Source organism: Salvia hispanica, chromosome 4 (assembly GCF_029641045.1).
Source record: "Salvia hispanica isolate PSC_SH4W2 chromosome 4, Shi_PSC_v1, whole genome shotgun sequence".
NCBI lineage: Eukaryota > Viridiplantae > Streptophyta > Magnoliopsida > Lamiales > Lamiaceae > Salvia > Salvia hispanica.
In genome coordinates, this window is record NC_142695.1 from 50646371 (window position 1) to 50703751 (window position 57381).

Sequence of the window (57381 nt, forward strand, 5' to 3'; positions counted from 1 at the left end):
CTAATAATAATTAAGCAAAGCAATTTTTGAATAAATAAATCTATATATGTCTAGAGAGGTCCATTTAAGTGCAGAAAGCCACAGATGTTATAGTGCCAATTGGTAGCATGGCTGAGTGGTGAAGCCAAGTGTTGAAAATATTTATTAACTATGGTTTACTTAACTCAACCACCAGGTTAAATTCAAACCATCTTGCTTTTGCAATCACCCTTTCTTTGCCAACATTGATTTCGACTAGTAAAATTTATTTATTGTTGAGTTTGTTTATTTTTTTCACACTGTATAATTTCATGGTTTATTTAAAAGTATGGGACCAGATTACATGATTATTAAATTCCACTTCATATACCCTCCCCCAAATATATGACAGAATACTAAAACACATATTCATAAAATAATAATAAATTAATAATAAAAGTAATTCAAAACCGACCAAAATCTCATGCTAATGGAACAAACACTATATAAGCATATTTTAGTTTCTTGATTTCAGTTTCACTCCCCTTTCAAAATATTACAATAAGACTTCTAAATCCACAAAATTTTATTGAGTTTACTCAATTTTTTTAAGGTTAGTCAAAAATACCTTTAGCGCCTATAACAATAATATACTACGAGTACTATTTACTAAAATAACCTATTTCCAATTTATCTCACAAATACTTCTATTTTGATTACTCCCTCCGTTCCCTCGTAATTGAGTCCTTTTTTCATTTCGAAAAGTTCCCTCATAGTTAAGTCGTTTCTGTATATAATATAACTTTTCTCTATTTCTTACTTTATTCTTTTTACTTTATTCACTTTCTACTTTATTCTTTCTACTTTTTTCTCTCTCTTACTTTTTTATCCATTTATTTATCACACTCAACATCACATTCTTAAACTTCGTGCCAAAAAGTTTCACCTCAACTATGAGGAAATGAATGAAGTACTTTTTTCTCTTTGTCACTCATATTTTACCAATTTCGTCTTAAAATCTCTATTTTTAGAAGACCAAAATTTAGTAGTACTACGCAGAATATATTTTTAGTTAGTTCGGTATGGACTATCGAACAACCTCACGGACTCTTTTGTTCGTAATCAATAATTAATAGTATTTTATTTGTTTGACTCGAACTCCCAACCTATCTATATTGATGGCGAAAAATCTAGCCAAAAAAAATAAAAAGTGCAGCTTTATGGCCTTCAACACTAGTAATCTTTCCCTCTCTTTCTCTTTATAAACAGAGGCTAACCAGTGTACTTCACCAAAAAAAGAAGCCTTTTCTTCTCCACAAAAGAAAAACAGAGAATGAAGAGAAAGTCTCCTTCAAATTCGTGCTCATCCTCTTCATCCTCGTGCTGCATCGAATCGCCATCCATAATCGCACAGCCCGAACCGAAGCCCAAGGCTAAGCCCAAGCGCGTCCGAGCCAAGAGAAACCAGAGCGACAGCAGCGCCACCTCTGCCAAATCGCGAAGCTCCATTTACAGAGGCGTCACAAGGTACATACACACACACATTCATTTTCTCTCATGCATGCGATTATCGTGACATTAATTGATCAATTCGATTGTTTAATTGCGAATTAGGCATAGGTGGACTGGGAGATACGAAGCTCACCTCTGGGATAAGACTACATGGAACAGCATCCAGAACAAGCGGGGAAGACAAAGTGATTATCTCTCTCTCTTTCACTTTAATTTTTTTATTTCTATCAAAGAGATCTGAGATCTTAGCTTAATTAATTAATGGATTAATGATAGTTAATTGAACGACTCTGACTGTGTTTTGTTTGTATGCTTGGTGATCACTTGCGCGTCTGTGGCTGACGCAGTCTATTTAGGTAAAATTTTTCCGTTTTGTTTATGAATTAATGTGTGCATGCAGAGGATTAGGCGAGCAATTTGAATGGATTAAATGTGTAATTAATGTAGGTGCTTATGATAATGAGGAAGATGCGGCTCGAACCTACGATCTAGCTGCTCTTAAATATTGGGGACCTTCTACCATTCTCAATTTTCATGTAATTCTCTCTCCCTCTCTCCTCATTATATTCACTTTAATCACTTTATTACGGAGTATGGGTGAATAATAGAACTTCGTATGATCCATCTTAAAACCAATTAGTGATAGGAGAAGAGACTCATACACTTGTATAGTGCTTTCGATAATCGCATTGTCAGCATTTTTTTTTGTTATGTTTTGGCCCAAATGGGTCAGGGTAAGATAAAAGATTTTTTGTCCACAGTTGTCGAGCTGCCCTGATAGAGTACTATCTTAGAAATTCATGAAATATTTGTTTTTGTTTTATTTTATTTGCCAACATGAACCATCTAAGTTGATAGGGTTTATTTAAGTATGTGTGTTAAATTAGAGTGAAGTTGAAAATGCATTGGATATGTGGTCATGAAGTATTTTAAGAAGGATTGAAGCAAATGTGCTTTTGGGCACGTGCGGGGGTAGTGTGCAGAAAAATTAAGAAACGTGAAAATAGGGGATATTCAAAGAGTGTTGGATTCAGATTAGATTAGATTATAGTATAATAGATTAGGGAATATGTGTTGAAGGTGAAGGCAGCAATTAGCAAACTAATTAAGACCACGTGATAATGCAGGTAGAGGGCTACGCAAAAGATGTTGAAGAGATGCAAAATTTAACTAGAGAAGAGTATTTGGCCTCACTTAGGAGGCGGAGCAGTGGCTTTTCAAGAGGTGTTTCTAAATATCGCGGCGTTGCAAGGTAATACGTCAAGAAGCAAAGCAAAAGAAAATTCATAAACAGAGATGACTCAAACCAATCCCTTGGTCGAAGGGAAAAGTCTAACCAACTAAGCTATGCAAATAATTGTACCATGAGTCAAAATCCGGTTACAAATATGTTACTGAATACAAATTTAATTTCCGCTCATGCATATTTTGACTTGAGCATAATTTCGTATTTGGACAGGCACCATCACAATGGCCGGTGGGAGGCTAGAATTGGGCGTGTTTGCGGAAACAAGTACCTCTACCTAGGAACCTACAGTAAGTAGCCTTCATTTGTTCAACTCAAGTTCATTTGTTTGTACAATACCCTATTCACTCTATAAAAAAATGAATTAACTATGTTTATTAGATTATAAAAGTGTCAAAATAAGGAACCATGGTGTAGTTACCAACCCACCTAATTAGTTGCAGAGATCTGATACTGTCTTAATATATAGTAGTATTAAGATTAAGACAGACCTCACAAACTAAGTTTGTTCTTTATAAAACTCAGAAATATTCCCTTGGTGGTGTGGGGTGGGAAAGGGTGGGGCTAGGAGTACTACTTAACAATTTTGACTAGAAATAAAATTCAGCTGGATGGATCTAAGTAGTGTGCAGCCCAAGATAGATCGGTTGGATATAACTGACCAAATGCTCGCTCCGAAACCCGGACAAAACCCAATTATTGGGTTTTTAGTTCTCTTAATGGCTAGTTTTGAAGAGGCATATAGGTAGTGGGATATGGAGTTGGCAGCCTTACTTAAACTGCTCTGATTAATTACTAGCCACATATTAACAACATTTGGAGATTAGAAGACCCATTTTTCATTCTTGATGTGTTTATGCTCAGAATTTGTTGTTTTATGAACTAGAGAAAAAGATTAACAATAGGCCTACGACGTGCTTGAACTACACAAAATAGTGTGAACAATGCACTTTCTTACCCAACTCGAACAATTCCGAACCTATCTAAAAGCTAGGAAAAATCCAACTACTTCCGCATAGGATAAGTGCTCGTGACGGGCTCTAGTTTAAATGCTATTTTCATTCACATGGCCCTGCTCCTACCTATGTTGTTGGTATATAGTGTTCATCAGCCATGATTTGCACGTTTAAATAATGACATGAGCAATTGTACCCTGTTGCTAGTGGACATTCAACTAATGTAATGACTAAAAAAGTTGACAAATCTTATGTAGTATGCTAACTATCATGTTGTTGTCAACCACGTCCCAATCTTCGTGGCCACTAACATGCTGCAAGAAGTGTTCTTTTCCTCGTGAATTTGACTTTACGCGTTTTCTTCTACCACCGGCCTAAGCATGTATATCTTGTAGAGTCCTGTTGGGGTGCATGTAATTCTAAGAGGATCCCGTTTTACGCAGGCACTCAAGAGGAAGCAGCAGAAGCATATGATATGGCAGCGATAGAATACAGAGGTCCGAATGCTGTAACAAATTTTGACATAAGTAATTATGCGGATAAGTTGAAGAAATTCCTACCTGAGGTGCAAGTGGAAGAGGTCCATGTGAAGCAGGAAACGAACTCAACTCCCCCTGACATAGTACAAGCAGATGAAGAACCTCACCCAGTTGCTGAAACAAGTAGCCCTAAGCCCGAACCCAAGGATTTCAATGAGTCAGAAGGCATGATCACTATGGACCCAATCGAGGAGCACGGGCACCCTTGGAACCTCTGTCTAGATACTCTATTCAACATCCTCCCAGTTCCCAACATGCCTCTGGGTGAGGTGTTTGACTACAAAGGCTTTGATGATGATATCGAGTGCATCTTCGATGAGCCATTGGATGACTATGATTTCCTCCAATATGGCTGCCAGATTGAGGCAGCAGATGCAGTGGAAGCTCAGGACATGAAAGGGCAGGACACCTTCATTTCAACTTCACCTTCTTCATCGCCACTATCATCAACCACAGCCTGCAGCAACATCTAGTGTCCCTTCAAGTTTTAGGATGTTTAGACCTTAAGTTACTGTAACTTTAGGTGAGGAAGCTAGCTGTAGATGATAAAGAGCAACAACCAGTGCTTCTGCACAAGCTCATAGTCTTTGGCTTGTTCTAGACTGTCTCAAGAGATAGCTCCATTTATCAGTATTTAATTCTAGAATTTCTTTGATCTTTCACAAAATGAATTCAGTGTTTTTTTTTTTTGCCCTCCTGTTTTTACATTTACACCATAAAAGGCAGATATAACAAAACAAATTGATGAAGTGACACATTCATAAAGTTACACTCTCAGCTTTGGCTTCACAGACCATAAACAATAAGCCAAAACATCTCATGCAGTCAAATGAAAATTTCTGGTAATAATCTTTTGTCCACCCAATTATGTAAAATTAGGTAGTGATACGTTATGAAGTCAAACAACACGTGAAGTTGAGCTAGTTTGGCAACTGTCTATTTCATGGCAACCTTGGCATATGCCTTCCTCCTCCTAACTTCTTGGCAGACATCATTTCCAATCTTCACATCCATGTTCACATTTGGCTACAATGTAAGCAGGTTTTGCTAACATTCAGCTCTTAATTCGCATACGACTAATTAGTAAACTAATCAATTCGATCTAATGCATCATCTATTTCAGCAAAAGTGCAACAACAGGCCATATGAGTAAGACAAGAGACAACAAACTCAGTTTAGTAAAAGCATTATTATTTATGATCAACAGGTAATGCCTCTACCTCCCAGCATTTCGAAACAACAGAGCGGGGGGGTTGCCCGACAAAGCATCTCCCGGATAAAGTCTAACAAGCTAAAGTTGCAACACATAGTAAAAGCACTCAGATTCAGCCAGCAGCAATATCTACAATATGCATATATATTTTTGCTAATGTTTGCAAAGCTAACTAGGGAGGTAGGAGATGGATAGGCGTCTCACAGAGGATGGCTCTGCAGATCTATTGGCAAACAGAGCTGGATGGGAAGACTCCGGGTCTCAAATGTACCACAGAGGCACTTCATGCTTTGGCAATGGATCGACAGAGAAATCACCGGGTGCAAAACTGAAAGGTGAGTCAAGTCTGAAGTCAGTAAAATTCACCCCTGCATCGCCGTTGTAAGAGTTGAACGACGATCTGCATTGCTCATACTGGAATTCTGTTGACATATAAGTAGCATTGCTCAACAGCATACTGGCTTCTTGAAATGTACCAGCCTGAGACAAAGCTCCCTGTCGGAAAAAGTTGTCACCTTGTTCAAGCAAACCGGCTGATTGCTGAGGGTTCTGCCCCGGGAGAAGGTTGAAATCGTTGGAATCAAAGTTACTGTTACCCTGAAGATTGTCATCATACATTGACATAAGCCCACTAATCAGTTTCTGGTCATCTTCGGGAATCCCCAGTTCAGAAACATTTACACAAGTTGGAGCATTATTCACAGGTACGTTTGGAGACTTGATTTCATTGGAAGGAGCAAGGCACGCAGCTTGTTTCTCGCTGTTGATCTGATAGTTTGGTGCGGAAGAACTGAATCGGAATTGGCAGTTATTCTGATGGTTATTCCTCCATGCTTGATTATTAAATCCCATGAGTTTATCACTGTGGGGGCATTGAGGAAACTCACATGTGTATACCATCTCACTCTTGTGCTCTTCCACAGAAACCTGTTTTCTTTTCAGGGTATAATCTGCATCTACATCGAAGATCTCTCCCTTGATCGGAGCTACGGGTAGCACCATAGGGTTATTTTTAATGGCAGAAGCCCCAAAGTTGAATAGATTCCTATCCAGTGGCTTGCAGTCGAATGCAGTGTTTGTGTCATCTTCTACTCCATCCACGTCATAGTCACTAGCATCACTGACCAAATACGACCCGCTCCCAACAACGCATGATGATGGTGGATGGCTATCAGGATATAGTTTTCTAGACAAAGACTCTTCCTGGTTGATAATAGAAAGCCAAGTTGCACTCTCCTTTGCCGTCATCTTATCCTGTAAACACTTAGACTGACGGACAAGTTTGTGTATCTTGGTGACATCAGGAAACATGTGTTTGATCACCGAGGTCAGGACGCCAACCTTCCACGCCTTCTTCAGATCGTGGGGCTTCTTATATGGAGGAGGTCCTTGATCCTTGGGTAAACCCAACTCCGGCCACCAATTTTCTGTCCCAGAAGGCCACCAAGGAGGCGGGACACCCTTTTCCAGCGGGAAACGCCTCTGGGGCGGATTACAGTGCTGCATCAAAGCCGACAGCAGAGATCCAAGCGTAGTGTCCTGCAGTTCCTGAAGTGTCTGCGGAGTCGATGCCACCACACTCGAAGCCTCAGTTTTCCCAGGGACCGAATGCTCTGCCTCATACCTAGCAATCGCAGCAGGGCCATTCCTGTCGAATCTGACTTTCTCCTTCCACCATGCGCGGAGATTATCAGACGCTCCCGTCACAGGTTTGCCTTTCTCGGGAATGATTCCATACACGAAACCTTGAGCTTTACACACCTCCATCATCTTTAGCATGTACTTCAAGATGCCATCTTGGGCACGAGACATCTTCTTCCTCCGTGCTTGCTCTTGAGACTGCCGCTGCTTTGCGCCGTCATCAGTCCTGTCCTTGCTCTTCTTCTGCTCCTTGAGCCGCTTCATGAGCATCCGGTCTCTCCACATCCGCTTCTCCAGCTCATCAACATCCATCTCCTCGTCGCTGTAGTCTACGTCCACCTCTCCCACCGGTTCGAGTTCCTGGGAGCCCTTCAACTCTCCAGGAGGACCCGCGAAGAAATCAAGATTATCGCAAAACCCCATCTCCTCAAAGATGCCCATTTAACTGACAAGTCCAATCAACCCAATAACACTACTAATCTCAATCGAACTCCTAATTTTTTGTCTACGCCTGAATAATACCCAAAAACTCACTCGATTGACTTTTAAGATCACTTGAAAATCAAGGGGAAACTCCAAATCTGATCCATGAAACAAAAATAGAATATAAATCAAACAGATCCCATTAACAACAAACCAGAGATCACATAGATGCAAAGCACAATTCTTTACTAAAAAAAACAGTAATCCAATAACCCTAAACTGCAAAACTACAATAATAGCTCATATTTTCTTCAATCATACACATATTGGGGTATATGATATGACAATTCTAACCAAATTCCATGATAATTAATCCCAAGATCATCAAAAACCCTAATACTCTGAGCAAGATCAGATTTTTAGAAAAGTATAACACAAATTGAAAACATAACAAAGAGAAATATATAATCAATTAGCCTGACCATTGCAAGCACAAAACCCAACTCACAAAATTTGACCCTCAACTATTCCAAGACTTGACCTTTACACAACTTGATACAGAAATCAGAAGAAGATAACCTAAAACACTGATTTAAGAAACAAAGAAGAAATTCATACAGAGAAAAGCTTACCAAAATGGAGTATTTTGTTTTACTATTCTGATCAGGTGCTGGAAACACAATCCAGCTTTTTTCGACCCAGATAATATGGTAGAGAGAGAGAGAGAGCATGTGGGTAGTCTTCGGTGGGTGTCGCCTTTTGTAAGAGTTGAAAAGGCAGGTGAAGTAGAAAAGGTGCGATGAAAATGGAAACGGGGAGTAATATTTGTTAACCATGGTTAACTCAGTAAAATCTTTTCTTTCCTTCTTCGGATAATTTTAATTAATTCAAGTTTAACCATGGTTCACACGGATATGCCTAATGCTGGTCGACTAGTGTGTGGTGAATAATTACTTGTTTTTTATCCTAAAGAATTTATAGTGATAATAGCATTAGGTTGGGCCTTCATCTTACTATAGCAATAAAATTAAAACTTATTAGGCACTAAAGTCCAAAACTATACCATTTGTAATATATTCAACTTATTAGGCTAAGAAATTACTCTAGCACTAAAGTTCAAAACTATACTATTTGTAATATATTTTATCCTAATGACCATTTTTTATCTTTGAAATGTCAACATAGCTAGTATAATAAATTCATTCATAATGTGTCCATCTAATAATATGATAATATCAAATATATTTCCATCCGTTCGTGTTTAGAAAACTAGTTTTTTCGTCCTCATACACAAGTACTGATATATTTTTGTTATATATGCTAATAGGCTACTGTCTACTAGAATCTATACATAGGAACGATATTACGATATACTACTAATCATCTTTCATAACAACCATTCACATTTAATTTTTCGTTTGTCATATTCTTTTTTATCCTTTTGTAAAAGTTATATACCCCATTCCTCTATGTTTAGTTGGATTTGAAAATAATATGGATTAATTTTGCAACCAATAATTACTGTGGAAAGTGAAACTCTAACAACACATGCAAGCCACTTGACATGTAGTTCCAATTCGATGAATAAAACCGACATACCACATGACTAGCACGACATTTGATCTACTTAGTTATACTAGGAAATTTATCAAATTTATATTTGATAAATTACAGCATGGGTTGGTGAGTGTGAATATTTAGTATAAGAAATGATCCATAAACATTTGTGAAAATTGAGAATGATAAATATACGAATTATATATGAATAAATATGTTAAATTTTATGTACTATAAATTTTTGTAAATATACGTATGAGTTCAAATTTTATTAGTGAATTTTATTCACAAACGTTTTATGCGAGGAATTTACCGTGTATGCATGCGTAATTCGTATTAACTTGTCTTTCATGATTTTGATCACGTGTCTGATATTGAGTCTTTAAAATGTGACGTGTAATTCGACGCGTCATTCTTAATTCCCACATATACTGAATCTTTAAGTTATGATAAATCACATATATAATTTTTTATTTTTTTTGGGTAAGGTGTCTTTAGTTTCATGTCAATCGATCACCTAAGCGCAGGGCCACCATTTCCTAATTAAAGCATCCAATTAAATGCTGATTATATCGTCAAGTTAGTGTATCGTAATGTTTGCTAGCCAGTGTAGTGTAAACAACTATATATTGGGATACTTGTTTCTTTAAAATAATGTGCGTATAATATTTCATGTGAAAATCAACTTTCACAATCGTTACAAGTTACAAAGTCATGAATTTTCAAATGCGTAATTATATTAAAATCTACCCATCAAAGTTACTACGTTTTAGATCTTATTTAATACTACTATAAACCTATTTAACTTCAACACAATTTCAAAGCATAATATAATAAATAATATCATATCCACAATTTTTAAAAAGAGTGAACTACAAAAATAGTCTCTGGACTATGCGTTTATCTCGCTAATGAATCCTGGACTTTAAAAATATTCTCAGACAACCTTGGACTAAGCGTTTATCTCGAAAATGGTCATTTTTCACTGTTTCGTGACGAAAATACCCTTTTGGGGGGTTTTGGGCAATTTGATCTTTTTACATTTTAAATCTGATATTATTTCACTGATGTACTACATCTGATATTATTTCAAAATTATCATTCTTCTTCCTTTTTGCCATCCTTCACTTTGTTTCTTTATTTAAATATTAGATTTAATTTTATAAAATTAAATTTTAAATTTTGATTTTTAAATATCAATAAATTTTTAATTATTAAAATTACGAGTATTAAATAACATATTAATAGTTTTAATCAATATTTGACAGTGTGTAATATTTAATCAATAAGGTACGATGACACTTTAGTTTTAATCATAAATAGATCATATAACACGATTTATTCCGAAATAAATATGCATCTAATGTAAGACTAATATAATTTTCGTTTATTAATTTGAAAACAATCAAAATTAACTAGAAAATTTTAACAAAAAATCTCCTATATTAAATTTTTAGTAGTATCAAATTTTTAGTCAATTTCATAATATTTTTACTCAAATTCTCCTATACATTAGATGCATATTTATTTCGGAATAAATCGTGTTATATGATCTATTTATGATTAAAACTATTAAATATTGATTAAAACTAAGCCGTCGTCATACCTTATTGATTAAATATTAGACACTATCAAATATTGATTTAAACTATTAATTTTTTATTTAATACTAGTAATTTTAATAATAAAAAAAAATTATTGATATTTAAAAATCAAAATTTAAAATTTAATTTTATAAAATTAAATCTAATATTGAAATAAAGAAACAAAGTGAAGGATGACAAAAGGGAAGAAGAATGATAATTTTAAATAATATCAGATTTAGTACATCACTGAAATAATATCAGATTTAAAATATAAAAAGACTAAATTGTCCAAATCCCTCAAAACCTCCCAAAAGGGTATTTTCGTCACAAAACAGTGAAAAATGACCATTTTCAAGATAAACGCTTAGTTCAAGGTTATCTGAGAATATTTTTAAAGTCCAGAATTATTAACAAGATAAACGCATAATCCAAAAACTATTTTTGCAGTTCCCTCTTTTAAAAAAAGATATGTGTCCATATAAGTCGAAATCAGCCGGTCACGTTACACTCCAACTATCGAAAGAATCAATAGTATCCAAATAAAAAAATTGCATTTACCAACACATCTATTGCTTTCGTGTCTATGATTATGTATTCAACATAAACTCATGTGGTCAATTTCATCATACGATGATTACCAAATACTAAGAAAATTACATAAATACCATATGACACGAGTCCATATGTCTATGTGACCAACCTAATAAATAATTTAGTACTTAAATATCTAAAAATACAACATAATTATAATATATTTCAGTGCAACAATCCTGCTTCGAAAGGAATATTGGTAGAAGGCAACCAAGTATCCCCCGTCGTAAAATTAAAGACTGTAAAATTAAGAGCTCGTGTAACATTCATAAATAATAAGGCCATCCGCATCCCTATCTCTTATTCATCCCTTAATCGTCTCATTCCTTAATTATTCATGAGCCCCATTGTACTTTTCAGTCCATCTCTTAACTAAAAGACAACATTTGCATCTCATCCCTCCATCTCTTAACCATCTCATCCTTTAACTATTCATTCAATTTCATTTTTTATTTTTATTTCTAACAAATTCAATTAATATTTCATTGAAATATTAAATTACTACTAATAATTCATTAAATCATTAAAAATCACAAAAATTACAACATCCGAAAATAGGAAAAATACATAATTGAAATCCCATGGATTATTTTTAATTTTAATTTTAATTTTTTAATTTTCGATTTTTATAAAATATTTTTATTTATTTAAAAATTAAAAAATTAAAAAATTAAAAATTACAATATTTTTATTTATTTAATTTTCGAATTTTCCTGATTTTTTTTAAAGAAAAAACAAGAAAAAAAACATTTTAAACGGATGTAAACGACGCCCACTCGCCGGCCGGCGAGTGGGTGTCACGCACGAACCGGAGCACGCCACGTCGCCAAGGCGCGTGGAGAGCTGTCTCGTGCCCAGCCCCTTCCGTGCGAGACACGGGACGGGATGGCTCGTCCCTTCGGGATGAGATGGAGGTTGCAACGCGGTCTCGTTGCCGTCTCGTCTCGGTGGGACGAGATAGGGACGGCGACGAGCCGCGTTGCGGATGCCCTAATAGTTTTCAAAAACAACAATCATTATTAGAAGTACTATTTTATTTTAGTTATTTAATTGTATTATTAATTATTGTTGCAGCTATTACTTTAATATCGCACTCTAATTTTAATAAAAGAAAATGATTTATTATTATTTGTGACTATAATTTATTTATTACTATTTCATTAGTATTTACGTGTATATATATATATACATATGGGTTTAGGTTAAAATGACAAAACCTCTTAAAATAATACCGTGACACCACTTATACAGAAATATTATAAACTCTACACAGCAATGTTATAAACGCTACACAACAATCTATACATTGTTGTATAGCGTGTTGGATATTACTGGCCGAGAAAAATTATTGTATAGTGTACAACATATTGTTGGCAGCTTATTATTCGTCCACGTATATAAATGATTGGTTAGTAATGATAGTATGATAGTTATTTTAAGAGGCGCCCTAACACTCCCCCATGCATTGTGTATAATTAATATTATTGGTATAGCAAAAGATTCCTCTTCATCAAACTTTGCCGTTCTTGATTATGTAAATGTATAACATATCATATCATGAACCAATAATAAGGGAACATACATGTATCAACAATATTGATTTTTAATATGTTATATTTCGATACGAAATCGAAAATAATGATACTGTAACTATATGTGATTCAGATTACAGAAATTGTACAATATCTTCTCCTACCGTGGGAAGAATAAAATATTGGGAAAGACAAATTTGCACGATTCGATTATCCGTTTGAATACCTCAATTAAGTAATCATAAACATAATTTAGTTACAAATTATTATTATGATATTGCAATTGTTGTGTGATTTTGCAATTACGATGCAACTCGACATAAAAAATAAAAATATGTAACGTGAATTTACTATCAATTTATCATGGCCGATATTTGGTCAGTAGAGCATGAATTTATCTCCCAATAACTTAATGTGACATCTCAAAACAAGTTGGAGAGTACAGTAAAATCCAGTCACTTCTAAAGGCAAAGCTTTTCTGCAAAACACTCCATTATAGTTCAAAAATCTGGAATTTTAGGATAATTTGAAGAAGAAGAAGAAGCTATGCTACAAACATCTTTCCTGCTTAAGTGAGAGACCAAAAATTGAAAATCTGCTGCATGAATATCTCCAAAAACACACTCATAGCCATTAGCCCACAGCCCACCCATGTCAGCAAGCAAGCATGAATACTAGTAATATAAATCTACCAAACACTGTGTGAAAGCCAGCCAGCTTGACAAAGTGAGCAAACAATAGTAACCCCACAGCAGGGTAAATGGCAAGAAATACAGACACAATGAAGCATACAGCAGTGGTTCCTGAACCAAGACTCCCATTTTAAAGATGTAGGGTGTTTCTTAACATCCGATAACACATAGATACATCTCGTTTATGTTTATTTCCAACAAAGTTTGGAAGAAAATCAATTGCTTCACATCCGTCCTTTGGTGCCATTGGCAATTATCAGTGATGGCCACCATCACCGCCTCTGCCTCCTCCCTTGGCATTCTCTTTAGCAGCTCTCAGCTGACGCTGTTCCTCCTTGTAAACTCGGTTCCTCCGTTGGAACTGCAAAAAATGTAATAGTATCAAAAAGAAGTTCGGTGACCACAAAGTTTAAAAGGGGGAATACTGAGTTCGGAATTTAGAGTCATAAACATCACCTGATAAAGAAATATTCCAATCTTATAATAATTGTCTTAGAATAGGCCATGACTCGTATAATATTATTCCCGGAAGGGTTTATTGCAGATTCAGTTGATTTTTATAAGTGATAAGTGAAATTAGATCCATCTATTTATAAATCTCTTTATCTAAACATTTCCTTAAAATACAAACAAACCCACCTACTTACCAACAAGTCATGTAGATGGATTTATCACTAAAATAATCAATAGTACCCATAATTTGACACACTTCACCATAATACACATTAGTTGCGACCATAAGAGCACAAACAGAAAAAAGTAAGGGAAAAGAAGCAAGTACTGTCAAACTGCAAGCAGCAGAAGCACAAGCTTCAAATATTGTTTACCCAGGCTTAGATGATTTAGATATTATATGAGCTAGATACTAGTATATCCTAATATTTCATACCCAGAAGGCTCAATTAGGTCCTAATTTCTTCATGAGACCCATTCTACGATCATAAACAAGCCTGCAAGGATCTATCTAAAGTACTATTCTCAAATTGCTAAGAAGCTCCATTTGAAAAAAGTGAAAGATAGATGGCTTAAAAAGGAAAGAAGCAACAATCTCAAACAGAAACCCAGGGAAGAGTGTGTAATGATACATATAAAACTTATAGATAAGATCATAAGAGACAAATGTTTGGTCATGAATCATGATACACAGGTTCAAGATGAAGAAAATCAAAACTTCAAATCTTCCCACATGTTTTGCAATGATTGGTGAAAATATTATGAAGATTGTAAATGCAGACAACAAAACAATAAAGACGCAGGATAAACAGAAACTAGAAATGATTGTGTATCCCTAAAAATTCATAAGCTATAACTCAAACGAAATTTATATCAAACTACTTATAAACGATTGTAGAACCAATTTCAGTCATAGTTTGCAAAATGTGCAATTCAAATAACTTACTCCTTTTGTTTTGGATCGAATTCAAATCCACATTACTTCAATATATAAACTCAATAACAATGTGTGTCGATCATTGCAAATTAGATTCAGCAGCTCAAATCCCATAAACAATTGAACACTTGAAATCATTGATACCAGTATTCATTTTGAAGATTAAGTAAGATTTAGATCTGAATTGAAACACCTCGAATTGAGAAGAAAAGAGTAAAAACCTCTTTAGAGTGGTGGAGACACTCGAAATAATCTTCGCGGAGGAGGCCGCAGTCTTTAGGCTCTCGGCAAGTTGACATACACTCGCTGAAATCGACCCAGAAATCGTAGCATCGGCCCTTGTTGCCGGTGATTCCCCATCCAGATGCCATTTAAACCTCTTCCTCGACCTTTCTCTGTGTCTAGGGTTGTTGAGTTGACGCAATTGAACAGATTGGGCATTTTTATCCACTTCAATCGTCTTTATATTAGTTCAATCGTCTTTATAATTTAAAATACAAATATTCAAAATTCACTATTTATAATATGCCTTTATCTTTTATTTTTTAATACAATTCATACAAATTTCACCAATAATAAACAATAAGTACATAATTAAAATTAAAAAAAAAACTAATTAGCTAAATTATATTTGAATTTTGTTTATAAATTTAATTTTACTAATTCAATAATTTTTATTTGAATTCTTTAATTTTTAAAATTTTAATTTCTTTATTTTAATTTTTGTAAAGTTATACTCGGTTATCGATAAAGATAGTACTACCTCCGTCCACCAAAAATAGACATAGTTGTGTATGAAACTAATTTTAATGTGCAATTGGTAAAGTACCGAGGGGGAAAAAGTTAGAGAAAGTAGTGTTAGTGGATTGTGGAGTCTATATTATTAATAGTATTTAAATGTTTAAAACTTTTCATATTTAGAAATTGGTCTAATTTTGGTGGATTGTCCAAAATGGTAAAACTAGTTTATTTTTTGTGGACGGAGGTAGTATTTTTTCATCCCTAAAATATTTAGCTAAATTCGCTATTGAATATTTGAAAGTATCAAATTAAATGTTGATATATAATACTATTAATACTAATTGAATTTACGATTTTGATCATAAGAATTTCTTAATTCTAATTTGTTACTTTCTAAATATTTATATGTAGGATTTTTTAATTCCTAGAATGTTTCAGTCGAACCTCGATCAAAAATAATAATCACATGTTCTTAACTTATCTAAATTTGGATATATATATATATATATATATATATATATATATATATATATATATATATAAAAACTCCTTTTACCCCTTTAGATACTATTTTCTTCTTAATCACATCCATTAGATTAGTATGATGGATGGTCTAGATGAAGCCTCACAAAATCATCCCGTGTTGCATTATTAGGTTCATTCTGTGCATTATATGGGTAAAATTGTAAAACAGCCATGAATTAAAACGGCAGGAGCGAGATTTAAGCAATCCTTCCATATGCTCACTCTCTCTCACTCCAAACGTCTCTTCCCATCAGCCCACGATTCTCAAATCGTCTCCCCCATTTCAAACTACTCAAATTGAAGAGACACCACCACTCCCGCCGATTTTTCGCCGTGAAAGCACCGCCGGTCGACGATTCATAGTTCTAATGTGATTCCTTCGCCGCGCGATGATAGATTTACAGTCGACAACAAGGCGGGTTTCAAAAGTTCCGATTTTTGGTAAGAGACACTTCTAATCGTCAATTTTCGTCATTAAAACAATGACGATTTTTTCACACATTTGGTCGACACATTTAATGATTCAATTTTTCGTAATACCCACTGTTAATCGCCTATTTTCACCGCCGACACACAACCTAATCGTCGATTATTGATAGGGTTCATTTTTTCGTAATACCCACTGTTAATCGCCTATTTTTTCGTAATATTCACTGTAAAACGTAAAATCGTGTTCATTTTTTATAGGGTTCTGTCCATTATTGAAGTTTGTAGTGAATGACTGGTTTCCAATTGTGTATTGGGCGATTTGGTAGATGAAATCGTATCTGGGTTGATTTTTGGTTTGTCTTGCATTTGCCTTTATATTCATTCGTGCATTATTTGATGCAATGTGTACATTATTGTAGGTAGTGGTGTGCATTACTTTTTTGTTTGAATCTACATCAGTTGGTTTGATAAAATGCCTTAAAATTGAGTGAAATTTGTATTCATATTTGCATTATTTGTTGCCATTTGTACATTATTGTAGGGAGTGGTGTAAATTATTGTATGGAGTGGTGTACATTATGTTTTTTGTTTTACTTTAAATGCTTCGGTTTTATAAAAGGTCAATGGTTGATAGAATGTAATATTCGTTGATGCATTATTTGCTTACTTTTGTACATTATACAGTTAGTATTGTGCATTAATGCGATACATTATTGATTTTCGGGCAGCGGCGAAGCAGCCTTGGTTAGATATTGACGAAGCGGTGGATGATGTTCTTCCACTTGCGATTGCGCAAAAGTTCAGGGAGAGGTTGGTTGAGCAGCAAAGGTCCTATTGCCTCCCGTCTGATTTCCAAGAGGGAAAAGGCTATAAAGGAGGCTACTAGGCCTCTTAGACGGTGCAAGGCTTGCGATGAGATGGGACATCACGACTCTAGAAACTGTCCAATATTTAAAGAGATGGCGAAGGAGAAAGAGCTTCATAAGGGCAAGAGGAAATCTTGATGTATCTTGTACCTAAAAACATTATTAGTTCTAGTTTTCGGTTTAGTCTTAGTTATCATTTCGTTTCGAATGTGTTATTAATCCTACCACTGTCAACAATTTATGCATAATAATTATATATTTTTAGTCTGTTAATGTACATTATTAGTAACGAAGTTGTACATTATTGTCCACAAGCACTTAACTTTCTGTACTTAAATAAAGGGAGTAATGCACAGAAAATCATTATTAATGCAAGACTATTGTTCGATAATACACGTTAATAAAGTAATGGAATAATGGTATAAATAAAGAGAGTAATGCACAGAAAATCATTATTAATGCAAGGCTATTGTTCGATAATGCACATTAACTCCCGAAAAATGCAAATTTGTTATGCATAAAATGTTCACAGCGCTAGAAATAATAAAACTAAGACAACGAAACAAATAATAAAACTGAATACAAGACGAAAACTAATTTTTTAGGTACAAAACACATCAAGCTTTCCTCTTGCCTTTACTAAATTCTTTCTCCTTCGCCATCTCTTTAAGCATTGGACAGTTTCTAGAGTCGTGATGTCCCAACTCATCGCACGCCTTACAACGTCTAAGAGGCCTACTAGCCTCCTTTACAGCCTTTTCTCTCTTTGAAATCAGTTGGCTCGCGGAGCTGCTAGCATGACACTTGGTCTTTACAACATCCGGAGGATGGACCTCTACTACTTCAGGCCTTGGCATTCCATAAAATTCTTCAATCATGCGCCCCTTTTCAAAGGCCGACGTTGGAAGAGTTCCAGCTTGAAGAAAATTAACAAGTTCTTCCAAACCACCTACGAATGCACGAAGCACGTCAATGCCCGTCTCAAACCGTCGAATAAAACCGTAGAAAAGTGATATGCCTTGATTTGAAACAGTATAACGAACACTATACATAAATAAAAGCATATTAGAATTTATTTTCATTATATGATATCAACCATACATTACATATAAGAAAGAATGCATTATACACTGTTATTCGTACATTATATAAATCCAAAATTACAACACAGCAGAGGGGAGAAAAAAAAATAAACACTAAACCCTAATACATGAGACTTGTCGCCTAAGCAAAATACTAAACCACATCCACCAATTACTGCTAAAGCCTACTGGACTAACTTCTTCCATTGTTGAACAACACGAATTCGATAATATGGCACGATACGGGGTTGCTCCAATCCAAAAAAGACTACTATTAGTACATCATAACACAGCAGCCGAGAAAACAAAATAAACTCTAAACCCTAAACCACATCCACCAATTACCGGTAAAGCCTACTGGATAGTTTCAAGTTACATAAACCTTCTTCCATTGTTAACGTCAATTATGGAACTAGTACCAATTAACAGATACAGAAAATCAAAAAGGGTTGCGTTAATATGTGTGATATGGAAATTAATGAAACGTTGATACAATAATCAAATACTTTTCGACAAATTTACCTTCTTCCATAGTTGAATCATAAGCTTCGTCCATTGTTGAAGAACCACCTTCTTCCATTGTAGTAAAGATAATCTTCCCGGAACTCTCCAAAAAATAATTCTACAAGTTTCGCACGATCGCACTATTTGTTAAGACCAGAATTTTCGAGAATGAAGAACGATGAAAGATTAATCGCTGCAAGATGAAAGAGAATGGAGAACGGAGAACGATGAAAGAGAAGAGACAATTATGTACTATGAATGAAAAAAACCGCTGCAAGATATTGTGAGGGAGAGAATCATGGACTTACCATAACCGACGTCAATGCATATCCCCTAAACGCCCTTCTATAATTTTTTAATGAATAAAAATGATTAAATCAGGAACTAATTTCAGCCTTTAGATCTTAATAATGGATGGGGGAGATTAAAAAGGAAAAAACACAAAAGATGGGAAAAGATGGGAACTAATTTCAGCCTTAAAAAGGAAAAGATGGGAAAAGATGGGCGAGATTAAAAAGGAAAAAGCACAAAAGATCTTAATAAAGATGGGAACTAATTTCAGCCTTTAGATCATAATAATGCGTTAGGCTCCTTTGCACCCTAAGTGTCCTATTTCCTTCTTAATCTCAGCCCTTGGATCCTTGAATTGAATGGTTGTGATCAATGCATTATTAGTCTATAATGTTGCATTATTAGCCGTTGTACATTATTAGAATGAAAATGTGCATTATTAGTCTATAATGTTGCATTATTAGCCGCTGTGCATTATTAGAATGAAAATGTGCATTATTAAATGACACGTGGCATTAATCTAACCGTCAGATGACAAAATCGTGGGGCTAGGATTAAGAAGGAAAAATGACAATAGATATGAAAAGGATTTGAATACATCCACACACACACATATATATATATATATATATATATATATATATATATATATATAGGGGTGCACTAGGGTGCCACCATAGATAGGATAACACCATACCACCAATATAGTCCGTTAGATCTCGTTTATGGACGCCTAGGATTAAGTTTAGTGAAAAAACACGGGTTTGCAGTGTACAGTATTAGATATTGCAGTCTACTGTATTAGATATTGCAGTCGTGGTAAACTGCAATATTGTTGTGGTAAGACTGCAATATTTAATGAACAACACTGCAATCTGGTAACGTAAAATTAGAAATTTCCTATTTTACCCCTCCGTGTTTTTACACGTGGCAGCATGACAAACACACGATTTTCAGATCCAATGGCCTAAAATGGTGGTATGGTGTTACAACAAAGAGGGTTGTCATCTTAATCTAACCGTCAGATGACAAAATCGTGGGGCTAGGATTAAGAAGGAAAAAGGACAAAAGATATGAAAAGGATTTGAATACATCCCTATATATATATATATATATATATATATATATATATATGGATGTACTAAGATGACAACTCTCTTTATTGTAACACCATACCACCATTTTAGGCCATTGGATCTGAAAATCGTGTGCTTATCATGCTGTCACGTGTAAAAACACGGAGGGGTAAAATAGGAAATTTCTAATTTTACGTTACTAGATTGCAGTGTTGTTCATTGAATATTGCAGTCTTACCACAACAATATTGCAGTTTACCACGACTGCAATATCTAATACAGTAGACTGCAAACCCATGTTTTTTCACGAAACTTAATCCTAGGCGTCCATAGATGAAATCTAACGGACTATATTGGTGGTATGATGTTATTTTAATTATGGTGGCACCCTAATGCACCCCTATATATATATATATGAATACTAATTACGTTTATAGTTTAGATTTTACGAATATCATAATACTATTTGTTTATTTGCTTTCCAAAGTTTAATTTCTTTAAATTCTTAATTTTTGGAATGTTGTGTCAAAGCTCGATAAATAATATAATTTCATGTTCTTAACACATTTATTTAATATTTTAAAAATATATGGTTAATATTTTTTATTTTTTTTATAAAATACTATTAAAATTCTTAGTTTATTCACTATAGCCAGCAACAAAACTAAATTTTTTTATATGATATATTAATTCTATTTTATGGTTTTGATTTTGAGAATTTATAATTTTGATTTTAATTATTTACTTTGTAAACTTTAAAATTATTTAAATTCATAATTTTCGGAACGTTATAGTCAAATCTTGATGAAAAAAACTTGCAATACAAAATTGAAGAATATTAAGAAATGTACTGATAAAAATATAAAGAAAAAAATGAAAGAGAAAAAAAAGGAAAATAAAACCATTACTTCACATTTTTATAAATACTTTAATGATATTAATTTGTGACTAGAAGATGTTGGAGACAAATAATCCATATTTCATGGGGTTATTCTTCACATTAAATCCTCTAAACTAGAACTATCCATAGTTTCATGCTACCAAAATATCATAAGGGTATATTAGTCCATATTTAAATTAAGCATAAGGCAAAGTAACATAGGGCATTATGTTACAGAGATATTTTGTCTCTAAATCACTACCCATCTAAATTGTGATACGTCACATTTCATTTTTTATTTTTTCGGCAAGGTGTCTTCAATTTTATGAATTATTCACACTTTTTTATGGATACTAAAATTTAAATAAATATATGTATAATTTGATGTGTCTTTCTTAATTCCCACAGAGACCGAATATTAAATTGTGATCGTAAGTGACATATAAATATTTTTATTTTTTGCTAAGGTGTCTTTAAATTCACCTAAGCCTACGGCCACCATTTCCTAATTAAAACATCCAAGTTAGTGTATCGTAATGCTGATTACGATACACTAAATGCTGATTATATTGTCAAGTTAGTGTATCGTAATGTTTGCGAGGAAAATAGCCATAGTAGTGTAAATAACTACTGGGATACAGTCATACAGATACTTGTTTCTTTAAAATAATGTATACGTATATTTCATGTGAAAATCAACTTTCACAAATCGGTTACAAGTTAGTACAAAGAAATTTGCACATTTCGTAATTAAAATCTACCCATCTAAGTAACTACTTTTGACATCTTATTTAATACGTAAACCTACTTAACTTTGACACGATTACAAAGCATAATATGATTAATATGATATCCTTAATTTTTAAAAAAGACATGTGTCCATATTTAGTCGAAAATAGCCGGTCACGTTACCCTCCAACTATCGAAAAAATCAATTGTATCCAAATAAAAAAAATTGCATTTACCAACATACCTGTTGCTTGTCTATGTTTATGTAGCCAACGTAAATTCATATGGGCAATTTCATCATACGTTGATTTCCAAATACTAAGAAAATTACATAAATACCATATGACACGAGTCTCTATGTTTATGTAACCATCCTAATAAATAATTTAGTATTCATATATCTAAAAATGCAACATAATTATAAGAGATATCAATGCAGCAATCCTGCATTGAAAGGAATGTTAGTAGAAGGCAACCAAGTATCCCCCATTGTAAAATTAAAGACTGTAAAATTAAGAGCTTGTGTAGCATTCATAATAGTATAGCCAGGCCAATTGACTCTCATGCTTGTTCCGGACCCCGGTCCATAATTCTGATACTCGCCGTAATACAACGTGTCCAATCCGGTGGTGTCGTTCCACTCCAACCACCCCACCGGATTGATCATCTCCCCGATGTATGACTCCATGTACACCGTGCGGGAGTACTGCTTCCACGGCCGCCCTAGGAAGCTCGCGTCCGCCTCTGCCTCCCCCACCACCGTGCAGTTATGGATGGATATGCCCGTGTTTTGGTTCGGGTCGCTCCTCCCTTGGGCCGTGAAGGCCACCTTCTGGTTGGGGAGTGGGGTCCGCCCGTAGAGTCTGCAGCTTTGGAAGATAGCGGCCGCATTGCCGAATATGAAGTCAACTGTACCGGATATGTCGCACTCCCTGTAGAACTGGCGCAGGGAGTGGGCGTAGAGGGTGTCCTGGTAACCCGCCATGCTGCATCGGTAAAACGTTGAGATGTCTGCACTGTTCCGCACCGCCACCGCTTGGTGCTTCTCCGGCCCCGCCGTGTTCTCGAACGAGATCCCCATCGCCACGAACCGCTCGCCGTACACAACTGTCATGCCAGTAATAAGGTCGATTCATGAAAAAGTAGTCTTATTTTTTCATCTTGTGACAAAATTTATATACATTTCCTGTCCATGAAAAATAGTCTTGTTTTTTCAGTGCGTCCACCAAAAATAATCTATATCTATTTATGGTAAGTTTCTTTAATAAGGTAAGTCTCATTTTCCATTATTACTAACACTTCCTTTATCATACTAAAGATTGACTCATTTTCCTTTTTGGTTTGCCCATATTAGAACCTATTTTTTACTTTATTCTCTCTAAAAATTTTTGCAGTAACAACATATTTGGTGTTATTTCAAAAAAACACCAAAAATGAGTTTGAGTTTGGTGTATGATTGGAGAAGATTTCTACACCAAAACTCATTTATGTAGTACGGTTGGAGATGGTCTTAAAACACAAAATTAACTTGCACAAAATCTTGTGCCTTCCAAAGAAGGGGCATCTTCCTTGAGACGGAAGAAGTACTTAACAATTTTTGTCTCTAACTGAAACTCATGTCATTCACTGCTAAGACCATTTTTTAATGAACGGATGAAGTATATTACTCACTGAAAGTGGCGGAGTTGAAGGTTGTCCAGCCGTCAACGACGCTCCGGTTTCCAGTGATGACGGTGGTGTTGATGCCGTCTCCGATGAGCATGATGTTCTTCTTGTGTCTCGGGACGACGACATATTCCTGGTAGTAGCCTTGCTTGGCGTAGATGACGAAGTAGCCATCTTCAACAACGGAGTTGTTGGGAGCAGAGGCTACGGCGTCGCCTATGGAGGTGAAGTTGGCGCCGCCGTAGGGGCTGACGGTGACGGTGGCATTTGCTTGAATTCCTTGCTCCCATAATTCATCTAGAATTCGTCCTTTGTTAGGCATATGTATCATCTGTTTCCACAAATCGACCAAAACAATCACTAGATTTCCTCGACAATGCATGTGCTCTCATTTACCTTTTCAGTATCTCTAACCTACCATTCTTTAATTACAGATGAATTTCATTCATAATTTGCGTAGATTACAAGTGGAGAGGGATGAAAACAGACAGAAATCATAAAAATTTCAATTTATATTAATCGTTCAAACATCAGACATAAGCCAATATAATTCAAAAAAAATTTACAAAATAATTTCATTTGTTGAAAGAAAAAAAAAATTCATAGTCCATGTATTTAAATTTGTAAAAAAAAAAAATCTTTCTCCTAATGCGGGACGGAAGTAGTAAAATTTAAAGAAAAAATTCATGTCTGCATACTAATAAAATGTCATACTATTAATTTGATATATTTTGTTACATACAGGATAAAAATATAATAATGCCATACTTCACATTAGCTTTAATTTAATCGTAATTTTTTAGAAAAACTTGATATACAGTATCAAGTATTTATATTAAAAATTATCGATTATTGAACTCACTAACACTAAAGTAGTTTAATCATTAATGACTTCGATTCTATTTCCATTATTCAGTAATTAATATTTCCATATAAAAACCATACAGTTAAACTAATCAGCCTACTTATTTATGTTCTTTGCGAAACAAAACATTTAAATCTGAATTAATTACCTCGAAAAACTCGGAACGCGCCCAATCCAATTCCACCGCCCCCCTCCGCCCCGACACCGCCCCGCTCCGCCGCCCTCGCCCCAGCGCATGCGTGACGAGCCCCAGCGACACGCTGTACACCGCCCCCACATCTGCCAGCAGCGCGCCTCCGATCGCGCTCCCCGCCTCCGCTAATCCGTCGTAGCACGTCTCCTGATTCGTAACGACGGCGCTGAGCAGGCTCTGCACCCGCGACACCACCGCGTCGCTCAGATTCGCGGCGGCCGATCCGGCCAGCTCGCCGCTGATGAGCTCCAGGTACTCCGCGCTCAGCTCCTGCAGCTGCCTGCAGTCGCTGAGCGCCGCGATCTCCGGATCGCTCAGGAGCAGCTTTCCGGCGGCGAAATCGGCGATCGAATTGGATAATTTGCGAGAGTGATTGAGGCATTGGTTTATCGAGAATTTGGCGTAGGTTTGGGGATTGGGCGACGGCGAGAGGCGGAATGCGGAGAGGACGGAGAGGCAGAGGTTGCGGTGAGGGGTGGAATTGCAGGCGGCGGAAGGTGGCTCTGCGGCGGAGAGAGAGAGGGTGATGAGGAGACAGATGAATAGGGGCTTTTTCGACATTTTGGTTTGTGTTGTGAGAATTTGAGAAGAGAGTTGTTTGATATATATGCATTATGCTGGCTTTTGAAAAAAAGATGATAAGCTCCGTCTCTCATGTTCACTTTTTACAGTTTTTCTTTGACATCCCATGCACATTGTACTAGGAACTTTGAGACTATATTTTCTCATTTGATTTGAAAATACAACTTTGTAAATTCATGATGTTACTATATGTATTGGTTCGAGACTTTAAGAGTATCACCGCCTCATGCTCAAACACTTTGTGCAATGCAAAGATCAGCAAAACACGCTATTGCCAGACCACTTTTATGAAATACTTTGCATTTTGTAGATAAGATTTATGAAATAATGTGAAGTATAACGAACAAATTAAATATTTTGTGAGTAACTCTTATCATCAATTGATTTTGAGTTTTACCCTAGTGTATTGCAAGTGTGAAATGTGAGAAGACTAAATTAGGTGATAAAAAAAAATGTATGATGCAAAATATGCCACAATAATGATCGAACTAATAAAGAAAACAAAGGAACCGTAACTTCATGAATTTGAAATGTCTTAATAATGATAAAACCCGAATGTCAAACAATGAAAGAATAAGTGATATGGAAATCCTTGACAAAAGGAAATAAAATTAAATTACAAAATTATATAAAAGCCCAAAAATCCATTATACACAATGCCAAAGGCAATGAATTTGACCCATTAGCCCGTTTTGGGCATCTGATATTGGGATTGCATCACGTTGCCTAATTTTTTTCTGAGATAATTCTCTCAAAGTTGGGATTTGGTGCACTTTTAAAAGTCATTGATATCAAGCACAGTTCTTTCGTACTCACTTTTCGAAGGTGAGGCACCAAATATTTGTTTCGAGTCCCATCAAAATATGATTACCTTTTCATTTATTTTTGCTTCGAGGGTTATTGATGATCGATAATAATAAAATGCAAATTCTATATACAAATTCCAAACTCTTTAATACAGTGTCAACACAATATTAATATGATATCAACACAGTGTAAAATTTCAAGATTTTGATATTTTCTATTGATGTTATTTTGTCATTTGTTGATATTTTCTAACGGTCTAGATTATAGTTTGGAGTTTGTACAAAATATAAAGTTTGCATTTGATTACAATCCCTACTAATGATAGTACTCCCTCCGTCTACGAATAGGAGTCCCGTTTTTCCATTTTGGTCCGTCCACAAATAGGAGTCCCAGTTCATAATTACTATAAATGGTAAAGAGACCCCACATTCCACCAACTCATTTCACTAACATATCATTTAAAACTAATATATACAAGTAGGGACTCTTATTCCACTAACTTTCTTTCACCCACTTTTCTTAACATTTTTTAAAACTCGTGCCGGATAAAAATGAGACTCCTATTTGTGGACGGATGGAGTATATCTCAGTCTTACTACAAAATAGAGCAAGATTCGTTGTATTGTCTCAATAAATTTACTTAAAACCCTTTGAGAATAAATAAAAGGGTAGGTTATTAAAAAAATCATAAATATTGGTTTTATCCTCGAAATTGTAAAATTAATCAAGAAAAACATGAAGTTTTGCTTCTTTCACAATTACTAGATTGAAAAATATGGTCATCTAGGTGTGATATATTGAAGATGTTAAACCAAATGACATTATTTTCATTAAAGATAGATGATGTGATTTAAATAATCAGAGGTGTTCCCAAATATGATTTCTGGACCATCATGTCTCAAATACTAGTTCAACCATACAAAATAAATCATGATAAGTAATCGCGAACAACTCCAAACTACTTAATTTTTTGAATATTTTTCAAAATTGCAGAGTACTATATCAGAAGTCAGAACTAAACCAAATTGTTATTCCAGTAATTTGGCCAAAATAAAAATACTATATAGACTCCTACATTGAAATGGGAAGAGGCGTGAACTATTCAATCAAGACTGACTTTTCCTTTCCTGTCATATTCATTGTCAATTGTTCATCATCATAATTCATACACAGTGACACTCTAGCCAGGTGTGGGTGGATTTGAAAAGAATGGCCCGGAGAAGAAAGGGAAGAGGAAGAGGAAGAGGAAGAGGGAGAGCAAGGAGTTTTGCTAGTGTGGAGGGTGCAAATTTCTTCAAAGTGTATCTTCCTAACCTCAGCTCTCACCAACTGGTACTACTCTCTCCTCTTCTTCCTTTGTTTTTTAACTCCCCATGTTTTTCTTTATGACTAAGGTCAATGATGTAGCCTCACCAAAATAATTCATCTGTTTACAATCTCCCAATTCTATACTCAACTTTTCATTTGATTACAAATCTTGAATTTAGTTTTTAATATCTTTGCATGTTCATATCTCCTTGCTTATGAGGAAGCCCCTTTCTGTCTAGTTATTATGATTGTGAGTAAATTGAGCTTAATTGTGGATTTTGTAAATTCAAATGTTGCATTCATCTCTGTTCTTGGACAGCTGATACCACCAGATTTCACCAAGGGTTTTAGAAAGACACTGAATGAAAAGGTGATACTCAAAAACAAAGATGGTAAAACATGGTCTGTGGAAGTGAAAGAAACTCCTGATGGGATCTTCTTCAAGGATGGATGGCAGATGTTCGTTGAGTATCACGGGCTGAAGGTCGGGGAGTTCTTGGTGTTCTGTTATCGCGGGTCTTATTCGTTCCTTGTAAAGATTTTTGGTGTAAACGGTTGCAAGAAGGACACTTTGGGTCCCCATAACTTTGTCAAATCTGAAGAAGAAACTGATGACGAGGCAAAACCAGACCGGGCTTCTAGAAAGCGTGATTCCCCACAGGGAAAGGATCATTTGTCGAATGTTGGTAGAAGAACAAGTAAAGTTTCAAGGAGGTTAGGTGTTTTGTAGTGATAAGTGATATCTCTCCATGGGATTGTAGAGTAGTAGACTGTTTTTCATCTTTTGAGATATTGCAGGTTTGGAGAAGTAAACAAAGTAGAAGAACAATCTGAAGTCGTTCCAAAACGCCCATCTTTTGTTTCGCCTCCTAGTCGTTCCAAAATGCTGGTGAGTGTTTATTCTCATCTAGAGTTTGGGGAATACCAAGAAACATTTCATTACTTTTTTTATTATGATCAGAATTAGCTAGAAGATTAGGTTAGTTGAGATGTACCAACTCTTCATTATGTTTCCTTCTATTCCTACTTCAGCTTATGTGATGTTTTTGGTGGGTTGCAGAGAATCCCAGATGAAGTGACGAATAACGAGAGTGTCCATTTGGGGGCGGAAATGTATCTGCGTGGTGCAAAAGGGAAGGAATGGCCGGTAAAAATCTATACAATGCACAATGGTCCATCGTTTCTTGGCAAGGGGCTGTATGGGTTTCAGACGGACAACAACATTGGCCCTAAAGATTGCTGCAAATTCACATTTGGGACTCAAACAGCAATTGATGTCAAGATCTTACGCAACTCAAAGAAATCAGCTCGTTCTTAGCTTTGTTTTGGAGATTGTTCATCTATCTTTTGTGCCTTGTGCAGAGACATTAACTGTTTTCTTAGTGTTGGACCTTAACTGATTTCAGTGTAATATAAATTAATCAGACTCTGTAACTCTATAATTATGACATTTAGTTCGAGTAAGCTAGTGGTATGTATATTACATACTAGTACTATACTACAATATGAAAAAATACGATAACTAAAACCAGTGAAGTTGCACCAACCACTACAGGGGAAACACAGTAGAAATACAGATTCATAGGCACAATAAATTATCACCAAAGAAATTTATACAAAGTTTAGACATTGATAGAAAGTAAGATAATCCTGCACAAACATTAACGGATACATATAGCAAGCCAAAGAAAGAGTCAGAACTAGTGCTTTGCACTTGATGCATCAAGATTGTGTTTCCAGTGCTGGAACAGGGCTGGGTTCACGGCCATGTACCCTCAGCCGGTAGATGCACGTATGAGAAGCACTCCCGTGGTTGGAAGTGAAATCAAGCCTGATAATGTCGACAAGATTAGAGGCCGATGACTCCACCTTGTAAGTTTGAGCGTTGCTCTTCTGAAGGTCATAAGTGAATTCAGTCAAGAGGAACATCTTCTCAGTAACAATTTCTGGATCAGTTTGCAGCCATCCCGACACTCTACAGTGCTTGGGCGCACTGGACCTATCGTACGCCACACTCTGTTCATAGCAGACAAGATCAAAATGTAAGTGGACATACTTTCTTCATCTCAGATTTTCCACAATGAGAAAATGAATTAACTTTGCAACCTAGAGGAAACAGATATGATAGTTGGTACTCTTCTGAAGCAACTTATTTTGCAGAAACTACACAACATTACATCACAAAACTACTACATGTAGATTTTGTCCCCTGGGACATTTTTTCAAGGAAGAACCAACATGCTATGAGCCATATAACATTAGACATTGACTCTTCCGCTTAACAAGATTAGTTTCAGCATTACTCATAACAAAAGGCAAAAAAGCTTCAGTAAGTCTTCCTCCCCACCAACATGATGTATATCCAGTATCCACACAATAGTAAATATTTCCGTGGTTAAGAGGCTACACCAGTCAAAGCTATTGCTAGAGTAACAGTGAAATGATGTGAATCTGAACATATAGCATATGATAAGGCACTGTTTCAGTGTTTCAAAAAAACCAAATAAAAGCCTATCAAGCACTTATTGGTTATTGTGATTCCCTAAAATACTAGATAACCGCAAGGTTTCAAACATGAGTTATGCATAAATGAACACATTCCAAAGTTGATTTAAGCCAGAGAGAGGGCAGGTGTTTTGGAATTCTTAGAGGATCTTGTATGCCTTAATTCCATTATTTAATGCCGTCAAATTAAGCTAAGATCTCTTTCATCTCATAAATGAATGGGATGGGGTCATGAGGAGTTCTTGGAATGGTATCTTATAGTACCTCTGTTTCTGAATACCTACAGTCATGGCAAAAATTAAGCCAATAACTCTTCATCCTAGAGTACTATGAAAGGCACAAAACTACTAAGTTATAGCATATATAGCCAATCGCAATTGCTACCTCAGATGATATGTCCTAGAATAGTGTTACATTAAACATAAAAATTGGTACATATATGCTTATGCAAGCCAAGTAGACTATCAGAGGAAGCTCTTCATTTTAAGGTTAATTAAGCATGGGTCTTGAGATAACTACTCATTGATTCTCATATTCTGTCTAAAACATATACTAACACGGAAATTTTTTTTATAATGCCTTCAGGTTACAGTCAAGTCAACCATATAACATATACTTAAGCTGTCAGTAAAGCTAGAATTCTCACTCAATTATTTTCCGGAAAATCATACCAACTCTTGATTATACTATTAATTAATCATGTTAACAGTGAGGCAATATTATCTTTATCAGAGGTCTTCAAAAAGTTTTACACCTGTTCTTCAACACTAATTATTGTCATCAACCACGCTAATGATAAAGGCAGGATATGGTCATACAGATCTAACGCATAACGTATTAAAGCGCCTAAACTGATGCAAATTCAAATTTGACACCTTTTCTTCAACACTAACTATTGTAATCAATCACGCTAATGATAAAGGCAGGATATGGTCATACAGATCTAACACATAACGTACTAAAGCGCCTAAACTGATGCAAATTCAAATATGAGAGGAGACAGTTAGTACCTTAGCAACATGTTCGAGAGTCACGGCTTCTGGTACAATGGCAGTCCTAAGCCTGATCTCAACAAACCCACTCCCCCCCTTAAGAGCAAAGCATTGACCCGGCTCTCCAAAGCTTGGCTTAATCATCCTCTCAGCTTCAGCGCTGACCCTACTCCGCAGCAACAACCAATTTGCACTGCCACCAGCTTTCCCACCATATGGCTCCGAATGCTTCACTACCCTCGCACCACCAGACACCAGTGCATAGTCCACCATTCCCAGACCATCAGCGGCATGCTTCTCAATTTCATTCAACACAACCTCCCTTGCATATTTTATTATATCATCAACATTAACTTCAGTCTTACCACCTTTCCTAGTCCTTTTGAATTCCTCAAAAAACTCACTGAAATCTTCCTTTGATAGCAAGCTCTTACTTTCAAACCCATCCATAAACTTCTCAAAAGCATCAGACCTAACATCCAACGCCTTCAACTTCAAATCAACTTCCGCCTCCTTCCTTTCAAATTTTTCGTCAAACTCCTTCCTCACCGAACTAATACCATCCTCGACTTTGTGGTCTAGCGCATTCATCTGAACTTGCATCGCCTTCATCGTCTTTTTAACAAATTTCTCCACCTCTGACAACTTCCCTTCGAAATCCCCAGACATTATCGATGAATCTCCAACATCACCACCGGAATTCATCACTGTCCACCGAACCATCTGCACGAAACCAAGCAAAACCACCACCAACGCCAGATTCTTAGTGAGAATGCTGACCACAGTCAGCCAGCGTGGCTTCGTCGCCTTTTTGGCCGCGCCGGACTTTTTTGCCTGGATTTGGGCGGATGAAGTCTTCCTCGCATCCCTCAGAATCGCTGCGGCAGTGTCTCCGGCGTTGGTGGGTCGAGCGTCAGAATCGGCGATTACTGCGGCGGCTGCGGCGAAATCGGAACCGCCGGTCGGAAGATTTTTTTCAACCGCTCGGCGGCGAGTGACGGGCCCTTGATGAGCGCTGACTGAAACGGTAGAGGCGGACATTTGTGCGATCTAGAATCCGATTGGAAGTGAATCGGACTTCCGAGTTCAATTTATGAAGATTGATCGATGAATTTTGAGCAGTGCGTAGAACCCTAGAGAGAAAAAAGAGGGAAAACGAAATTGAAAACACACTGCGTTTATGTGAGAGAGAGAGAGAGATTGAGGAGTCATTGAATGTTTTAATATAAAAACTGAGAGAGCGGTTTCAAAATTTGAATTATTCCTATTTCCTAATAAAACCTCATTAATTGCCAAGAAATTGTCTATGTGCTTACCTCAATATCAAAAAAATCAAATAGTTTATTATTATGATTTTGTATTTTACACACATTGTATGTAATAAAGATTATGGATTGGTGATTATTACCGTCTTATTTTTTGGAAACGACTACACAATTTAAATGCAAGACGCGTATAGAATTATAAATTGGTTGAAAAAAAAGTAATTTTCCAAGAAAATGTTGTAGAAAAATGTGTTGAAGGTCTTCTTGATTGCACGATACTGTGGTCTATGCAATAAATCAATTTGTTGCATGTGCCTAACAATCATGTAACAACTCAACAAATTTGAGTTTGTGGTATTTAAGGCACTTGCGGTAAAATTACATAGTTATTCATGCACCATTGTCATACCTAACAAGAGGTATGCAGTTCCAACTAATTTTCATGTGGGAAGGCATCTATGCAACTAAATGGAGGATATCGCGTTCATCAAGTTCCGTGCGACCATTTCTCGGCCACCAGCTGTGAACCTCATTGACTTAACAATGTTGTGCAATACCATCTTTGCAGGTGCATTATGGACACTTGCGTTTATAATTGTTTTATATTTATACAAATAAAATCATTATTGTTTCATGTTTTGTACACGCCATGCAGATAAAGAGTTAGAGACATTCAAAAAATATATTAAATAATGTATTAAACTGAAACAAATATGAAACTTTTCTTTTAGTATGTTTTATGCAAATTTCAAGTATTCTATATCAATATGAAACAAATGTAAAATATTTTGTATAAATTATGCAATTACTTTTAATAAATAAGTATTGACGGATCTGCATGCTAACCAGGGATACAATGCGCCAAAAAATTGTATTTATGCTATATTAATCCATGAAGAAATAAATGGTAGTTTTGCTAAAAAAATGAGGAGCGATTGAATGAGAACTTAGGGAGACGAATAGAGAACTCATTAATGTGATGAAGAAAAGAAAATTGAAATGGATTTGGGCTTTAGTTGTAGTTGGGCCATATTTTTGTTAGTAGCAGTAGGGAGTACTTTAATACATTATGTCAACTTTACATTTAATTAAATAGTATGATGACTTGATTTTTCATTTCCAACTAGTATTTTTTTTGAAGATTGTAGTAGTATTAATTCATATTGCTTCTATCTGTAAGAAATTAAATAGCTAGAACATAAGATGATAATAAATGAAATAAGTAGGTTTTTTATGGAAAAAATTGGTTATTTAGATACTTATTATTCTAGTTGGTTTTAGTTTGGATTAAATTAGTTGAATAAATTAACATGTTTATCCTAATTTAATATATAACAATACGCAGCTTCTTTGCCTTACATTTACAAATTAAAAATTATGGAATCGCTTCTGCCTATAAAGGTAAATAAGTTTCTTTTTGTTTCATATGAAGGGATCTGGATAAACCAACAACTTCATTTAATTTTAACAATTAATGCATTAAATTTAAAATTTCAATGCAATATTTTTACATTTTTTCAATAAAAATATTTTTATTTTAATTAATATTTTATAATATAATACTTCCTCCGTTCCATAATAAAAGTTCTATTTTGTCATTTCAGCCTGTCTCGTAACAAGAGTCCTATTTTGCCATTTCGGTCTGTCTCATAATAAGAGTCCTATTTCAGTTTTACCATAAATAGTACGAAGGCCCAACATTCCACCAACTTATTCTACTCACATTTTATTATAAAACTAATATATTTAAGTGAGACCAATATTTACTAACTTATTCAATTCAATTTTTTTTACATTTTTTAAAATCTGTGTCATAACTAAATAGGACTCCTATTACAGGACAGATGGAGAAAATATAAAAGAAATTAAATTTCATTAAAATAATAACAGGTATGATTGATCATGTCCAATATTCACCGCCATCATTTCACTTGCATTTTGATCAAATCAAACAGACGTAGTAGTTTCAAATTGTTCCACGTGAAAGGGTCTGAATAATCCAAATCCAATTTGACATTTTTGTACCAATCGGGTCCATTTGCCTTGAACGTGATCAACAAGCATGTTGTAACCATTTTTGGTTGAATTAATGTAAATAGTGTAGCAAAATATTAGTAATTTAAATACAATTTCATTACACCTCCAAAGATGCTGTCACTTATGCTATTATGCTATGTCCCAATCATATCCAACAATCACATGACCTAATTCGGATAATCTTTTAAAAAAGTTAGTATTACTATCATCTAAAGAAAAAAAAACACCTTTTTTCAAGACTATTTATAATAAACAAAAAAAAAATATAGAAAAATAGCAAATCGAAAATAGCAAGGGGTAAGGATGTCAATCGGGCTAATCCGTTCGGGTTCGGGCCAACCCACTCGGATTGCCGGGCTATTCGGGTTATGGATTTTTCGGGTTATAAGTTTTCAACCCTAACCCTAAACCGCTGGGTTTTAGGCTAACCCATCGGGCTATTCGGGCCTAAAAGCTTTCGAAAATAATTTCTTGTATCGAAATTTTCTTCTATAAAATGATTTAAAATTTTAAATACTTTTTTTCTTTTTAGTTAGAATCATATAAAATCTTCATATTTTCATAATATTCTATAATAATACTTGGAGAGAAGCATTTCGTCTCGATCAACTACTACATAAATTAAAACTTGTGTTCGTGTCATTATTTTGACATTGTTCGTAACTTATTCTTTGTGAAAATTAAAAATCATATCTTACATGAATCATTATTAAAATGATAAATATATTAAGATTTTGATGAGTTATTTCTTAATTTTGTCTTGATTGGCTTTAGTGGTGGTAAGACACTAGTGGCAAATGATGGGACGGTGGAATAATGAGTTGAGGTGGAACTTGAAAGCTGATATTGTGGAATCGAGTGGAAAAATATATAATGAAAATTGAATAAGTCTAATGATTATGTAGAAATATTGAGGATTCAAAAATATATAAAAAAACCCCTAAAACTTGATAATTTTTAATTAAAGTTACAATCCATCGGGCTGACCCGCAACCCGTTCGGGCCAACCTGTTAAACCCGCCAACCCATTGGGGCCAACCCGTTTAGCCCGTTTTGTATTCGGACAATAAAATTACAACCCTAACACGCTCATTTTACCGGGTTGTTTGGGCCGGCCCATGGGTCTCGGTTTGAATTGACATCCCTAGCAAGGGGTACACAAACACAATCCAAACACTAAAGTTGAATATATAACTGATAATACTAAGAAAAAAATGAGTGACAAAAAACATGTTTTTAGTCTCCAATCAAATCTCTGATAACATTTCATTCTTTTGTTACTTTCTTCTCCAAATTTGAGTTAGGTTTAAATCCTTGAAAGATCACTATATTTGTTACTTTCTTTCTCCAAATTTGGGTTAGGTTTAAATCCTTGAAAGATCACTATATTGTGAATATTTCAGTACCAACCAAATAAGTCTGCTCCAATCCTAATTTCCATCACAATGGTAGGTTTACCAATTTAATTATGTTGTAGTATCGATATCTTCGGCGAACATTAGATAAAATATTTCTTAAAAATTAAAAGGTAAACTTCGTAATTAGTTCCTAGAAAATGATGTTTATACTAAAATAGGAGTAGGAAAAATCGTGTTTTATGGATCTAGATAAGGAAAAATCACATTTGAAATGCTTATGGTGACCATTTTACCCTTTTAGTTTTTTCGCATTATTATATTATAATGAAACCATTATCACTGTAATTATTAATGTTGTACTACATGCCAGATTTCTTCATTATTGTTTTTATTAATTTTTAAATTTTCAATAATGACTTCCCTTTCAATATTTCAAGGATCTAAATGATACCATACAACATCATTTTCTAAGAAATAATCATGAAGTTTTAATCATTTAGTGAAATAAAGTGAACGATGACAGAATTATCACGTGTTTAAAATGTTTTGGATGAAAAATTCTTCAAGTTTGACTCGGTGGGGCATCTGTGCATGAAGAATCAAAATTGAATTTGAGATTCACCTATAAAGAAAACCAACCCCTTGTATGCAATATATTCCACACCTTACTAATTGCATAGTATTTTTTTCTTGTTCTTGTCTACAGAATAAATTATGACAAATTAAAATTCGAGGGAATATTCAACTGTACGATTTTTTGCATAGACACACAACAATTATATTAATGCATTAAGTTGATTATTACGTACTATATTCCAAAATGGTAGGAGAGAAATAAATGAAATAGGTCAGATCCCGTATCATTATATGGACAAACACTTTTGTGTGTTCAAAATAACTTTTTTGGAAATTCTGAAAATATTTTTTGACATAATTGAAAATGATGTTTAAGGATGATTTTATTGAGACTTAACTTGTGCACTAATAAATGTTTTGGAGGTATTTTAATTAATTTTGGTAGGTGAATATTCCTTCGTATATCTATGTCTCATCACTATATAAAATGAAAGAGGAGTTACACTTACGACTTACGAGGGAATTTATAGCTTAACTCTACAATATTTTATTTTAATTATGCGCCTACTGATGCAAATTAATTTGTTTTGGGGTGTGCTTTTCTGAACTATTTTTTCAATTTTTGGCATTTATACTCAACTCCAATTTTCTAATCATCAACTAGAATTAATAAAAAGTAGATATTCTAAGTATGTTGAGAAAAAACCAACACCGGTTAGGAATTTTTTTATACTTATCTAGAAATGAAAAATATAATTAATCACAATTATAGTAAGTACCAACAATTTAGCGGAAGGGACAATCGAACGTGGCAAACGGCGCCGTAAGGATATACTAGGTGTGTGTTCGTGAACCGTGGAAATGAAAGAAAATAAATTATTATTTGACGCCGTCACGCCGAGTACTAACAATCTACAACCGCTGAATATCAAATATAAATATTCCTACATCCAAAAATAAACACTTGTTTAAATATAGCAATTCCAAATCATACACGAACCAAGATACTATATTTATCATTGCTATGTCGAATCCTTCTACTTACATTAAATTAACATAATTTAAAGTTTTAAACCATCATGTGTCAATAATGGCAGTTAAGGTCGGCCATCCAAATTGACCGATCGCTACAAATTTCTGATTATGTAACTATTTAAATAAGTACTATAGTATATTTAGTGAAATTCTGATACGTTAAAAACTTAGATGTCATATTTGTGTTCAAAGTTCAAACTAATGTTTTTTGGAAAGAAAACCAAAATACTTATTTTAAATAATAGTACTATAACAATTTATTTTGAGTATTAGTATTAAAAATACTCATTTTATACACGGATAAATTAATTGATGAAAAATAAAAGTAATTGATGTTATATTCTGTCTTCAAATATGATCAAATTTCGGTATTTAAATTCCTAGCACTATGACTTATATTTAAAAACTAATGATATGTTACGTGCTAGAATCATCTATTCATCATTTATCTAAGAATATCATTGCATCGAATGTTGCGATCAACAGTCGATGACAAAAAAATAAAATAAACGTCGTTATATAAGTATATGTATAATGCCATTGACTTCATCATAAGTCAGAAATAAGGAGCTCAATTCCAATTTCATTACGTACATATATCAACCCCATAACCAAACAAATTATATGTCACAAATCAATTCTAAATACATTTGTGTATGTTGGTTTAAAGTTTTTCAACCTTATATAATTATAACCTTGATTTGAAGATGGTCGTATATGATAACTTTGACTTGAGACAATAATCTACGAATTAATATTATTTCCCTTTCAAAAGGCCATGAATGAAGTGAGGATTTTGTAGAATGGCCATATTTTTCTACCACAAATAAATAATAATATCGATGGTAAAACATTAAGTTTCAATATAAATTTGTAGAAAAAATATTATTGATGTAGTAATTACTAACGAAAAATTTACTAAAAACATAAAATGACTAATTTTGCCGACCACCGATAATGAAAAAAACATAAATATTGATTATAGCCGGAGATAATATATTTATTTATATCCCTTCTATCTACAACTAATAATATGTTTTCTATTTTAGACAGTTCTATAAAATTAGTCACTTTAAATTTTTAACAAGTTTATCTTTTTCTAAATGATTTTCAGATTTTACTAAAGTACTTTTAAAAAAAAATCTAAATCTCTCTTGTGTATTTGATTAATTTTGCAATCGTCCAGTAATAGTAATATTATTGGCTGTAGAAGCATAAAAATAAAAGTATAAGGAGTATAATAAAAACAAATATAATTGGCCAATATTTTCAGTGTGGTTAACTTGAGGTGCTCGTCTTTTTGTAGGATCACACTAGATGGAATATCATTCATGTGCTTCGCATGTATGTATATATAGCTGGCGTGGCTCTCATTTTGAGCAGACTCCAATCAAACGCGAGAGAGAGAGAGAGAGAGAGAGAGAGAGAGAGAGAGAGAATGGCTGCGATTGATTATGCTGAGAGCTTACTGCAAAAAGATGACTACGTCGAGGGTTGCCCAGGCTGTGCGGTCGATCGCCGCAAACAATTGCAGAGAGGCATGCCTCTCAAGCAAATTCTCACCGTCTGGATGATCGTCCTCGCCACCGGTAACTAAACCCTTCCTCTCTCTGTGTGTGAATCGAAGAATCCAGAAACCTTCGGGATTGTTGTTTTTCCTAATTATGTTTCATTTTTTATTCTGCTGCTTCAGTTCGATATAAGAAGCACCTTTTTTGTGGTAATTCATCGGCATGAGTGAGTAGTAGTAGTTTGAATCGAGGAGAGTGCGTGTGTGTGAATCATGAGTACGCAAACATTTGCTGTTTGGTCGTGAACAGTAGAATAATGGAAGATTTCCTTTTTAAGTGTTGCTTTCGAGTCAGGGGTTGTGTTTCACAAATTGTGCTTACATTTCCGTCATGATTCCAGCGACGAATGAACTTAGTTTCATTTGATTGCATTAGCATTTGCGAATTGCGACCTCCATCACTTCCTTGGTACTGAAGCTTCTTTTCTCTGTCCCATTGCTTGTCTACAGCTCTGACAATAGCATCTCTCTACCCGTTCCTCTACTTCATGGTAAGCATTTGACTCTTTTCCATCATCTGTCTATTTCAGGATAGTATGTGTTGTTTTCGAGTTGAACAGTACAATTTTGGTAGGTCATTAACTGAAGAAAGTTGAAAATATGTGTTGTATCAAATTCTGGTGTAATAGGCCTGAATATGAAGAATGAAACTTACACTTGCTAAAAATACATATCTGCCGTCTAATTTGATGGAAATTCTTATGATTTTATCCGGTAATGAGTTACCAATATAAAATTCCACACGGATCCTAGGAAATTTGAGGGCATCTAAATTTGTTTCAAGGATGTGTACTTTCACTGTTTTGATGGATTTTTATTCTTCTATACTGTTTACTAGCCTGTTTTTTATATGAAACTTGCTGTTTATCTGCATTTTCTCCTCCTTTATCATGTTAAACTGTGAAGTTTATCGGAACAAATTTTTTGCCTAAAGTGAAAACATGTGGTCTGGGCTGATGGCAGAGTAGCTAACTTATTTGAGCATCATTTTTCCTTTGTTGCTGTTCCAGATAAGGGATTTTCACGTTGCAGATAGAGAAGAGGATATTGGTTATTATGCTGGTTTTGTAGGTAGGAAAACCTCTTTTCTTCTTAATAATCTTAATTACCTTCCTCTACTTATTCCTCACTTTATGAAGGATGCTCATACATGGTTGGAAGAGCTGTGAGTTCTACATTGTGGGGAGTAATTGCTGATAGATATGGTCGGAAACCTGTCATAATTATAGGCTGTGCCTCAGTGTCAGTAACCGATTTCTTTGTTTTAAGCTTCTTATCATTTTGGGTACCCAAATAATTAGGTGTTCGTCTGTTTTCAGGGTTGTTTTCAACGCTCTGTTTGGCCTTAGTGTGAATTATTGGATGGCCATCATCACGAGGTTTCTTCTTGGTAGTATGAATGGCTTACTTGGACCAATAAAGGTATTCAGTGGTAATTTATATATCAACTAGTTGTTTTTTTTTACTTATTTTTCCCTGTTGGATTCCTCATTGTATTTATGGCTTCACTCTATGACCAGGCATATGCATGTGAAACGGTTCGTGATGAATACCAGTCGTATGGATTGTCAGCGGTAAGCCGTTGTTGTATGTTTTGTACTAATTTATTGTGTGTGAATTGTGATACCAACAAATATGCTATCATATGGAGCAACTAACAGGATAATGCATCATGGAAGAATACCTGCTGAGAGTGTCTGTGAAACCTCATACAAATTTGAAGATCAGCAATATCATCTACTCCATAAGATTGCATTGATAAAGAAAAGAATGACAGGAATGATTTATACCTTAACAACTAAAATCTCTAGAATATATACTAGTTTTATTTGGTGACCACAATGTATTCATCTGCAGTAGTTGCAAAGACCACACTTCCACCATATTCCAATTAAGAAGATCTTCTCTCTTAAGCTTGTTTTAAAGAGATTATATCTTCTACATTGTATAAGATGTTACTGAAAAACTGCAAATACATCTATCAGATCCAAATGTTTTGTTTTAGCAGAAAACCGCATCTTTGTTAGAAATATTGTCTGACACTTTGGAACTTATAACCCCTAAAAACATCTTAGTAACTCTTCAGAAATATTTTTAAGAGGGCCTGAAGCGCTGACCTATTTCTGTTTCTCAAGTTACTCATTTTCAAATAGCGATTCCTGAGAATTCAAATTCAAATTTCCATAGGTTAGCACAGCATGGGGTACCGGATTAGTCATTGGACCAGCGTTGGGAGGCTTTCTTGCTCAGGTACTAATATATGGAGTATGTGTTTGTGGGTGAGCAAGTGAATTTGATCATAAGTATGTTTTCATGTAGTGCAACGGCCAAATGTTAGCTATGAATTTTCCATTCCGTAACCATCTTGAATTTATAAGGCCAAGGGGGAAGTTCTACCTATTCAACTACAGTTTATTAAATATAAGTACTAATAAAAAATAGCTAAGGAACTTCAACCTGTAGTTTGTTTTGTATGTTGTCTTTTGGCAGTCATTGGTGACATATCTTTAATTCTTCAATATTTTGTGAATGACAATATGTCTGAATATGTGCATGTATGTGTGTGTGTGCGCCTGTGCTTGCCATCACCAATTTAACGGTTCTTTTTTCCTTTGGTTTAATATTTGGACTAAGCCTGTAGACAAATTCCCTGGAATATTTACGTCAGATTCTTTTTGGGCGAGGTACATATTGTGATAATCCATCGTATCTATTTCTTATTCATTTCACCTTTAGATTCTGGTTCTATGTACTCTAACTCAATAACATTTTGATAGATTCCCATATTTCCTGCCCTGTCTGATAACCTCAATATTTGCGGCAGTTGTAACTATCGCTTGTTTCTGGATCCCGGTACGTTTCTCCATCTCTCATGCTATTTACCTCTTGAAAGCTTAATGTGTTTTTTATGTTATAACAAGATTAAGTTGATGACAAGATATATATCCATCTGTAACCATTAGTTGTTCTGGCCGTGCTCTGTGACTGCCAAATGTTTAGACAATGCATTCAAGTAAAAGTTTAACTGAGCAAAGAGACCTGACCTGAGAGCCGTGTGAAAAGAAATCAATAGACGAATTAGGCTGTTGGACTATGTGCATGTGATTCCAAAGAATAATTGATATGTTGCATATCTCTTGTTTATGTATAGTCATAATTATTTTCATCTAGAATGCTTAGAATTTTCAATGTCAATTTAATCTAATGAATTTTTAAGAGATGCAGGAAACACTACACACACACATTTTAGTGAGTACATCTTCTGGAGGTTCTTATGATGCTTTGGAGGCTGCAACTGAACAGTCTGACATTAAAGAGATGGAGGAAAATAAGGCTTCTAAGAAAAGCCTCTTTAAGAACTGGCCACTTATGTCATCCATTATAGTTTATTGCACTTTCTCACTCCATGATATGGCTTACTCCGAGGTAAGTACTAATAGTTGATTTAACTTTTTAACTTCTGAACTTGCTTACAATCATGACAAGGTTCATTTTTATTCGTACACAGATATTCTCATTATGGGCCGAGAGCCCCCGAAGACTCGGAGGGCTTGGTTACTCAACTGAGGATGTTGGATCAGTTCTTTCAGTCTCAGGTATGGTTGAACAGTTCCTGCTAGAGTATCATATATGCCATCAATTGTGTAGTTATAGAAGGTATCGAACTAGGTAAAAATATATTCTTTCATTATGTCAGCTTTTTCATAAGCCTATGGACAATCTATACTGTTCCACATGCTTGCTTAGCTTTTGTGCAACAATATGTCATGCCTTCATGAGTATAGTTTTCCTCACTCGCTGTTGTCTGCTAGTAATATATTGTCTACTTGTACAAATTTCAGGTTTAGGCCTTCTGATCTTCCAATCTTCCTTGTATCCGATTCTGGAGAAACTCTTGGGTCCTATCATGATTTCTCGAGTTCTAGGAGTATGGCCTTGGAACTAGACATATACTATATGATTTGAATATGATCTCCAGACATTCTTTTGTTGAGGTTTCTTTTTGAATGCAGATTGTTTCAATTCCTCTCTTAACAAGTTATCATTACATAGCCATGCTTTCAGGGATCACACTATCCATAGTGTTGAATATTGCATCTCTGTTGAAGAATGTCCTATCAGTAAGTGATTACACTTTCCATTTTGAAGGAATATAATACTCCCTTCGTCCCACAAAAGATGTCACACTTTCCTTTTTAGTTTGTCCCAAAAAAATGTCACATTTTCCTTTTTGGAAAAAGTTCTTTCTCACGTGAATATAAAAATTATATTTTCTCTCTCCATTTAACACACAAAACAAAACCTCCTAAAATCTCGTGTCGTCCCATAAGTGTGACATCTTTACTATACCTTCTCTCGTTTTGTTACAATAGTTGAATATGCCATTTTTGCTACATGAGTTCATTGCTTCATTATTTAGCAGACAAGAAATTTACATTGTGCAAGTAAGTAGATCTAGTGGAAGCATACATCCATACATTGCTACACCTAATAGTATCTTTTTTGTTTGAGCAGATCTCCATTGTGACTGGGCTCTTTATATTACAAAATAGAGCTGTGGTAATTCTCTAATCGTTTCACACATAATAATTATCAAGCTTTCATGATTGTGCCTCTGATAAATGAGTGTATCGACTAAATGATCCCAGGACCAAGACCAAAGAGGTGCAGCAAATGGTCTGGCCATGACCTTTGTGTCAACTTTCAAAGCTGTTGGTCCTTTAGGAGGAGGAGCACTGTGAGTTTCCATTCAGAGTCTTATTCATTTAACCCTTACGTTTGATCGGGTTTGCAGTAACAACTTCACAGTGCTCATATTGTCTTAGACATCTTGCTAATTCGTCCTTGTTTATCTCGATTTGTGCAGGTTTTCTTGGGCAGAAACACGCCTAGGTGCCGATTTCCTTCCAGGAGATCAAATGGTTTTCTTCATCCTCAACATTATTGAGGCAATTGCAGTTTTGATGACATTCAAACCATTCTTGGTTGAACGACGAAATAGTTGATTCAACGCTTCATTGCAATTCTTTGTAAGCCATTATTAATCTTCGCAACCAAAGCATATCATGTTGTTGTAACCAAAACTCTGATTTTTTTGTAATAGAAATATCATGGATAGTCTATGTATCTATGTAAAATTTGTACGTATAATTCATATTTTGTGTTGCGAATATTGGTTTATTTAGCTTATTCATAGCTTGTAGTAGTATCTATTTCCGATATTAAATACTCCATGATATTCCATTAACTCATACTTGATACTACTACTTAATTTTACTAAAATTATTATATAAAATATGATTCATACTAGTATTTCACTATTTTATTTTTTCTGCACTGTTTTATATTTTTAAAAATATGTGCCAAATAAGATAAGATATTTTTTTATGGTTAGAAGGAGTATATTATAAAAATAGTAATGGTTTGGAATTTGTTTAAAATTTTCGTTTGCATGGAAAGTTGATAACTTGATATCAAGAGTCCGCGACAACTAAAAAATAAAGAGGTACACGTCGCTTTGTATGCATATAATGCCATTTCTATTACGCACACATCAACTCCGATCCATAGCCAATCAAATTATTATCATTATCTATACTATCAATAAAAGCTCAGTTTGTTTTGGGGGGAAATCAAAGGGATTTCCCCCTGTTTTCAAATTTGCGATTTGGAGGGAATTTTAATAATGCCAACCGCCCACACACACTCCCATGTATTAACCAATAGTTTAAATGACAGTACACACTTTTTGCATTAAATCCTATGGTCAAAAGCATTTTACTTATTTTTAAACCTAATTATATCACATCAATTTCAAAGTGAGGGTTTTCCCCCCAATAAAAAGAGAGGGTTTTCCCCCTAAAAGAAAGAGAGGGTTTTCCCACTTAAAAAAAAGAGCGTTTTTCAAGGAGCCAAAAAAAAAAGGGGGGGAAATCAGATTTCAAATACTGCAGGTACTTATTTCTCTCTCTACACTCTTAATGTTGCTTTTATATCTGCTTTCATATTCTTATTTTCTTTTATTTCGATTTATTACCATCTTTATTTTGCAGATAATAAGGTATGTGAATGCTATCGAATACTTTTATCTACAAAGCTTACATTTTATTGTTTTTTAGTTTGTTATTTTTTTTTATTGCTGTATTTATTTATTATTGCACCTATTTACACATACATGGAATAATTAATACAGATACATCCCTCTTGCAACTTCTTCTCACACTGCACAAAGAAAAACAAAAAGAATATCAAACAGCAATACAGGTAAATTTTATGTGGTTGCAATAACAATTTTACTTTCTATGAATATTCATCAGCAAGTTTCAACAATATTACCTTCTCTTCCAGCAGAATCAACATGCAGTAGAAGACGAGCAATAAAGGTACATTTCATATGATTGGTCTAAAGTAATTTTTTCTTCTACAAAATCTGTAATTCATCAAGAATCTTTAATAAAGCCACACGCTTAAATCTAATCTCCTCCAGCATTTTTTTGGATTTTGCAGATAACTAACAAGAACTACTGTTTACCAAAGAATATAAGAAGAAGAAGAAGAGTAAATTTCAAAACTAGAGAAGAAGAATAAGAAAAAGAGAGAATGAACAGTTCCATTTTTAGAGGAAACGCATAAAAACAAGAATAGATGAATAATATGAACAAAATGATTATTCTGTACAAAATGTATTTTCAATTTATTACTTTAGAAGATTACCATTTTTTGAATGATACTTTAGACATGAACTTAAACTTCTTCTCCATTCTAATGGTGTAATTTCTTCATCAAAGAGAATGCTTACCCAACAGAATGCTTTCACTTCATTTCCAAAGCAGCATCAAAGAGAATGCTTTCACTTCACTTCATTTACAGAGCAACATCAAAGAGAATGCTTTCACATAATTACCCAACACATAAAAAACTGACAATAGTGTTAAATCAATCACAACAGTAAACAAAAGATCAAAATAAAGATAAAATACTTTCACGAAATGGAAATATCATTACAATATCTTCTATGCTTTCAGACAATTAAATAAGACAAAATAACATTAAACATTTATTAAAAACATTTAGTAAAATAACGGGAATCAATTCATTCAATCACAGATTTTAAAACACATTTAGCCAAATTATTAACTTCCTAATATAAGCCACATATTAAGTTAAGGGAATATAATACAAAAAAGGGCAAGAGAATTCAAGGGTAGAATGTTCCTAATTTTTACACTTATATTTTAAGCATATAATTCTAGCGTCTGTAAGGAAGATGTAGCAAAAGAAAAGTTCCAGTTGAGAAAATCATAAAAATTAGATTAAGAAAAGAGTATGAAATGTAGAAAAAAGACTTTTCATTTAAATTATCTTTAATCGATAAATCATTTTACATTTTTGCATAGCAGTAAATAATATTTAACTCAAACAACTAAAGCTGACTACAGTGTCTAATCAATCACATCAACAATACAAGCTTACAAAATAGAGAAAAAATCAATTCACACAACAATTAAAGAGGTAAATTGGAAATCACTAAAACCATTATTACAAAAAAAGTGCACGTGTATCAAGAACATAAATAGGAGAATTTGAAGAAAATAAATAGGAGAATTTGAATTTCAGAAAAATTCAATAATATCTACTCCATAATTCACGTGGAAATTTTGCATAATACATAAACAAAAATGCCTTTATATTTATGAGAGTATATAAATATACCTTTATTGAATGTAATGCAACAAAGATAGACCATGACTAACTACATGAGGAGATACTATATGAAATGGTTGATGAAGTACGAAATAAGTTTAGGCCGTGTAAAATAGAACAATCATACATTGCATAATTGTAAAGTGCCCATTGGATCGGCCGATCAAAATAGGTAAAAAGAAAACTGCAGTTCATCAACGATTAAACTATGGGAGAGAATTTTGTTAATCTATACATGCCGACAACTGAACATGAGCGCCACAGTTAAAACAGCTCGCCATGTTATCTCATGGGGCAATATTGTATTCAATAGTATATACTAGAATATACAACTTTGGAACAAGTAATATTTTTATGCGAAAACAGACAAGAAAAAAATTGAAAATCAAATGCCAAAGTATATTGTGTGTGTTTTCCATCAACCAATGCATCACTGAGAAAACAATGGATATATCCTCTTCGAATTCAAATCATATTCAAACATGTATTAGAAGGACGAACATGGTAAAATCGTTGGAGTTGTGAAAAAAAAAAATGGCGAGAGCAAAACAGAAATAGTGCAAAAGTATAACAAAGATAAGACAAAAACACACTTAACACAAATATATCTCCTCCTACAAAATCGAGAAGAATTAACAATTTGTGACTATAGAGCCGTTGGAGTGGTGATTGTGGAGTCGGAGGTAGAGAATGAGCTATTTATAAGTAAAGGGTTAGCAACTAGGGTTTTGAGTCAAGGGTATATGAATGGGCTTGGTTGGGAGAGAATTCAAATTAGAAAAATGTAATTATAGTAGATTTAATATGTTAAAGTAGCTATATTATTATTATTCAATTAGCTATGCGGATCCGTAATTATATAAATTATATAGCTATGTAGATTTAATATGTTCAATTAGCTATGCAGATTAGTAATTTTATTAGCTATGTAGATCCGTAATTATATAATTAATTATATAGCTTTAATATGTTAATTATATAGCCATATAATTAATATTTAACATATTATTGCGGAAATCTACTTTATCACCAAAGAAAATATTAATTATATAGCGTAAATATGTTAAATAGATGAGTTAAGAATATAATAATTTTTTAACGAGATTCGACGGTACTTTTCAAGTATAAAAGAAATTAAAGAAATCGAAATTTTGAAAGATATATTACCGTACATATAGTCTAAAAGACGTATAGTCTAAAAAATACACCAACAACGATATATACTGTACATAATGTCTAAAAGACATATTACCGTACATATTACCGTACGTATAGTCTAAAAAATACACCAAGAATGGTTTTCAAAACATATGTTAATAATATAATATTATTATATTTCATAATTATCAAAACATTTTTTCCATATACATCAACAAATACTATCATAGATGGTGTATAAAAAAGTCAACAAAATTAATGTCATTTTCCTAATGGCATATCACACGTATATCAATGATGCATATTCCAAAAAGTTTTTTCTATTCCCAACGCATTTTCCTATTCCCATTTTACATTGCAAAGGCTATAATGACCAATGATGGATTGGTCAATGTATATATTTGCATTTTATTTCTCACCATTAAATATTTATTTTTATAATAGTAATATTACATGAAATATTAATTTAGGGTTTAAATGGCAGCTCTTGGGAATGACAAATTTTTATAATTTAATCAGAATTGAAAATCAAGGGACAATCACAGTACAAAGACGCTCTAATTTGAATGAACTTTAGTGTTTTAATCCCATTTATACACGGTTAAAAATAATAAAATTTACTACTTTATTATGCTAACAAAATAAGTTATACGTCATACATTTATGGGTAAATTTTTTGTGTATATAACTATAAAACAAGAAAAAAGAAGTCTTATCCATAAAATCGATATACACTATTAAAGAATTGTTATAGTATAACTTTTTTTCTTGATTTGAAAAATGAAAAGTAATGCAATATGATAAGATTTTTGATATGTATAATATTATCATATTTGATATCAATATGATGTGATGTGATGTGTCCCATCAATATGAATGTAGTCTAACCATAAAAGACTACATATTTATGTCCACTAAAATTTGTATTCTTGGTTTATTAACATAATCTCAAGGTTTCATATATCCCATGATGAATTATTTTCAATGTTGATTTATTAACATAAGTATCTTAAGATGATATTATTTTATTGTATAAGAATCCATAAATATTACACTAGATATTTTCATATTGGGCATTTGTTTTAATGTTAAATTGAGTCGGAGATATTAAATCTTCAATTGGATTTAAGATCAAATTCAAATTAACAATCGTTTAGTTGAAATCTAGATAAATTAAAACTCCCAGTTGTTTAATTAAATTTAATATCAATCAAGTTAAATTTACTACAAAACAAACTACCAACTAAATTACAAACTTTTAGGATAAAAAATAGATTATTAGTTTTCCCATCAAAATATAATAAAAATAATTAAAAAGTGAATAGTGAAAAATAAGTAAACATTTATATTCGTTTAAATTTTAGATCTCTTACTTTTAACTAGATATACGATACCGTTTTATTATTATATTTTCATCTCCTTATGTATATTTAGCATGACTAAATTTTAAGGGGGAAATGCTTAGTAAATTTGGATATCATAGAACCGATCTCCTGCAATATCTCCCTCATATTGCAACTTTCTTCTTCCTCACCCCCTCTTTCTCCTTAACCTATTTCTACACTTTACGATTCAGTTTTTCCACCATTAGAGCATGCTTTCCACAGTTAAATAAATGTCAAATTATTCTTACAATTCATGTGGAATTAGTTTCACCAAATGGTTGCTATATATTTTTCCTAAAATTTAAGAAAACGAAATGCTAACTTTTTACTGTAACATTTCACTTATACAAGAGAGATTTAAATTTTAAACAAAATAATTTTCTCAAGAGAATCATTCATGATTTCTGCATTTGAACTCCGGCTGAAATCTCTGTTAAAATCTGTTCTTTCTCTTCAACAACCAATATATTTCTCAATCACACTCTATGCTAATAGCAGCCTTCATTCAATCTAAACTAATAGAGACGAAGGAAAAAATGTTTTCAAGAAATGCCAAAATAAGAAGAATTTGAGTACAGGAGGAATAACGTGGTTGAAAGGAAATAGGAGTATAAGAAGGATGATAATCAAATTTTGCAGGTGAAACAGTAGCATTCAAGCCTCGAAAATCGTAAACAAAGAGGAGAGAGAATCTTAAAGAAATTAGTACTAGCATTCAAGCCTCGAAAATTAAATAAAACTAGTATAACCCACGTGCGATGCATCGATCCATTTTTTTTATTTAAATTTATTTTATAATGTAAAATGATGTTATAAATTCATAAAAATATTATTGTATGAAATGTGAAATTATAAATATATAAAATAAAATAGAATTATTAAAAAATATAAAATCAAATAAAGAAAAAAAATAACACACAAATATATTGATAGGTGATTTTGGCAAAAATATACATACATATTATTATTAACATTATGATAGTTATTTATATCTATTTTATGATTAGCCACTCACCAATTATTTCACTATAATATACATGTATTTGTTAGTATATTGGATTTGGAGTATTTTTAAAATCTTTGTAAACCACATTCCAAGATTAATTAAGAGTCACTATTCCCACTAAAATAAAACATCCATCGGTCCACTTCCAATTGTAATCAATAGCCACTACTCCAACTAAAACTCCTATAATCCACTTCCGTCAATTATTATACACTTAATTTTAGAATTTAAAGAACCAGTAGCATCGTCTTCACAAACTAAAATCGTCAAAATTTTACTGCTCTTTTCATTTTCCAACAACACTTGAAGATAAAATGACTCGGTTTGCTTAGAGCCATTTGTTGCACCTCTTATAACTGTAATAAAATACATATATAATTCAAAATTTAAATAATAAAATATATGTTACAAAATTAATAATATATAAATAGAATGACAACTGAAAATTTAATGATTACTATTGAAAAGAAAATTTATAATTATTAAAGTATGAAAAAAATAAATAAAATGGTGGTAATATATAAATTAGTGAGGACTAATAACAAAAACAAAAATATAATTGGCAAATAATATAGAGAAACCTAAATTTGGTGAATGCCAATAGTTCATTCCAATAACTAATAAATCTAATTTATAATTAATCAGACTAATAATACTAATATAAATATTGAGAAAGACTAAATCCATGCAAAATTGAATAGGAGTATGGCGGCAGTAACACAGATATACCACCACATTGTCGACTTTCGTCCACGACCCTCTACTCATTCTCTTATGCAATTCGCCCTGGAATGAAAAAAAACACAGAACCACACGAAAAAATTAACTCCACAATGATATAAACAAAAACTAAAGATTAGCATAAATTTTCTAAACGTTTAAAATTCCACCATAAATCATAGAAGCACATAATGTAACCCTACATTAAAATTATACTCATACAACATCTATGCATCAATAAACTTATTGTATCCTGCGAAATAGGCTAACAATATAAAAATATAAGCTTCCAAAAGTACCAATGGTTGAATTTATATTACAACAATTACATGCATTCAATTAGCACTCCACGTTGTAGCAGTTTTTTACCTTTAAAACCACGTTCATATAACTGCAATATCTAAAAATTCTATTAATAATAATAATTTTAATCAATAAAAAGCTTTTTAATTAAAATGGCATTTCTATAAATATTCTCAAAACCCTCCTTTGATATATGTTTAAAGATATTAGTCAATTTTTAAAAATATTTCTATATTTATATTAATATAATAAATTTTGATTTTTTTATTTATTAACACATATAAAGAGTGGGTATTTGGATACCCGATATGTCGGGTATGGATACCCGGGGTGGGCATTGGAGTAACCGAAAATATATCAGATCGGATTTTGGATAGACGTTTAGATGATTTTCGGGTTTAAGTACCCGTATTCCCACCCCTAGCCATTCCCCGCAAAATTAAATCTACAATTGAGAGCATGATTATAGGGGCATTTACATATCCATCTGCAATTGTAATAAGAATTGTAACTGCCATATTATTGCATTAGTAAGAGTGTTGATTTGCTTTATTACGTGGTGTATGATAATTTTTTAATCCTCACCCTGTCATTGACCGTCTCATAGTACAAATATATATTATTAATAAGAATAAAATTAGTGGGGTTTGTATAATAATGAAAATGAGATTGTGACTTCTTCAATACCATAAAAATTATACTGCCATAAATTAATAAAAAAAATTCAAATTAATCAAAATATACTGATCTTAAAGAATATTATTGTAATTTGAATAAGATGACTCAATTCATTGCATGAAAACCGAAACATAAAATCAATAAAATAGAAGAAAATAAACTTCTTAATAAATAGACATTATTTAGGGTATGAATTAATTTTTCGCACTAATTCTAGAAGCTGAATAAATACATGCAATAATGTAAAATGAGATCATGGACTCTAGAAGCTGAACAAATACTATATATTTGAAAACTCAAAAAACAAACGTATGTTTATCGTTTATGATTAACAATCATAATGTAGTCCAAGAATTTACACTAATTCTAGAATTATTTTGTAAATTATAAAAGATGCGCCTCACTTTCTAATTTCCATTCTTCTCAAATCCTCTGCTACTGATCCTGCTATACTCATTCGAAGGCATATCACTCTCCACACCGTCACTACTACCACAAATATGGAATTTTGATTGAATAAATGTGTTGGGTGAAAGATTATTTATAGAGAGAAAATAGGGTTTTAGGGGCAGGCTATGATAGGCGTTTTGTGTATATAAATTATACAAAGACTGAAATTGAATTAGTTTTATTGTATATAAATATATACGTTACTAATAAGATTGAATACAACTTTGTATTTAATGAAGGCAACGTGCGCATAATGGGAGAAAAGTTGCAATCCTTCGTTAAATCAATAGAAATACAACATCAAATTTCTAGCAAATAATAAATGGCATCAATATTTGGATGAGAAACACCCGTAACGGCCTCATCAAATATTCCACCCCTCCTTAATTTCTTCTTAATGTCAAACAAATTAATGTACAAAATAAAATAAAATAAAATGAAACTAACGCCTGACGCATCCAACAAACTTCTCATATACAGAGTATAACTTTTGTGAATTAATTTATAATGAATTAATGATTGAAATTCTTCAATGTATATATACGTTAGCACGTTACTTCGTAAAACGCTTGAATCAGTTTGGTGTTCAATATTTTGATCTATTACAAATCTGGTCTAAAATTTTTAAATATTCAAACTGAAGCCCATAATTTAAAAATATTTAAAATAAAGCCAAAACTCGCCTTTTATATATGTATAGATATCTCATTCAATGCCCTAATAACTTCATGATATTACTCTTTCTATTTAATCATTGTGTTTTTTTTTTAAATTTCTCTTCTCTAATCCGATTTTATTCTCTAATCCGATTTTAACATTTTTCCAGAGTTATTCTTTTATTAATTTTTTTCAATAATTATTTTAAATTGATTTATGATTAAACTTTAATTTTTTTAAATTTTTTTTACTGTTATATGATACGTACTAAAGTTGAAGTCAATAATAACTTACAGTTGTGACACTATACATTTTCATATTATATTTTAATATTATCAATTTATATTAAAAATATAAAATGTATTTTAATATAATTTCATAAATCAGTTTTACCAATTATTGTTTTTTGAACTATAGTAGCATATGATAATTAGTTTCAAACTTAAATTTTATTATAAAAATTATACAGTAAAATCTTAAAATAGAGTAATTTTTTTTGAAAAAAACATGCAATTTCTAATTCTTCGCCGCCATCTCCCACTGCTTAGAAAAATCAAAGTATAACATTAATTATAAATAACATATTTTGTAAACGTAATACTCCCTCTGTTCCATAGTAAGCGTTTCTTTTCGACACGGAGATTAAAAAAAATTGTGTTAAGTGAGTTAAGTAGGAAAAATAAAGTGGAAAATTAAAAAGATAGAGAGATGAAGAGAGAAAAAAGTTAAGAGAGTGTAAAGTAGGTGTGGAAAAATGTGTTGACTTTTACTAAAAAGGGAAATGACTCTATTTATATGGAACGTACCAAAATGGCAAAATGACTCTACTACTATGAAACGGAGGGAGTATATTTTTCCAATTACAAGGTTGATATAATCTAATAATAATAGCAATTAATATTATCGCTGTTAACATGGATTGCAATATGTGATATTATAATATTAATAGTTACTCTTAAGTCTCACCACACTTCTATGCTTTGACCAATAGTTAAAATAACCTCACCATCTTACTGCATTAAAACCAGCAAATAATAGTACTATTATTTAAATTTCTAAAGCTGACTAAACATCACATCATTTATATATATACAATACATTTTGTATGCATATGAAACTCATGGCATACGAGGCTTTTCCCACTCAAATAAAAAGTAGACTTTCTTAAAAAAAAATGTGGGTTTTCCCTCTCAAAAATAATGTGGGTTTTTCCTCTCTAAAATGGAGAGATTTCTTGGAGCGATAAAAAAGGGGAAAACTAGTGTAACATCCCTAACCCAATATATATAAATACACCATTCGATAGCCATAGAGAGAACATTTAGTATTATATTTGTAACATCCCTACCTCAATATATATAAATACATCATCCGATAGCCATAGAGAGAACATTTAATATATTTTAAGAGATTAATATAATAAATTAGGTATATGTTAAAAAAAATTGAATATTTAATTAGTTGTTAATTAAAATGTCGTAGGTGTACGTATATACATATATGATGTGATTTCTTTGCATTTTATATATAAGCCATTTTAACATATACACATACACGTGGAGTTCTAAAAATGAAATAAGTTCCACGTAGTAAATCTAGATGAATATTTTATTATAATAAATATAATGTAATTTATATAATTGTGTTGCACACATATTCCTATTTAGAAGTTACATTAGACGCAATTCTTTAAAAGTCAAATTCAACCATTAATAATTAATACCTTTAACATGTTACCTAAGTTAAAATCCGATATTTTTGTAAAGTAAATAAATTTTAAAAAAAAGGTTTCAGCAATCAATAGTTAATCCAGTATAATATTAATTGGTACTAATATATATATTTTCTGTCCAACCTAATGAGCTCATTTCGCCTCCAAATGGAAGCAAAGACATATCTGGAGAGTTGTAGATGGTTGAAGAACTTAGGAAGAAAACTTTGAGATGCAAAGCCATAGAAGAAAATGAAAAAAACAGAGAAGGGAAAGAAGATAGCAGCGTTGCAAAGAGAGAAGATTAGGTTTAAATTAATAGTAGAATATAGTTAGTGGGCTGGGCTAATTAAATACTAATATACGTATTTGTTTTTAGACTTGTGATAGGTTAATTAGTTAATCATATATGTATCATGTTATGTTATCACGTGGAGTATTTATTTTGTTTTAAGAGTATGACAATAGTTGTTGATTACTACGTATAGAGAGTTGAAGTGTGTGATAAAATGAAAAAAAAGTTGACATATGTAAAAAAAAAAAAAGACATAAAATTGACATGTGTAAGAAAAGAGATTAAAAGTTTATGTGACAATAAAGACAAATAGATGTATCATCATGCATTTTCATTCACCTATTCCTCATAACTATAGCTAAATATCAACTATTGAATATAGAGACAACCAATTATACATAACAAGGTTTTTTCTCCTAAAAAATGAGCGTGGCTTCTATATAACAAGTATTTCCATCATAAAAAAAGAGCATGTTTTCCCCCTAAAAAAAAGCAGCAAATTTTTTCCCAAAATAATGGGAGGAATTTCCCTCCTAAAAAAAGAGCAGGTTTTCCCCTTTAAAAAAAAAGCAGGTTTTCCCTCTCAAACAATGAGAGGAAAATTTAATCATTTTTCAGAGCTAAAAATTTAAAATTTGAATTTTAAGAGCCAAAACTCAACTAGAAGTTGCCCTATAAATATTCATTCCAACAACAAACATTTCTTAATTCTAGAATCAAGGATAGTGAATATTTTTCTGAATTTAAAAATTAAGTCAAATGTACTATACGAAAAATAATTAGGACCTAGATCAGTGGCAGTTCATAAAATAAATCCAAAAATAACAAATTCATTTATATTCAAGTTTCCATTAGATATATTTGTTTTTAATATTTAAATAATCGAACATTTCATTTATTTAATTTAAAATACACATTTTTTTGTTTAATTAGTTAATCCCTCATTTCGATAATATAGAGTCAATTTTATTCTTCTTTTCTCTTTTTTTTTCCCTTTCTTCCTCAACTTTATTTCTTATTTTCATCGCAAATCATTTAATCTATTTGATGCAATGAAACTCTCTTTTCTTTATAATATTTAATCTATTTGATGCAATTAATTTATTTTTTAGATTTTAATCGTTTAAATATGGCTTATTAAATTTTGTCAGAAATTAATTAAGAAAACAAGTAAAAATTTGTTACTTTAGTGTAATGCTATGTACTTTATATCAGGTATGATCATGTAAATTAAATATCGTTCCACGTACTAATATATATTGAGTATATAAATTTAATCAATTTGGCTCAATGTATACATTTGCATTTTATTTAGGTTTTATTCAAAAATCTTTTAAAGAAGCTATATAATGATGTAACTTTTGGACTTTTTTATTGTCTTTGATAGATTGTAATCAGTCAATCAATCAAACTTTTATTTTGTACAATGGACAATTTACTTTTTATAATCTGCATTCCATATTCTTTTAATTTTTATATATGGAGTAACATTCCACATCATATGCATTCTATATTCTTAGTAAACAAAACAAATTCAAGAAATTTAGAGTAAAATTTGTGGCGTGAAAGAGGTAGAAATAACTAAGAAAGAGAGGCACCACTGGGAGGAATTGAAAAGTGCCGCTGGGAGGAATTGAATAGTGCTGTTGGGTTATATAGTGAATAATGCAGCCCTAAAAGTGAATTTGAGCAAGGCTAACATGTTTTGGGCAAAAAATAATTAAGAATTAACTAAACCCCACTTGAATTAATAAATGATAATTTGAAATTCAATTTGTGACCGTGTAGAAGTATTAGTTTTAGTAAATTGAAGGTATTAGTTTTAGTAAATTTTAATTATAGCCATGTGGGAATATTAGTTTTAGTAAATTGAAGGTATTAGTTTTAGTAAAGTTTTAATTATGGCTATGTAGGTGTATTAGTTTTAAAATTTTAATTATGACCATGTAGGAGTATTAGTTTTAGTAAATTTTATCACATACTTAAGATGACATTTTTCTTTTTAGTTTGCCCAAATAAGATGATACTTTGATCTTTTTTGAAAACTTTCTTTCTTCAATTAATACACTTAACCATGTTTTTCATTCCAATTAAAATATCGAGTTCTTTTTCTCTATTCATTTAAATCATTAATTGTTTATTTTTGTGGATAAAAAATTAATCTTAATAATATATAGTGATATCAAAATTTAACGTTATTAACAATACTTAAGTATATACTTATTCAATTAATAAAGCAGTGCATCGTCCTGGGATTGCATATTTAGACAATATTTCATTAGATGGATGGAGCATATAACGATTTGATTCTAAAGTTCACATGTATCAATAATACATGATTATGTACTTATTTAATTACTAAAAATATCGCCAGTTGCGCATCGCGCCAGAGTTGAAGTGTAAATCCAACAATCCAAGGGTTTAGTAGTACATGGGGTTAGAGTATAGTATGGACTCAATAAAATAGCGTTTGCTATGTGATCGAAGTTAAATCCATCTCCAAAGGGTTTAGTAATCCATAGGGCTAGGTTGTAGTACCGATTTAGTAACATAGTTTACAATTTAACAACATTCCGCAATAATTTTTTTTCAATGTA

The 57381-nt window shown here is 33.1% G+C and overlaps 6 protein-coding genes and 1 pseudogene across 8 annotated transcripts; 3 read left to right on the forward strand and 4 right to left on the reverse strand.

Moving 5' to 3' along the window:
- Positions 1–1180: 1180 nt before the first annotated feature.
- On the forward strand, positions 1181–4901 carry LOC125197030 (uncharacterized). The gene is made up of 7 exons (XM_048095724.2): positions 1181–1485; positions 1573–1655; positions 1818–1826; positions 1918–2006; positions 2598–2722; positions 2930–3006; positions 4116–4901. Exons 1-7 carry the CDS (start codon positions 1292–1294, stop codon positions 4682–4684), a joined length of 1146 nt encoding a protein of 381 aa, XP_047951681.1. The 5' UTR covers positions 1181–1291; the 3' UTR covers positions 4685–4901.
- Positions 4902–5385: 484 nt separating this feature from the next.
- On the reverse strand, positions 5386–8275 carry LOC125197029 (ETHYLENE INSENSITIVE 3-like 1 protein pseudogene; annotated as a pseudogene). The gene is made up of 2 exons (XR_016137785.1): positions 8121–8275; positions 5386–7646 (listed from the first exon to the last, which is right to left on the reverse strand). The product of XR_016137785.1 is annotated as an ETHYLENE INSENSITIVE 3-like 1 protein pseudogene (transcript).
- A 5197-nt stretch (positions 8276–13472) lies between these two features.
- On the reverse strand, positions 13473–15269 carry LOC125192563 (NADH dehydrogenase [ubiquinone] iron-sulfur protein 5-A). The gene is made up of 2 exons (XM_048090175.2): positions 15058–15269; positions 13473–13807 (listed from the first exon to the last, which is right to left on the reverse strand). Exons 1-2 carry the CDS (start codon positions 15205–15207, stop codon positions 13703–13705), a joined length of 255 nt encoding a protein of 84 aa, XP_047946132.1. The 5' UTR covers positions 15208–15269; the 3' UTR covers positions 13473–13702.
- A 6998-nt stretch (positions 15270–22267) lies between these two features.
- Positions 22268–25399, reverse strand: LOC125193688 (Plant invertase/pectin methylesterase inhibitor superfamily). Its single transcript, XM_048091535.2, has 3 exons — positions 24638–25399; positions 23631–23955; positions 22268–23066 (listed from the first exon to the last, which is right to left on the reverse strand). The coding sequence occupies exons 1-3, from the start codon at positions 25241–25243 to the stop codon at positions 22390–22392; spliced, it is 1608 nt and encodes a 535-aa protein (XP_047947492.1). The 5' UTR covers positions 25244–25399; the 3' UTR covers positions 22268–22389.
- Positions 25400–27153: 1754 nt separating this feature from the next.
- Positions 27154–28847, forward strand: LOC125195978 (putative B3 domain-containing protein At5g66980). The gene is made up of 4 exons (XM_048094293.2): positions 27154–27403; positions 27699–28093; positions 28178–28268; positions 28440–28847. The coding sequence occupies exons 1-4, from the start codon at positions 27281–27283 to the stop codon at positions 28695–28697; spliced, it is 867 nt and encodes a 288-aa protein (XP_047950250.2). The 5' UTR covers positions 27154–27280; the 3' UTR covers positions 28698–28847.
- A 104-nt stretch (positions 28848–28951) lies between these two features.
- LOC125195977 (SUN domain-containing protein 1-like) lies at positions 28952–32078 on the reverse strand. The gene is made up of 2 exons (XM_048094291.2): positions 30895–32078; positions 28952–29395 (listed from the first exon to the last, which is right to left on the reverse strand). Exons 1-2 carry the CDS (start codon positions 31915–31917, stop codon positions 29102–29104), a joined length of 1317 nt encoding a protein of 438 aa, XP_047950248.2. The 5' UTR covers positions 31918–32078; the 3' UTR covers positions 28952–29101.
- Positions 32079–38520: 6442 nt separating this feature from the next.
- LOC125196053 (protein ZINC INDUCED FACILITATOR-LIKE 1-like) lies at positions 38521–43907 on the forward strand. 2 transcript variants are annotated; one of them, XM_048094412.2, is made up of 16 exons: positions 38524–38736; positions 39168–39208; positions 39728–39788; positions 39857–39959; positions 40037–40139; positions 40238–40291; positions 40905–40967; positions 41352–41401; positions 41495–41570; positions 41943–42143; positions 42226–42313; positions 42560–42645; positions 42731–42838; positions 43233–43277; positions 43367–43455; positions 43585–43907. In XM_048094412.2, exons 1-16 carry the CDS (start codon positions 38586–38588, stop codon positions 43721–43723), a joined length of 1458 nt encoding a protein of 485 aa, XP_047950369.2. In that variant the 5' UTR covers positions 38524–38585; the 3' UTR covers positions 43724–43907. The 2 variants fall into 2 exon arrangements, with proteins under 2 accessions (XP_047950370.2, XP_047950369.2); XM_048094413.2 differs by lacking the exon at positions 41352–41401 and having other exon boundaries at positions 38521–38736; positions 41935–42143.
- The last annotated feature ends 13474 nt before the right edge of the window (positions 43908–57381 follow it).

Excerpts from the sequence above, each read along its gene's own strand:
- LOC125197030 (XM_048095724.2), top strand. The coding sequence starts at position 1,292 with ATGAAGAGAAAGTCTCCTTCAAATTCGTGCTCATCCTCTTCATCCTCG. Across the intron at positions 2,007-2,597 it reads CTACCATTCTCAATTTTCAT|GTAGAGGGCTACGCAAAAGA; the intron begins GTAATTCTCTCT and ends GTGATAATGCAG. Across the intron at positions 3,007-4,115 it reads CCTCTACCTAGGAACCTACA|GCACTCAAGAGGAAGCAGCA; the intron begins GTAAGTAGCCTT and ends CGTTTTACGCAG.
- LOC125192563 (XM_048090175.2), bottom strand. The coding sequence starts at position 15,207 with ATGGCATCTGGATGGGGAATCACCGGCAACAAGGGCCGATGCTACGAT. Across the intron at positions 13,808-15,057 it reads GTCTCCACCACTCTAAAGAG|TTCCAACGGAGGAACCGAGT; the intron begins GTTTTTACTCTT and ends CATTTTTTGCAG.
- LOC125193688 (XM_048091535.2), bottom strand. The coding sequence starts at position 25,243 with ATGTCGAAAAAGCCCCTATTCATCTGTCTCCTCATCACCCTCTCTCTC. Across the intron at positions 23,956-24,637 it reads CGCGTTCCGAGTTTTTCGAG|ATGATACATATGCCTAACAA; the intron begins GTAATTAATTCA and ends TTGTGGAAACAG. Across the intron at positions 23,067-23,630 it reads CTTCAACTCCGCCACTTTCA|TTGTGTACGGCGAGCGGTTC; the intron begins GTGAGTAATATA and ends CTGGCATGACAG.
- LOC125195978 (XM_048094293.2), top strand. The coding sequence starts at position 27,281 with ATGGCCCGGAGAAGAAAGGGAAGAGGAAGAGGAAGAGGAAGAGGGAGA. Across the intron at positions 28,094-28,177 it reads ACAAGTAAAGTTTCAAGGAG|GTTTGGAGAAGTAAACAAAG; the intron begins GTTAGGTGTTTT and ends GAGATATTGCAG. Across the intron at positions 28,269-28,439 it reads CTAGTCGTTCCAAAATGCTG|AGAATCCCAGATGAAGTGAC; the intron begins GTGAGTGTTTAT and ends GGTGGGTTGCAG.
- LOC125195977 (XM_048094291.2), bottom strand. The coding sequence starts at position 31,917 with ATGTCCGCCTCTACCGTTTCAGTCAGCGCTCATCAAGGGCCCGTCACT. Across the intron at positions 29,396-30,894 it reads CTCTCGAACATGTTGCTAAG|AGTGTGGCGTACGATAGGTC; the intron begins GTACTAACTGTC and ends TGCTATGAACAG.
- LOC125196053 (XM_048094412.2), top strand. The coding sequence starts at position 38,586 with ATGGCTGCGATTGATTATGCTGAGAGCTTACTGCAAAAAGATGACTAC. Across the intron at positions 42,314-42,559 it reads ATCAGTTCTTTCAGTCTCAG|GTTTAGGCCTTCTGATCTTC; the intron begins GTATGGTTGAAC and ends TACAAATTTCAG. Across the intron at positions 42,839-43,232 it reads TGTTGAAGAATGTCCTATCA|ATCTCCATTGTGACTGGGCT; the intron begins GTAAGTGATTAC and ends TTGTTTGAGCAG.